Source organism: Cetorhinus maximus, chromosome 2 (genome assembly GCF_964194155.1).
Source record: "Cetorhinus maximus chromosome 2, sCetMax3.hap1.1, whole genome shotgun sequence".
Lineage (NCBI taxonomy): Eukaryota > Metazoa > Chordata > Chondrichthyes > Lamniformes > Cetorhinidae > Cetorhinus > Cetorhinus maximus.
The window spans coordinates 14,406,469-14,478,557 of record NC_135880.1 but is presented as its reverse complement, the minus strand read 5'-3'; the positions used below and the strand labels follow the sequence as shown (position 1 = coordinate 14,478,557).

General features: G+C 44.8%; 1 protein-coding gene across 1 annotated transcript; it reads right to left on the bottom strand.

The window, feature by feature from the left end:
* Window positions 1-34,256: 34,256 nt before the first annotated feature.
* LOC144692323 (microfibrillar-associated protein 3-like) lies at window positions 34,257-71,520 on the bottom strand. Its single transcript, XM_078561026.1, has 3 exons — window positions 71,087-71,520; window positions 69,194-69,609; window positions 34,257-36,835 (listed from the first exon to the last, which is right to left on the bottom strand). The coding sequence occupies exons 2-3, from the start codon at window positions 69,456-69,458 to the stop codon at window positions 35,892-35,894; spliced, it is 1,209 nt and encodes a 402-aa protein (XP_078417152.1). The 5' UTR covers window positions 69,459-69,609; window positions 71,087-71,520; the 3' UTR covers window positions 34,257-35,891.
* Between the last annotated feature and the right edge of the window lie 569 nt (window positions 71,521-72,089).

Sequence of the window (72,089 nt, the reverse complement as noted above, 5' to 3'; positions counted from 1 at the left end):
AGTCAGTTTGAGGGAGAGAAAAGTGTATCTAAGACGAGTATTTTAAACTTGAATAAGGGCAATTACAAGGGCATGAAAGCAAAGCTAGCAAAAGTGACCTGGCACTTTAGGTTAAGGGATAGGTCAATAGAGATGCAGCAGTGGGCATGCAAGGGGATATTTCACAATACACAGGATAGGTACATACCAACAAGAAACAAAATTCCAACCATCCATGGTTAACTAAAAAACTTAAAGATAGTATCAAACTTAAAGAAAAAGCATATAATTGTGCCAAGATGTTTGGCAGGTCACAAGATTGGACAGAATATAAAGAACTGCAAAGAATGACTGAAAGAATAATGAGGGAAAAATTAGAGAATGAGAGAAAGCTGGTTAGAAATATAAAGACAGATAGCAAGAGTTTCAATAGATATTTTTTTTAAAAACAGTTAACAATGTGAGCATTGGTCCTATAGAAAGTGAGTCTGGGGAGTTAATAATGGAAAATAAGGAGATGGCAGATGAATTGAACAGGTATTTTGCATTGGTCTTCCCTATAGGGGATACAAGTAACAGCCCAGAAATAGCTGTAAATCAGGAATTGGAAGGGACAGAGGAACTCAAGAAAGTTACAATCACCAGGGAAGCGGTATGTGGCAAATTTTTGGAATTGTGGGTTGACAAGTCCCCAGGTCCTGATGGATTTCATCCTAGGGTCTTAAAAGAAGTTGCTAGTGAGATAGTTGATGTGTTGGTTTTAATTTTCCAAAATTCGCTAGATTCGGGGAAGGTTCCATTAGATTGGAAAATAGTAAATGTAACTCCTTTATTCAAAAAAGAGAGGCAGGTAGAAAGCAGGAAACTATAGGCCAGTTAGCTTAACATTTGTCATAGGGAAGATGTTAGAAGCTATTATTAAAAATGTTATTACAGGGCACTTAGATCAATTCATGGTAATGAGGCAGAGTCAACATGGTTTTGTGAAAGAGAAATCATGTTTAACCGATTTATTGGAGTTCTTTGAAGTAACAGTGCTGTGGATAAAGGGGAACCGGTGAATGTACTGCACTTAGATTTCCAGAAGGCATTTGATAAGTGCCTCATCAAAGGTTATTGCGGAAAATAAAAGCTCATGGAGTAGGGGATAACACACTGTCATGGATAGATGGTTGACTAGCTAACAGGAAACGGAGAGTAGGCAAAAATGGTTCATTTTCTGGTTGGTGAAATGTAACGAGCAGTGGGTTTTTTTACTATTTGTTTGTGAGATTATGTCATCACTGGCTAGCTCAGCATTTATTGCCCATCCCTAATTTCCCTTGTTCAGAGGGCATTTAGGAGACAACCACATTGCTGTGAGTCTGGTGTCACATGCAGGCCAGACCAGTATGGACCTCAGATTTCCTCCCCTAAAGGACATTAGTGAACCAGATGGGTTTTTACAACAATTGTTTCATGGTCATCATCAGACTTTTAATTCCAGATTTTTACTGAATTCAAATTTCACCATCTGCCGTGGTGGGATTCAAACCCATGTCCCAGAGCGTTACCCTGGGTCTCTGAAATACTAGTCCACTACAATGCCACTATGCCACCACCTTCCCAAAGGCCTTCCCAAGGTGTGTCACAGGGATCAGTGCTGGGGCCTCAACTCTTTACAATTTATTTAAATTATTTGGATGAAGGGACCAATGGTATGGTTGCTAAATTTGCTAATGACACATGGGTAGGAAAGTAGGTTGTGAAGAAGACATAAGGAGGTTACAAAAGGATATAGATAGTTAAGTGAGCGAGCAAAGATCTGGCAAATGGATTATAATGTGGAAAAATGTGAAATTGTCAATTTTGGCAGGACCAATAAAAAACAGGCATATTATCTAAATGGTGAGGAATTGCAGAGCTCTGAGATGCAAAGGAACCTGGGTGTCTTAGTGCAAGAATCACAAAATCCAAATGGAGCAAGGCAAGTTCTACAATAAAGAAAGATGTAATTTGAAAGTTCCAAAACATTGCATAGCGCAGTCGTTCAGAGCAAGAATACAGATACAGTATAATATACAAGACACTGAAAAGAGATTAGTACACGACTCATGGCAATGGAAGGATGGTAAGGTAAAAGGCACTGCACTTGGCAATAGTACAGGAAAGTAGAAAGGAGTAGTAGTATAGGGCACTGCATAGGCCAGTGGAATGGAGCAGTGGTACACAAAAATGCACAGGTTAGTCGTGCAGGGAATGGTTACAAGGAACTGTACACAGCAGTCATGGAAGGGAATGGTGCACACCATTACACAGAGCAATAATCAGTAAGGGAATCAAGGGTTATGGGGAAAAGGCAGGAAAGTGGAGTTGAGGATTATCAGATCAGCCATGATCTCATTGAATAGCGAAGCAGACCCGATGGGCCGAATGGCCTACTTCTGCTTCTACGTCTTATGGTTATGTACTTGGCCATGAATGTGCCTGAATAATCAAAAGGTTAGCATGCAGGGTTTTTTTTATTCAGTCAAGGGATGTGGGCTTCGCTGGCTAGGCCAGCATTCATTGCCCGTCCCTAATTGCCCTCGAGAAGGTGGTAGTGAGCTGCCTTCTTGAACCGCTGTAGTCCATATGATGCAGGTACACCCACAGTGCTGTTAGAGAGGGAGTCCCAGGAAGTAATTAGCAAAGCTAATAGAATACTTTCATTTATTGCAAGGGTAATTGAATACAAGAATAGGGAAGTTACGCTTCATTTATACAGGGCATTGGTGAGATCACATCTGGAGTACTGTGTACACTACTGGTCTCCTTATTGAAGGAAAGTTGTAAATGCATTTGAATCAGTTCAGAGAAGGTTCACTGGTTTAATTCCTGGAATGGGCAGGTTGTCTTATGAGGAAAGGCTAGACAGGCAAGACTTGTCCACTTTGGAGCTTAGAAGATTAAGAGGTGACTTGATTGAAACATTTAAGATCCTGAGGGGTCTTGACAGGGTGGATGTGGAAATAATGTTTCCTCTTGTGGGAGAATCTAGAACTCAGGGTCACTGTTTCAAAATAAGGGGTCACCCATTTAGGACAGGGAGGAGGAAATTTTTTTTCTCATAGAGGGTTGTGAGACTTGAAATTCTCTTTGTCAAAAGGTGGCTGAGGCGGAGTCCTCGAATATCTTTAAAATAGATTTTTGATAAGCAAGGGAGTGAAAGGCCATCGGGGCTAGGCTGGAATGTGAAGTTGAGGTTATAATCAGATCAGCCATGATCTTATTGAATGGCAGATTAGGCTCGAGGGACCGAGAGGCCTACTCCTGATCCTAATTCATAGGCTTGTATGTATGTTCATATTCTCTCTCTCTGCCTGCATGCTCCTAACCTGCGGCGTGACCATTTCACTAAACTTGCTGTCCACATAGTTCTCTGCCTCACACCACAGTGACTCCAGCCACTGCTCAAGTTAGAAAACCTGCAGCTCAAGCTTCTGTAGCTGGTGACACTTCCTGAAGATGTGCATGGTGCGCCCATTATTTACCACAAGCAACAGGATGCACATCCCATTCAGCCGAGCTGCCCTACCATACTCTAACTTTACAAACTATCTACTAAGTAGAATACATACAATAACTTACCAGTTAGTCACTAATCAGTCTCTTCCCCTGTACCTAAGTAGGAACCAAATACTGCAGGCTGAAAAAAGTAGAAAAAGAAAGGAGCACCACCTTCCCCTCACTCGCCAAACCCCCCAGCTGTTCACTCTGCCAAGCAGGGTTAATGTCAGGTGATCTTACAGAGGTGGAAAGAGGCTGTCTTAGTGATGGCATGGTTATGTGGTTGGATGCTCAGGAATAGTGTAGAAATGGGTCCTTACGCATTGTAAAGGGAGCACTTTAACAGCGCCACCCAAATCTCGACCTCCACCAAGGGCAAAGGCAGCAGGTGCACCTCCAACATGCACTCCAGCTTACACAACATAGGGCTGGATTGTCATCCTCGAGGCAGGCAGCAGGAGTCAGGAAAATTCCCGGCTCAGTCCACCCAACTCAGATGAAAGTGCCCTCAGGGACTGAACTTACATTGTGGGAGGTGGGGGCAGGAGTGGGTGCAGGCTGAAGTTGGGCCTGCTGACCCAGAAAAAAGTTCAGAGGCAGCCACAGGGGCTGATGGGTGCCGTGGCGGGCTGGTTAAAAGGCTCGCCTCAGTGCTGTGGGACTTTGACCCAGTTAAAATAAAAATAGAAAGCCCCCACCCCCCCAGCTCTCACCTTACGTTAACCCTCAACCCCCACACACGCCTCATGCCCTATCCATGCCACCTCATGCCTTCCATACACCCCCTATCATGGGAAATCAGAAGACTGATCTGGAATCCAGAAAACAGGTCCCAGCTGTCATTTTTAAAGGGCTCCCGGTCATCCTGACAGGGCGAAAATCCATCCCATACTCTTCGCTCCTCAATGGCTGCTGAATCAAAGTCTTGGAAATGTCTCCACAATGACAGAGCAGGAGAATAATCATCAAACAGGGCTACAGCAGTTCAAGAGGGCCCACCGCCTTTCCAGGATAACTAGGGAGGAGTAATAAATGCTAGTCTTGCCAGCAATGCACATTGATACGAGCTCAAAGAGTACCATGCTTCTTGTGTTGTGTCTTTATTAGAACTGAATGGAACATGGCTGCTTCCAGTCAGGGCCTCAAGGCAGAGGTCACATGACTACAGCAAACTAGGTAGCACTTTTAGTTCATGATTGCATTTCAATCCAAACATCCCCTTTTTCAGAATAAACAAAAGACAAATTAACATGCATTATCATGAGTAACTGTGAGTTACCCAAGTTACCCACCACGCACCAACTATCCTCATGCATTAACAAACTGCTCAATATTCTAGTCAGTCTCTACACATGCATTGTATACATAGTCATTATATCGTGCAGGTCTCTTAATGGTAATTGTGCATGCGCGTTGTCATTAGCTGTTCTTCTGGGTGATGTTCCCTCTCCAGGGAGTGTCGTTCCTGTGCCACTTGTTGTTGTCATGGTAACTGTTGTTCTATATCCGTTGTTATGGACCGATGGGCCTCTGGGGCTGATGGTCGTCCTGTACTCTGTGCAGATAGTGAGATCCTATCTTCCTGATTGGCTGCCTGCAATGAAGGAACAGCTTCTCTAGTTGTGCGTATATGTAAGCAATTGTGCCGGTATATTCTGCACATGCCAATCATTTTCCTGAGAGTACGTTTCTCCTCTCTCAGTAGACATGCAGGATCTCTTATGCCTAAGACAATCCTATCTTTAATTAGATCATCTGTTGATTGCCTGGATTCACAGGATTCTGCGAGCTGTGTTGCTGCAGTCACACACTGATCAATAGACTCTTTTTCACCTTGAGCCCTAATGTTGAACACATACCATTCATAAGTCATGTGCACTTAGGATTCAAAGCATATCTTTAAGGCTTGCAAAATTTCTGCCGCCTGTTTTTTCCTGTCCTTCAGAGAGATTTGGGGTGGTAAATGATATGTAGCAGTCTCTCCCCAACAGTGTTAAAAGTGTTGCTGCTCCTATTCACTCTGGTTTGTTAATTAAACCTGTCACAATCTTATAGTTTTGCCATTGCATGTGGAAAAAATGCCAGTTTGCCACATATTGCCTTTCATTTCAACAGGAGTGGGGAGAGAAAAATTGACAGCCATTGTGACTCACTGATTTACTTGCAGCCCACTTCCTTTGTTTGCTTTTTCTTTTCAGTGGCTTTCAGTGGCTTTTTTATCAGCTTTCAGCAGCTCTGTATATTTCTATGTTCTTTCTGTAGCTGCGCTTCTATACAGCTCTTCGAAACTCAATCTCAGCTCCACTCCTGATCCCAGGTTAGAAGCTCAAAGAGTACAATGCTTCTTGCGTTGTGTCTTTATTACATGGCTGCTTCCAGTAAGTGCCTCATGGCAGAGGTCACATGACTACAGTAAGCCAGGTAGGACCTTTAGAGCATGATTGCATTTCAAGCCAAACACACATGTCCTGAAAATGATTTAAAGTAAGTGACTAGGAAAGAACAAAATTATTTTTATCAAAGCACATTGTGGCTGAAATCTGGCAACAGGAATATGGAGATGAATACTGATGATTTATATTTTCACCTCATGATACACAGCTTCAATCTATTTACTTTATTTGAGCAACACATTGAGTAGTTCTCATTTATGCTTCTTTGCTTTCTGTTCACAGGCAAACAGGATCTCACTGATATTGGATTATAATGGAAACCATGTTGCTTGAATTTTGTTTATTAAAAAAAAAATCAATTTGCAAAAAGTTCTGTACCCATCCTTTTGTTCTCATCTTGATTCCAATGGCCTGAAAAGGCCTTGCAGAAAGTGAAATTAGTCTGCGGAAGTAACACACAAAGAAGGAACTCACCAGGGCGCCTTGGTGACAGCACCCTCCAAACTCACAACTAGAAGGACAAGGGCAACAGAGAGATGGGACCACCAACTGGCAGTTCCCCTCCAAGCCACTCACCATCCTGACTTGGAGATATATCGCCATTCCTTTACTGTCGCTGGGTCAAAATCCTGGAACTCCCTCCCTAACACCACTGTGGATGTACCTACACCACATGGACTGCAGCAGTTCAAGAAGGCAGCTCACCACCACCTCCTCAAGGGCAATTAGGGATTAGGCAATAAATGCTGGCCCAGCCAGTGACCCCAACATCCCATGAATGATTGTAAAAAATGAATCAGCGCGTTCGTTTTACACCCTAACCAATTTCTCTAGCATTGACTTTGCCCTTTTTGTGCAGTTGGTACGGGCCAATTCTGTATGCCTCAGGGATAAAGAAGTCTTGCTGCAATTGTCCAGGGTTTTGGTGAGACCACATCTGGAGTACTGTGTGCAGTTTTGGTCTCCATATTTAAGAAAGGATATATTTGCATTGGAGGCAGTACAGCGAAGATTCACTAAATTGGTCCCTGGGATGAGAGGGTTGTCCTATGATGAGGCCGAGTAAATTGGCCCCATATTCCCTGGAGTTTAGAAGAACAAGAGGTGATCTCATTGAAACATACAAAATTCTGAAGGGGCTTGATAGGGTAGACGCTGAGAGGTTATTTCCACTGGTCGAGGAATCTAAAATACGAGGGCACAGTCTCAGGATAAGGGACCGATCATTTAGGACTGAGATGAGGAGAAACTACTTCACACAAAGGGTTGTGAATCTTTAGAATTCTCTACCCAAAGGAGCTGTGGATGCTCCATTGTTGAATACATTTAAGACCATGATAGATGGATTTTTGGTCTCTCAGGGAATTGAGGGATATGGGGAGTGAGTGGGGAAATGGAGTTGAAGCCCAAGATCAGTGATGGTCATACTGAATGGCGGAACAGGCTAGATGGGCCATGTGGTCTACTCCTGCTCCTATTTCTTGTGTTCTTGGCATTGATATCTTCTAATATCAAGTTACACAAAAAACAACAATATACGTTTAAAGTTGGACAGTGTAAGATTTTATGTTATCTGTGTTATGACCCAAAGTAGTTGATCCAGACGAGACCCCTCAATTTGTCACCGCCTGGCTGTGACACCCCCAAATTATTATGCCCCATGCGAGGAGGGATGAACTGGCTCCCCACCCCAGCCACCCCCATTGGCCGCAACAAGATTTAATCTAAAAAAGTTCCCTTTCGCGGATACCTTTTCCCAGACCCAATCATTCTGGTTTTGAAGGAACCAATTTGATCAGACTTTCTTGAGTTAAAGATAAGGGTAAGTTTATTAGCTCCTAAAGGCAAGAAAGGGTAAAACACATGCATATACGGTCATACAGATTAAAAGTAAGAACTTAGCTTGACATAAGTGAATATATATATATATTTGAGCCATTGCGATTGGGCCATTGTGATTCGAAATTCCAGTAGAATTGACCTTGGTAGGCAAATGGTCAGTTTCGAAGTTCCAGTAGTGTTGACCTCGGTAGAGAGGTGGGGAGATCAGGATACCTGCAAAATGGCGATTTGCATGGGTACTGTGTGTGGCTGCTACTTTGAGTCAAACTTTCAGCACTTGCTCTTTCAGAACACCCAGCAACAGACAGACACCAGGGCAGCTGTTCAGCTCACTTTTAACCCCTTCTTTGTATATTCCAAGTGGGAAGCGAATTCACAAATCTGTCTGGGCATTGCTCATATGATTTCTTGATGAGATAATACTCATCTTCCATTATGTCCCATTGTCTCTACTGGAAGGAGCAATTAGTTTCTTGATGTCTTTAGAAGTATCTTGTCTGGCAACAGGGTAGGCTCCATTACCTCTTAGGGAGTCACCCTGCAGCAGTCTAGCAAGTGGCTTGTGTGCATTTTTAAAACCTCAAGTCTTATTTTTTAAAGTCTAGCATTTTGGGACGCAATTTAGTGTTTTTTCCTTCATTACCATGACATCTGACAGAGGTGTCTAAACTGTTAAAAAGGTTCGCTGAAGCAGATACCAAGAAATTATTTCTTCGAGTAATGAGTCAAGCTCTTAAAATTAAAGAAACATTTAGGAGAGAAAGGATACAATGGGATATAGATCGGTTGTAGACTTGGGCGGAGAAATGGCAGATGGAGTTTAATCCGGACAAATGCGAGGTAATGCATTTTGGAAGGTCTAATACAGGCAGGAATTATGCAGTAAATGGCAGAACCCTTAAGTGCATCGACGGGCAGAGGGATCTGGGTGTACAGGTCCACAGGTCACTGAAAGTGGCAACGCAGGTGGATAAGGTAGTCAGGAAAGCATATGGCATGCTTGCCTTCATCGGCAGGGGTATTGAGTATAAAAGCTGGGAAGTCATGCTGCAGCTTTATAGAACCTTGGTTAGGCCACACTTGGAATATTGCGTGCAATTCTGGTCGCCACATTACCAGAAGGATATGGAGGCATTGGAGAGGGTGCAGAGGAGGTTTACCAGGTTGCTGCCTGGTCTGGAGGTTATTAGCTATGAGGAGAGGTTGGAGAAACTCAGATTACTCTCACTAGAGCGACGGAGATTGAGGGGCGACTTGTTAGAAGTTTACAAAATTATGAGTGGCATGAACAGAGTAGATAGTCAGAAGCTTTTTCCCAGGGTGGAAGAGTCAATTACTAGCAGACATAGATTTAAGGTGAGAGGAGAAAACTATAGAGGAGATGTGCGGGGCAAGTTTTTTACGCAGAGGGTAGTGAGTGTCTGGAATTCGCTGCCAGAGGAGGTAGTGGAAGCAGGTACGATAGTGGTGTTTAAGAGGCAGCTTGACAAATACATGAATAGGATGGGAATAGAGGGATACGGACCCCGGAAGTACAAAATGTTTTAGTTTGACAGGCAATATGATCGGGGCAGGCTTGGAGGGCTGAAGGACCTGTCCCTGTGCTGTACTTTTCTTTGTTCTTTGTTCTAAATTCATGCAAAGGTTGGGAGAAATGTGGAATTTTCTCCCCAAAATATGCTAAGGCATTAGCAAGAGTGCAGAAAAGATTCACAAGATTGGTTCCAGTCATGAAGATAGTTTGGAGAAGTTAGGACTGTTTTCCTTGGAGAAGAGAAGGCTGAGGGGAAATTTGATAGAGGTGTTCAAAATCATGAGGGGTCTGGACAGAGTAGATAAGGGGAGACTGTTCCCACTGGAGAAACTATTCCCACTGGTGGAAGCATCAAGAACGAGAGGGCACAGGATTAGAGTAATTGACAAAAGAAGCAATGGAGACATGAGGAAAAACCTTTTCACTCAGCAAGTGGCTAAGATCTGGAATGCACTGCCTGAGAGTGTGGTAGAGGCAAATTCAATCAAGGCATTCAAGAAGGGATTGGATCATTATCTGAAAAGGAAAGATGTGCAGGGTAATGGGGAGAAGGCTGGGGAATATGAGGTGCATGGCTCATTCAGAGAGCCAGTGCAGATACAATGGGTTGAATGGCTTCCTTCTGTGCTGTAACATTCCTGTGATCCTGTAATCCAATAGGCTGTGGATGCTGGAACAAGCCTTCAAACAGGGATCACTAGGTTTTTGTTGGGTAGCAAAGGATATGGAGTTAAGGTGTGTAAGTGGAGTTGAGGTACATATCAGCCGCCATGATTTGATTGAATGACAAAGCAGGCTCCAAGAACTAACCTGTCGACTCTTCTTCCGATTTTCCTAAAGAGAACAGAAATTGGGTAAACCTTGAGAATGAAATGGGTTGAAGGTAGAATTCTGTTCCGGGTTCCACCTGAATTTGTGGGTTCCCTGGATGGTTTGTGCCTGATATTGGTGGACTCGAGAATGTTTGGTTTATGCTGGTCCAGTGCGGCTCCATCGATGGCACCTACCTGGCAATGTGGGCAAATTCATCCCACGGAGGGGAGGTCAAATTCGTCTCAGGTGCATTAGAAGGAAACAAGTTCTAGCCAATTGGCTACCACTTTACAGTCTCCCACCCCCACCGACAGTTTTTTGATTGAAATCATCGGCGGAGAATATCGGGCGGAGTATAAAATGGGTGAGCTATCATCAGCCATTTTGCACTCCCAAACCGCTTCATCACACCTGTGCATGCACCATATCGGTGTGACAAAAAATTCACGCGCGTAAGAAATATAACTCTTTATATATTTACCTTGTACTATGAATTTTAAGTCCTGTACTTAATAAACGTTTGCATGGGTTTTTCGTAAGCAAAGGGTTAACTGCTGGTGTGTGAGGAGCTGTTTGTGTTGATTAGGTTAGGCGTCACACACTGATTAGGGATAACATATTGTATGAAATTAGACATTTTTAGAGACAAAAGGCAAGTTAGAACAATTCAGGATAATTAAATGGAAATTAGAATCGTTTAAAATGATTGAGTTTGTGAAATGTACAGTTTAACAATAAGAGGCAGGGCAAGGATGATTTGAAATGACCCCACTGTTTGCTTGTATTGTTAAATTCTGGGTGTAATTGTGTCACCAAAGGTGTTACCAAAGAACAGTTTAGAGTCCAAATTGTCTACATGCCTTAAGACTTGGTTATTGGCGTTCAGGATGTGGCTCTCGATCACGCATCAGTGGTCTATTGATGTAACTGTGAATGGTGCAGCAATCATATGGAATGTGTAATGAATGGTGCGAGTCAATTGCTTTTACTAAATATGGTGGGATACCAGAGCTAGGGAGGGGTAAAAGGGGGCTCTGCAAAAGGGTCCAGCGCACCCGTTGCACAGATTCACCAAAGAGAGAAGAAAAGGAACAGAAGAAGGTCAGACCAGACCAGGCCAGGCCAGACCAGAACTAGTGATGAAAGCCAGCATTCAGCCCAAATCAGATTACATATTTCAGATTCAGGACAACCTGCTCCCTCTGAAGAAGGGGCACGTGCAGAGGTTGCAGTCTTTGTGACAAGGCAACATAAGTGTTCCGACTGAGACAGAAGGCTATGGAGAGGTGGCTGCAGCTGTCAGCGCTGTTATTCCAATGGAATTACACTGACGTTCTATTTTTTGAAACAAAAACGTGCACTGTTGTTGGCCACAGGCTTGCTTTTTCCCCTTTCATGTCTCTTGCCTCCCCCAGGACTCTGCATTCCCAGTGGTTTGTTGACTGTCGGTGAGAGGATGAATGTCGATCTACCAAATAAACACAGGCACTGGAAGCATAAAGCAACAAAATGTCCACAGGAAATGCTTATATGATCAGTCAGTGGAGGGAACAGAGGAGTTTGTGGTTCAGGGGTGACTTTTTAACATTTTTCTTCATTCAAGGGATGTGGGTGTCGCTATCAAGGCCAGCATTTGTTGCCCATACCTAATTGCCCTTGAGAAGGCGGTGGTTAGCTGCCACAGTCCATGTGGTGTAGGTACACCCGCAGTGCTGTTAGGGAGGGAGTTCCAGGCTTTTGATCCAGCGACAGTGAAGAAACCATGACATAGCTCCAAATCAGGAAGCTGTGTGACTTGAAAGGGAACTTGCAGGCGGTGGTGTTGCCAGGTGTGAGCTGCCCTTGTCCTTCTGGACAGTCGAGGTCTCAGGCTTTTATTTTTCCCCTTTATTGTTATATGGGATGTCCAAACCTCACTGCCCTTGAACGGAGTGGCTTGCTAGGTCATAGGGAAGTTAAGAGTCAACCACATTGCTGTAGGTCTGGAGTCACATGTAGACCAGACCAGGTAAGGATGGCAGATTTCCTTCTCTAAGGGGCATTAGTGAACCAAATGGGTTTTTAACAACAATCAATGATAGTTCCATGGTTATCATTTCTGAGACTAGCTTTTAGTGCCGGGTTTTTATTAATTCATTTGAACCCATGTCCCCAGACCAATAGGCTGGCTCTCTAGATTACTAGCCCAGTGATAATACCACTACACCAACATCTCCCCATAAATTGCTGCAGTGCATCTTGCAGATGGTACACACTGCAGTCACCTGTGATGAAGGGAGTGAATGGTTAAGGTGAATGATAATGAGAATTCAAATTAATATTACAGACGACAACATTTTTAAAGAATGAGAGCAATGGAGGAGGAAAAATTCACAGACACACACAAGCAGTCAATCACAGATATAGACACCGATACAGATAGAAACACATGTGCAAACACAGGCAGATAAAAATACACAGGCTTGGATACACACGCAGGCAGATGCACACAGACAGAGATGCATACACCGGCAGAGCAAACACAGACAGATTCACATACCCAGACACACGCAAATACTCTTTGACCCTTTTGTCTGTGACATCTTTTGATTATCTGCTCACACCACACCCTCAATGTGTCTCTTCCCCCCCCCCCCAACCCCCACCCACCTTAAACCAATTTATATTTCTCCCTTGTTGAAACTATGCTGCAGTTCTGCCGAAGGGCCATGAAGGCTCGAAACGTTAACTGATTTCTTCTCCGCCGATGCTGCCAGACTTGCTGAGTTTTTCCAGGTAATTCTGTTTTTGTTTTGTTTTGGATTTCCAGCATCCGCAGTAGCTTTTAGCTTTTTGTTTTTAACACGCAAATACAAACTCGCATAGACCCATAAACAAACACTCATACAGGCACTCACAGAAACACGCAGACACATATACATACGGGTACTCAGACAGACACATAGACAACACGCCTATATAAACAGACACACGTCATTAACACGAGTCACTAAATTGTACCCCAGTGAAGAACGTCAAATAAAAATGACATGCACTGGTTCCAGGTGTCTACACCTGGTGCAGCCATGAGTGTGAACGGTTGTTGCTCCTAGCAATGAAGCTTCTAATCCAGATCTGCTCTGCATTTTGATGCAAATTAAATTTTGCATGAAACACTCGAGCGCTCTGTAATACCAGCAGGGCAGAGGAAGGTGTCCATTTACAGAACATTGGCAAATTTGCAGCCTCGCCCAGAGGCAGCTCAACTCACATTCCACATTCCTATGTTACAAAACACCAGGGAGGTGCAGTCTGATGGGACTTGTTTAGCTTCTCACCGGCTACAGAAATGTGTTTCCTAATCAGGCAGAGGGCTGTCAGACTGGCTTTGTCATTGTTGTTTCTGCACTGGGGGAAAGCCTGGGGAGGATTAATTCTGCGTAGAGAGGCCAAAAATGACTGCTTCGGATCCGCCCAAGTCATGGGCGAAGATCAGATAATGGCTGGCGCAGTGCAAGAGGGATCCTCTAAATGTACAGAAATGAAACTAAACCATAGAATCTGACAAAATAGCAGGAGTCCATTTGGCCCATCCGGTCTGTGCCAGCTTTTTCAGTTATCCAATGAATGCCACTCCCTATGCTCTTTTCCCATAATTCAGGTGCCAATTTCCCGATGGTGGTGTAGTGGTAATGTCAAGAACCTATAGACTAGAGGCCCAGGCTAATGCCCAGGGGATGTGAGTTTAAATACCACCACAGCAGCTGCTGGAACTAAACTCAATTAGTAGTTTTGGAATATAAAGCCAGTCTCAGTAATGATGACTGTGACACTTTCATTGACTGTGCTTAGAAACCCATTTGGATCCCTTTAGAGAAGGAAATCTGCCATCCTCACCTGGTCAGGCCTATGTGTGACCCCAGCCCCACAGCAATGTGGTTGACTCTGAAACAGAACAAGTTCTGAAGAAGTCATATTGTACCTGGAAAGTTAACTCTGTTTTCCTCTCCACGGATGCTGCCACACCTGCTGAGTATTGCACAATAGCAACATGACATTGTTAGAAGGGTGTTTATTATGCAATCCAGTTTTCGTTCCACTTTGGGCTGTGAGCAGAACACACACACAGAGCTCTGCTGCTGATGTTTTCAAGCTTTATACCTACGTATAACTGTTCTCATATACCTAATCTTAATAAATGAACCCACAACGTGTTTACCCAGTCCCTTATCAGTGATTGGTGCCTTTATATCATTATAAAAATGCGACACTGAGTTTCTCCATCACTTTCTGTTTTTATTTCAATGCCTGGACATGTTCCTTTTGCCTGCAGAGGACAAGTCTCTACGTATGAATATACATAGCTTCTAGCAAGCATATGTGAGCATTCTGCCTTTGAAATTTGGCATTCTTGCATCTGGCCTGATGAGTGCAAGATGGAAAGCTTCAGCAACATGTCTCTTTTTTCAGCAATACTAAAGTTCCATACTCCCAAGTTTCATTGAAGAAATACTGTCCGGTTTTGTTTTATTTGCCTGCTGTCCGTGTAGGTAAAACTAACACAAAATCATGGGCGTTCCGAAGAAAATCCTGCTGAGTTTTTCCAGCAATTTTTGTTTTTGTTTCAGATTTCCAGCATCTGCAGTATTTTGCTTTTACTTTACCAAAGAAAGTCATATTGGACTCGAAACGTTACTCTCTTTCTCTCTCCACCAATGCTGCCAGACCTGCTGAGCTTTTCCAGCACTTTCTGTTTTTATTTCAGATCTTCAGCATCTGCAGTATTTAACTACAGGGGTGCCCCAGCCTGCTGACATTATCAGGAGACAACCTCCCAAATCTCCGATGTACGTGCGTCTGTGTGTATATGTATGTGTGGATGGGTTTTTATCCCAGCATTTTGTTTCCTTGGAGGAAGACAAACAGTTTGCTCCTTACTTTTGCCTAAAGTTAGAGAAGGATGAAGGAGGTAAAGAATTTCCAACTGGTTGGACATATTTTTTTCTATTCATTCATAGGATGTGGGCGTCGCTGGCTAGGCCAGCATCTATTGCCCATCCCTAAATGATCTTGGGATGGTGGCGGGGAGCTCCAGCCTATGTAGTGTAGGTCCACCCACAGCACTGTCAGGGAGGGAGTTCCAGGATTTTGACCCAGTGAAGGAACGGCGATACATTTCCATGTCAGGATGGTGAGTGGCTTGGAGGGGAACTTCCAGGCGGTGGTGTTCCCATGTGTCTGCTGTCCTTGTCCTTCTAGATGGTTGCGGTCGTGGGTTTGGAAGATGCTGTCTAAAGAGGCGCGGTGAGTTCCTGCAGTGCATCTTGTAGATGGTACACACTGCTGCTATTGTTGATTACCATTGTTGTACCATTGTTGCTTCTTGTAAAAAACCTTCTAGTTCACTAATGTCCTTTAGGGGAGGAAATCTGCTGTCCTTACCTGGTCTGGCCTACATGTGACTCCCGGCACACAACAATGTGGTTAAATTTTAACTTCCCACTGAAATGCCTGAGCAACCACTCAGTTCTAGGGGAGTTGGGGATGGACAATAAATGTTAGCCTTGCTAGCAACGCACACATCCTATGACAGAATTTAAAAATTGGATCTTTCTTTTCCCCATGCCTGATGTTTTTATAACTAAACAAATGCGTTCAAGGTATTTTCTTCTAGAAAAGCAGAATTATTCATACCCCTAATCTCCCAAGTGTTGCTTGCAGCATTGTTCTGGAGATCGGGTCTTTAGTGTCTGGGGACTCCATGGTGGGCCTGAAGGGTTGGAAACACTTATTTAGCAGAAACTCCATAGCATCCCTCTGATACACACAATAATGAAATTGCTCACAAAAAAGATCTGGGGAACCAGCTGAACCAGCAACTTGAGTTAAACAAAAAATGCTCCTGAGGTCTGTTTCGCTGAGCTCCACTCTGCTTGGAAGTGATGCACAAAGAGTACAAACAGATTCAGTCTAGTCTGGCCTACCTTGTGTAGCTGAGCATAGTTGCAGACATTTATCTAGCTTAGAAGTATAGGAACAGGAGTAGGCTATTCAGCCTACCTCAGAGGCTAAGAATCCTGTGGTGAGTAACTCAAGGTCAACTAGGGAATGGCAATAAATGCTCATCTAGCCAACGATCTATCTCCCATGAATGAATTTTTAAAAATCTCACCTCCTGACTCCCCAAAGCCTGTCCAGCATCTACAAGGCACAAACCAGGAGTGTGATGGAATACTCCCCACTTGCCTGGATGAGTGTAACTCCAACAACACTCATAAGCTCAACACCATCCAGGACAAAGCAGTCTACTTGATTGGCATCCCATCCACAAACGTTCACTCCCTCGACCACCAAGAAACAGCGGCAGCAGTGTGTACCATCTACAAGATGCACTGCAGGAATTCACCAATGATCCTTAGGCAGCACCTTCCAAACCCATGGCCACTGCTATCTAGAAGGACAAGGGCAGCAGATACATGGGACACCACCACCTGGAAGTTCGCCTTCAAGCCACTCATCATTCTGACTTGGAAATATATCGCTGTTCCTTCACTGTCACTGGGCCAAAATCCTGGAACTCCCTCCCTAACAGCACTGTGGGTGTACCTACACCACATGGACTGCAGCGGTTCAAGAAGACAGCTCACCACCACCTTCTCAAGGGCAACTAGAGATAGGAAATAAATACTGTCCCAGCCAGCGATGCTCACATCCCATGAATGAATATTAAAAAATGCCTCTCAAACCTGTTCCACCATTCAATTAGATTATGGCTGTTCTCTGCATTAACTCTTTTTTCCTGCTCTCTTTTTATTCAGTCATGGGGTGTGAGCATTTCTGGCAAGACCATCATTTATTACCCATCCTTAATAGCCCTTGAGAAGGTGGTGGTGAGCCGCCTTCTTGAACCACTGCAGTCCATGTGGTGTAGGTAAACCCACAGTGCTGTTAGGGAGGAGGGCTCTAGGATTTTGACCCAGCGACAGCGCAGGAACGGCGATATATTTGCAAGGTAGGATGGTGTGTGACTTAGAAGGGTCTTGCAGGCAGTGATGTTCCCATGTGTCTGCAGCCCTTACTCTACGTGGTAAAGGCCCGAGATTTGGAAGGTGCTGTTGAAAGCTCTACACCACTTAACAATACCCTTAACGAACAAGAATTTAGTGATCTCAGTCTTGAAAATTCCAATTGACCTGCAACATTCACAGCTTCTTGGGGAAGAGAATTCCAAATCTCTATTATGCTTTCCATGAAAGAGTACTTCCTGATTTCGCCAAGCACTAATTTTAAGCATGTTTCCCATTTTTCTAGGTTACCCCCACCAGAGAAAATAGTATCCACCTGATAAAATCTCTTTTTTAACCTTTTAAACACCTCAATTGTCAATCCTCAACGAAAGTGTCCTCTTAAATCAACCATAATTCTGGTCAATCTGCCCTGCAACCCCCCTCAAGGCCAAAATACCCTTATTGCAGCATGGTGCCTAAAATTGCATGCAGTCCTTGAGCTGGGGGGTGAAGCAAGGCTCTATACCACCTCCTCCTCTTTATATTGCAGCCCCTTTCAGGTAAAGGTCAACATTAATGGCATTTTGTAAATTCAAATGCTAGTGGAACCTGCGATCACTGTCCTGTCAGACAGCACAACACAACAGCTCATTAACGCAATCAGGCTGAAAGAGTTGGGACTCACCATAAACCCCAAGAAAACAAAAAAAACCCATAATGACGGGGAGTCACCAACAAACGACTGGTGTTTATGCCGATCGAAACAAAGTTGACATCGTCAAGGACTTCATCTATCTAGGCAGTTCCATTAATATTCAGGGAGCCATAGACAAAGAGCTCAATGCGAGAACAAGTAAAGCATTATCAGATTTCAACAAACTCACAAAGATTTGGAACAGTGAAAAGCTTTCCATGAAAACAAAGCTCACGTTCTACAGTGCGAATGTGCTCTCCACTCTCCAGTATGGTTGCAAAGCTTGGAACCTGAAAACCTACCAAGAAAGGAAACTGGATGCCTTTGATACCCAGTGTCTCCACAGGATTCTAGGCATACCCTGGTGGAATTTTATACCCAACACTAAGTAAGAAAGCACTCAGAACAGCCTCCAGTTTCATCCATCCCCTGTAAAAGAGACAGCTGGCTTGATCATGGCACTCAACTTCCGTCATCATGGCCTGCCCATCAGATCATGCAGTGGGCTCCAGAGTCTAAGTAAGTAAGGAACCTGCAAAGGTTAGCCTGTAGTTATGAAGCTGGGTGAGAGGCGCCGGGCCTCTTGTAATGAAGCTGAGGTAACAAACGCTGACTGAGCGCAGGGGTGAATGAAGCAGATGCAAGGGTCAGTAGGCCAGAGGCCTGGGGGAGAGATGCAGGAGAAGAAAGTCACCAGGTGAGGTGCAGTAAGCGTTGGGGAATTTAAAATGAAACTTTTACAAAATGTAAAAACTGAAATTAAAATTTAAGCTTCAAAACTCTAGCCGCATGCTCTGGACGTGTGAGATGGGCTTTAGAAGAGGAGCAGCCCCACCTAGCGTTGGGAGGCCCAAAAGTCCAGTCATGAAAAATATGAAAACCTTACGTTTCATTGAAAAGTGATTCTAAGCGTTGAGCCTGTGACACCTAAGTAAGCGTGACAGAAAAGGTGCACATTTAAGCTAAGACCAATAGCAGATATTCTGTGGCACTGCTTATAGATATCTGTCTTCTTCTTAGCCGGTCCCTCGGGATCAGGGATGACTCCACTTCCGGTTCGATGGGTTCGGAGGTGGCTGATCAGCCCAATGTGCGATCTGCAGACTCTGCCACGTGTGGGGCAGTTAGTGCCTGAAGGGTTGAGTAGGTGGGTTGTTTGGAGGTTAGCTGCAGAATCCACTTGTTCCTACAATAGGGGAATTATCAACAAAGTCTGAGGATAAGGTGTTGCAGGAAAGGAGCATGACCATAACAAGAAGGCTTTCTTTTCAATAGGCTTTCAGCCTGATACAGCTCAATAGTTAGACAGAATTCCGGGACCTTGTTGATGAGTTGAGGGATCAAATTCTGCATTGGTTGCCCAAGAACTGAGAAATCAATGGCTTTGCCACTGATCGAGGTTTTGTAGCAACCATATGGGTCAGATTGTGCTTTATTGCTATCAGTGTCAGCTGTGGCTCCGTGAGTACCACCCTTGCCTTTAAGTCAGTAGGTTATAGGCTCCAATCCCACTCCCTTCAAAAGTTGAGGCGGAAAATAGAAGTCAAGTTGGATAGGACAACAATATTGTCTCTTTCTTCAACTAGCACTACAATGAAAGCAAAGTACTGGGGATGCTGGCAGGCCTGGTAGTATCTGTGGAGAGTGGAATTGAGTTAATGCTTTGAGTCCATATGGCTCTCTTCATTTCTCCACAGATGCTGCCAGGCCTGCTGAGTTTTTCCAGGATTTTCTGTTTTTATAGCATCAAAAAATAGCTGGTCGTTAACACATTGTTTGCGATCTTGCTGTGTGAAAATTGGCTGCCAGTTTTCCTACCTTGCAGCAGTTACTGCACTTCATTGTTGTAAAGCGCTTTTGGTCATTGGAAGGTGCTATGTCAATGCAAGTCTTTATTTTCTTATTATTACATTGGGCTCCAGGATTGAGAAACAGGTTCAATAGTAGATTTCTAAAGGGCACTGAATAAATATCTGAAAGAGAGAAAAAATAAATTGCAGCGATATGGTGAACGAGCCAGGAAGTGGGACTAACTGGATTGCTCTCCAAAAGAGCCGGTACAGACCCAATGGGCCGAATGGCCTCCTTTAGTACTGTGTTATTCTCTGATGCTATGACTTTTACCGGTGTTTTGGTAACTTTGTCCATTTGTCTGATTAAATGGAACATCAGAGGCCTTATCTGTAAGACATAAAAACAGCTGCTCTTCCCTGTAATCAGGGCCAATGGTTCATGGTGATTGAATAAGGCAAACAGTCAAATTCTGATTTTTTTTTAGTTCCGGGATATTTATCAGTGTTTTGGGAATCACATCCCACAATACTATCCGCCTTTCAGTGAAAGCTCAAAAGCCAGTGTTTTTGACTATCGGCCATTAGTTTCTGCAGAGTTGTGACTCACTCACTAGCACAAATAACCATGTTTAAATATTTATGAGCAAGGCCAACAATTTAATTCAAAAAAGGAGAGATGGCAAGTGGCAAACATGTCTTTGGAAGGTGGAATTTCCCTCGGTGCTGAGGCTGGCCACCACCTGTCGATGTGAAAACGCACAGGAGAATTCTCCGATCAGCAGCTTGCACTGATGTAACTGAGTCAACTACTTAATGAGAAAAAAACCTTGCATTTATATAACTACTTTCACAACCTCAGGACAGTCCAAAGCATTTTACAGCCAATGAGTACTCTTGAGTTATTTATTAACTAGAGTCAATTGTGGTTTCATGTTCGAATTAGATGAAAACTGTTGACTGGGGAAAAGTCATGGTAGAGTAGGCACTGTTGCAAAATAGGCGACATGGCAGCCAATTTGCACACAACAGTTTCCCACAAACAGCAATATGGTAATGACCAGATAATCTCTTTTTGCAGGGCAGAATTTTCTGCATGTCGGGCGGGCGGGCCCGATCCAATCTCCAGCGGGCATGGAGCCGATCCCCGCCAGCGAAGCAGGCCGCACCGCCATTTTACGTGGGCCCGCCCAGTGTGACGTCCGGCAGGAAGCACTATGCGCTTCCTGTGCGGGCGGGGGGGATTCCCTAAAAGCGAGAGTGCGCTCTTTCGCACATGCGCACAAAAGAGCGCACATCTCCCTGAGGCTAAGTGCAGCCTCAGGGGGATCGCCTGGACTTTGAAAAATATTAAAAATTGGTGAAAAAAAAAATCCCTTACATGTCCCCCTCATGTGACACTGTCACATGAGTTGGGGCATGTTCATAATCTACAGAATAACTTTATTAAAATTTTTAAATCCCGGCATGAAACCCCATCCCGCTGGTGGATGAGGTTTTGTGTTTTCTCTATTTGCCGTCGGGGCTCCTGGCCTGCTCACCAACCTTAAGGTTGGACGGGCAGGCCCTTCAATTGTTTAAATGATCCTGTCAATGGCCTCAATTGGCCATTGACAGGTCGGCGGGCCCGCAGCTGATTTTGCTGCGCCCCCACCTTCCTGAAAATTTAAATGGGGCGGGGTGACGTTGGGGGTTCCGCCCAACATCATCCTGCGTCATTTTACGTGTCAGCGAGCGGGCCCCGCCCCCTGCTCACCGACGGCAAAATTCTGCCTGTGATGTTGATTGAAGAATAAATTTTGGCCAGGATACTGGGGATAACTCCCCTGCTCTTCTTCAAAATAGCGGTCGTGAGATCTTTCACGTCCACTTGACAGAGCAGACAGGACCTTAGTATAATCCCTCGTCCGACAAACGGCTCCTCCAGCAGTCCAGCAGTCCCTCAGCACTGCATTGTGAGTGTCAACCTAGGTCACTATGCCCAAGTCCGTGGCTGGAACTTGAGTCTAAAACTTAATGTGCCTTTCTAGTAAGGCAGAGGCCCTTTCATTCAGTCAGTGCCTGACAAACATCTATACTAAGTGAAATGGGAAGAATAAAATTCTTTTTTTCTCTTTACTTGCTTAATCAAATGTTCTTGTAGCTAAAGCCCCATTTAATGACTGTGCTGTTCACAGCTCCTAGTCCTGCAGAGATGCAACAACAACTTGAATTTATGTAACACCCTTAAAGGCTATAACATCCCAAAGTGCTTCACAGGAGCAAGCATCAAAGTTGACACTGAGCCACATAAAGGAGATATTGGGACAGCTAAGCAAAATCTCGGCCAAAGATTTAAGGTGTGGCATAAAAGAGGGGAGAGGTAGAGAGATGGAGAGACTGAGGGAAGGAATTCCAGAGCTTAGGGCCTAGGCAGTTGAAGGCACGGCCACCAATGGTAGAGTGAAGTGAGGTAGGAGGTTAGAATTGGAGGGTTGGATAATTCTCAGAGAGTTGTAGAGCTGAAGGGAATGTCAGAAATAGGGAGGAAATTGAAGATCAGAATGAGATTTTTAAAATTAAGGCACTGCTGCCCATGAAGGGAGAGTTAATGTACCAGGGAGGTGGACTTTGGATTGGCCTTCCTCAACCATGACTTTTCCCCAATCAACAGTTTTCATCTAATTGGAACATGAAACCACTGTTGACTCTAGTTAATAAATAATTCAAGTTAGGAATAAAAAAGTAGGAGAACCCAGATTCTGCCCAGGTAGCTCATTGGGATATAATTGTGTGTTCTTTCAATTTTATAATTGCCTGCATTTAGCAACTGGCATCAATACCGCTTAATTAAGTGATCCAGCAGTCAGATTGTGTAAGAAAGGAAACAGCTACTTATTATAAGGGTTAGGTCATATCTTTATTAAATTATTCATTCATGGGGCATGAGTGTGTGTGCATGCCATTGTCAAGGTCAGTGTTTATTGCCCATCCCTAATTGCCCCTGAGAAGGTGGTGGTGAGCTGCCTTCTTGAATCGCTGCAGTCCATGTGGTGTAGGTACACCCACAGTGCTGTTAGGGAGGGAGTTCCAGGATTTTGACCCAGCGACGGTGAAGGAACGGCGATATATTCCCAAGCCAGGATGGTGTGTGGCTTGGAGGGGAACTTGCATGTGATGGTGTTCCCATGCATCTGCTGCCCTTGTCCTTCCACGTGCTAGAGGTCACGGGTTTGAAAGGTGCTGTCTAAGGAGTCTTGGTGAGTTGCTGCAGTGCATCTTGTAGATGGTACACACTGCTGCTACTGTGCACTGGCGGTGGAGTGAATATTGAAGGTGGTGGAAGAAGCTGCATTGTCCTGGATGGTGCCAAGCTTCTTGAGTGTTGTTGAAGCTGTACTCATCCAGGCAACTGGAGAGTCTTCCATCACATTCCTGACTTGTGCCTTGTAGGTGGTGGACATGCTTTGGGACATCAGGGGTTGAGTTACTTGCCACGGAATTCCCAGCCTCTGATCTGTTCTTGCAGCCACAGTATTTCTATGGCTGGTCTAGTGAAGCTTCCGGGCTATGGTGTCTCCCCCAGGATCTTGATGGTTGGAGATTCAACAATGGGAATTCCATTTTGTCAGCCTTGACTCAGTTGGTAGCTTCTCGCTGCTAAGTCACAAGGTTCCTGGCTCAAGTCCCACTCCAGAACTCGAACACAAACAACCAAAGCTGACACTCCAGTAACGTACTGAGGGAATGTTGCACAGTCAGAGGTACAGTCTGTCAATGAGACATTATAGCAAGGACCTGTCTGTCCTGTCAGGTGGATGTAAACGATCCCATAGTTATTCCTGGTGTCTGATCCCCCAATCAGCATCACACAAAACAGATTATCTGGTCATTATCACATTGCTGTTCTTGGGAGCTTGCTGTGCACATATTGGCTGTCCCATTTCTTACATTAAAACAGTGACTACACATCAAAAGTACTTAATTGTCTGTAAAATTCTTTGACATGTCTGGTGGCTGTGAAAAGGGCTATATAATTGCAAGTCTGTCTTTATTTCTATTGAATGTCAAGAGGAGATGGTTAGACTTTCTTGTTGGAGTTGGTCATAACAGGAGTGCTACACTGTCATATTTTGGATAAGTTGTTTAACGAGGCCCTATCAGCTCGGGAAGCCACAAATGAATTTTGAAAAGTAGAACTTGCAATGATTTGCTTTGGAATTCCCTCCCTCCACCTCTTTTCCTCCATTAACACACAATACCTCTTTGACCAATGTTTTACTCACCTGTCCGTACATCTCCCTATGTGGCTAGGCATGAGGCTCTGTCTACCAACATTCTTGTGAAGCACCTTGAGACGTTTTACTACTATTAGGTGCTTTATAAATGGAGGGTGCTGCTGCTGTAAAAATATTCTGCACAGAGGACATGTCACAATTCAGTCCTGTCTGCTGTACTGTGAGTTAATAGTTTGTTTCCCTCAGTCAGTTTACATTCAACGTTAATGGTCTATATGCAGCCTCTATGTGCTAACCACATAAAAGTTTATTAAATAAAGGTAGCTTGGTTTTGGACTGATGCCAAAGGTCCTTATATTATTAATAATAGTCCTCTTTTTTATTGAATTGTGACATTTGACACCAACGGCTTGCACTGGGTGTTCTGGGCCTGATTCACTAGCTGCTGAAATTACTCATAAATAATATTACTTGTGCTCATAAAGCCTTTTTTTCACTTTGAAATTTCTCCAATTGGTAAACACTGTAAATGAGTTTCAATGTACAGGGAGCATTGCTGTTTGTGTACCACTGGTGACTCACTGGGTAATATTTGCACATCTCGGTCAGGAAATTGTGGGTTCAAATCCCACTCCAGAGACTCGAACACAAAATCTAAGCTGGCAATTCAGTGCAGATTCAGGGTGTGCTGCACTATCAGAGATGCTGTTATTGCAGATTGGAGGTTCTGGCCTCCCAGGGTGATATTAAAGATCCCATGCCACCATCTTGGGAGTTCTTATTGGTGTCCTGGCCAATATTTATCCCTTCATCAATTATCTGATCATTCACATGGCAGTTTGTGGGAGCTTGCTGTGCGCAAATTGGCTGCTAATCTTCCTACATTGGAAGAGTGACTATGCTTCATTGTGCTAAAGTGAGTTGGGAAGTTCTGACGACATGAACAGCCCCAGGAAAAATCCAAGTCTGTCTTTTATACAAACAGACATTCAGCACCAGTAATGTTCAATGAACAGCAATGGTTAGTTAGTTAATTGGCATTGGCTGAGGGTGGTGGCCAGGGTACAGGAGGACCACCTCAGTGTCCTTCAGCTTGTACCATGAGATCTTTATTAGTCACCTGGTCGGTGTAGCCTCAGTCCAGTACCACATCCAATGAAGGGCATGTGCAGCAATACAGCACTGTCTCACTACTGCACTGACGTATCAACCAAGGCCCAATGATCTACAACCTTCTGCCCGAGAGACATGAGGTCGTCCAATTAAGTCAAGCTAAGATAATAGCAATTCTACTTTGTTTTTATTCATTTATGGGATGTGGGCATCACTGGCATGGCCAACATTTTTATTGCCCATCCCTAGTTGCCCTTGAGAAGGTGGTGGTGAGCTGCCTTCCTGAACCGCTGCAGTCCATGTGGTGTAGGTACACCCACAGTGCTGTTAGGGAGGGAGTTCCAGGATTTTGACCCAGCAACAGGGGAGGAACAGCGATATATTTCCAAGTCAGGGTGGTGAGTGACTTGGAGGGGAACTTGCAGGTGGTGGTGTTCCCATCTATCTGCTGCCCTTGTCCTTCTAAATGGTAGAGGAGAATTTTGCAATCAGGTTAATGATGAGTCAAACTGCACTCGGTCAAATGAACAAAATCCACAAGAAGCACAGAGTAAATAGTGTTTATTTCGATGCGAGCTGATTATCTTGCAATACACTTCAGCAATCGGCCAACTCTCAGTCACACCTGTATATAGACTGCAGTCAACATTTACACTCCATCCGGCATTAGCACAGCTGTTTGTACGTCAAATAAAGATTAGCCTGTCTGACAGAACAAATTACATTCATATCAAGTTGCATAGGTATTCGTTTAATCTTTTCCCTGGCAAGAATAACCTAAAGCAAGGCCAGCTTGCTATTGCTTCAACAAACAAGTTCGATGTTTGTAATATGAACCATGAGGTCAGCAGAGGTTAGAGCTGGTCCAAATCAATATGACCCTGAAATGAAGAGTTTCTTAAGGCGCAAACGCTGAACGCCTTCCTTGGAAATACCTCTCCCTGCCTAGGCAGCAAGTGCCTTCTTACACTGGCATTCACATGCCTTTTGCCTCTCCCGGGAGAGTGGGGAGGGGTTATCTGATGAAGAAAGGTTGGGCCTGCATCCATTGGAGTTTAGAAGAACGCGAGATGGTCTGATGGAAACATATAAGAAAGAGCCTGAGGGGGCTTGACAGAATGGATGCAGAAAGGGTGATTTCCCCTTGTGGGACGAACTAGAACTAGGGGACATGGTTTAAAAATAAGGCGTCTCCCATTTAAGACGGAGATGAGCAGAATTTCTTTCTCTCAGAGGGTCGTGAGTGTGTGCAACTCTCTTCCCCAGAGAGCAGTGGGGGCTGGGTCTTTGAATGTTTCTGAGGCAGAGGTAGATAGATTCTTGACTAACAAGGGTGTCAAACAGTATCGGAAGTAGGCGGGAAAGTAGAGCTGAGGCCACAAGGGCCACAATCAGATCAGCCATGATCTTATCAAATGACAGAGCAGGCTCGACGGGCCGAAAGGCCTACTCCTGCTCCTAGTTCATATCTTTGTATTTGGGGTCAATTTTGACTTGGACCAGAGTACAAAATGGGTGATATTGGAGCAGCCGCCCATCAGACACCTCTCCCTAACATAATACCAAAATACTGCGGATGCTGGAAATCTGAAATAAAAACAGAAAATGCTGGAAAAACTCAGCAGGTCTGACAGCATCTGCGGAGAAACAGAGTTATCGTTTCAAGGGTGTATGCCTCTCCTTCGGAGCTCTGAAGAGACATGCGCACTTGAAACGTTAACTCTGTTTCTCTCTCCGCAGATGCTGTCAGACCTGCTGAGTTTTTCCAGCATTTTCTGTTTTTATTTCAGACACCTCTCCCTGCTGGAAATGAAAATTAAGAGAAATGTATGAATGTAAATTATACCACCTTCATCGGGCGTTTGGGGATGGTTCAATGGTTGAACCATTGTTTGGTTGGACCTGATTGTCTAATCCCACCTTTTCCCGTGTTCTTCCTTATGTTTGTAGCCTATGTGTGTACCAGCAGGGTCAAAGCCCCATTGTCACTGACTCTAGCGAGGTGGTCAACCAGCCAACCAGAGGGAACCTTCTTAGACAAGTTGATGATGTCACTGAACATAGCAACTGGAGCAATTCTCCTCCCCTTCCCCAGAAGTCTTTACAACAAGGTATTTTGAAACAGATGGGTCACATCAGCCTTGAGCACATTGTTGGCTCCGCTACCAATCTTATAACATCTGCCCCATAGCAAAACAAGCTAATTAATGTGCAAACCGATGCAGAGTACTAGACCTTAACCCACTTCCTAATTCCATTAGATTTTAGCTTTGCACATGTCAAATAAAGAGACGCTCTATTATAAACAATTTCCTGTGTGAATTATATGCTTGTTTCATTAACTGGGAAAACGTACCAAAAAAAAGAACACGGTATGTTTTTAGCATGGGGGTGCGGAGGAACTTGTAATCTTCCAAAGGATTCCCATAAGTTGATACCAGGGTGCTCCAAGAGGAGCAAGGAATACCCGCTGGTCAGCACTTGCAAAAGGCTAGGATATTCCGATCTGTAGGAAATGCAACAGGAATGCATAGATAACATGACATGTCAAACTTAATAAGACCGAAAGGTTCACGGCTATCAACAGTTCGAGGGAAACAGAAGCACAGCACCCAAGGGTATTTTTAGGGACATATCTACGGCTATCGTTTCTGAGTAATCATTGCTACCGCATCTTTAAAAAGGCCTACCGTGAGTCAAAGTTAGTAAGTTGGAGGTGGCTGAAGCAATCTAAGACACTGTGTGCACAATGGGTCATGACCATGTGGAGCTACACAGAATAGCTTGTAAAAACATTACTGTGGAGGCTGAAGGTTAGCATCCTACAGTCTCCCCAACCCCCAATAACTTTACGAGGGAGAGAATTCAGAATTTCCTCTACCTTTTGAGTGAAAGAGTGTTTCCTAACACCACCCCCTGAATGGTCTAACTTGAAGTTATGGGCCACCCCGCACTCCCCCACCATTCTGGAGTCCCCACCAAATAGCACAGTTCAGGTATTCTGTAGACGTAGTACAAATACCTGAGAGATATCCTACGATGGGTCTGCTTAATCAAGTGCGTTGTACTTTTTTCTTCTGCACCGCCCTAAGGAACAAATACTTGTATTGTTGAACCCGAATACAATGAGATCACTTGGTGTATATTGTGAGGTGGGACTCCAGGCACAGTACCTAGCTAGACGGGAGCACGGATCAAACATGGGACCACATACTATAAGAATAAAAGCAAAACACTGTGGATGCTGGAAATCTGAAATAAGAACAGAAAGTATTGGACATTTCTGTTTTCAGTCCACTGCATTGTCCCAATGAAGCTCAACGTGAGCTCAAGGAACAGCACATCATCTTCCAATTATGCACTTTACAGCCTTCTGGACTCAACATTGAGTTCAACAATTTCAGACCATGAACCCTGTCTCCCATTTTGATTCTGTTTTTCTGCCATGTGCTGGTCTGAATCTTATTTTTCATGTTTTAGCTTTCAGACAGACCTCTTCATTATTCTAGCATTTACACTCACTCTGGACAAATGCTTTGTCTCTTTACTACAACCATTACCACTCCCTTTGCCTTTCATTCCAAGGCATCTTTGTCATTTAATCTCCTGCCCTCTGCCTATCCCAGACCTTCCTTTTGATCTTCCTCCCCTCCCCACTTTTTCGATGGCATAAACCTACTACATTTCTACGCTCCACAAGTTCTGAGAGAGAGTCGCATTTGACTCGAAACATTAACTCTGTTTCTATCTCCACAGATGCCGCCAGACCCCCCTGAGCTTTTCCAGCACTTTCTGTTTTTATTACACGCTATAAGAGGTGATTCTACAACGCGTTTTCCCGACTGGTGGGGCTCCACATCGGGAGCAGAGCTTTGCAAAATTACCTCTGGTATCTATTTTTTTTTGTGTGTGTGCTGCTCCTCAGTTTTTAATTCCCTCAGTTTTTCCACCACAAGACAGGAAGCTGCAATTGGCCAGACAAATTATACATTTATGGTACAACACACATTTGCATAGCTGCAGCATGAAATCTGGCAAAACCTTTGCATGTAAAAAAAATTAAAATGACTGCGGCGACGCTAAAGTTGTTTCATCAGACGATTGAAACTGCGCACCGTCTCGATAAATATTCTCATTTCACTCACAATGCGTCAGAAGTGTGCAATGGGAAAATGTGGCAGTGCAAGTGCTTTAGGAAGTAAGTGTGACATTTACTGGAATTGTCTCTTATGTTGCATTCTCCCACAGCTTTGCACATGGGTAGTGAAGAGGGTGCAGAGGATTTAAAGGGCAGGAGGTAGGGGGAAGAGTGGGGCAGGGGGTTGGGAGGGGTGATGATGGTGATAGTGTGGAGGTCCTCAGACCAAGGAGTGTAAAGCTAATTCAGTCCCTATTTTAAAAGTCATACATTTTCTCTTGAATATTGCTGAAAAGAGAGACATGTTGTTGAAGCTTCTTGTCTCGCACCCATCAGGACAAACACAAGAATGCCAAATTTCCAATGATCACGACAATTTATACCACTGAAGCTTCGGCAACATGTCTCTCTTCTCAAGCTCTGTACCTACCAAGCGACATTTTCTCTTTATGAGATAGGATTTAGACAAAGCAAGTTGAGATAGTAGAAAAAGAGAGCTGTTTGCAGCATCAAAGTTTCTCTACAGTGCAGACGGCAGAGCTGGGAAAGACTAAACTGAGACATTACATTACTGCCATTGAAGGAAGGGAATAATTACAGCATGGTAAATTTCCATAGCCATTATAAATGGAGACAGAAGAAATTAATGGGAAAGGTTGAAACAGAAATTACACACAGCCGAAAGATTTTAAATATAGCATAATTAGATGCTCAAAATACTAAAATTAGAAGGTGTTATATAAATGCAAATTGTTGCTGTTGTTGTTGTTAGGATATCTAAATAGTAACGTCCTCCTCATTTTTCCTCCTCTTGAACCACTAATCGCCATTGAGTGTGGTCTCACCCTCAGTGCCTTCTGGCACTTTGCCATCAAGCTAAGCACCTAGCAGTCTATGAAATGTCGGAAGGCAGCATCACTGACCAGTCTGCCTCTATCCGCACCCAACCTCCTTACTCCTTGCTAGCGTCTCATTCAGTAACAGGGTGGGACCCCGACCTTGGATTTTTATCTCTGCCCCATCTCAGGTGTGCCTAGATCAAATATTGTAACCCTGCAGCTCGCCCAGCCAGCTCAATCTAGAATGAAAAGTGAACTCCATTTACCCACCTGAATTCCATATTCCTTAATATCCTTAACCTAAGAGCCTCCATGGCCCGGGTTAACTCTAGATATAGAAAATCGATGGGCTGGAAGAGGCTAGTTGGTCTTTCAAGCCAGTTCCACACTCAACGATGGTTAGAGCACCTTAACGAGACATTACTGACTCTCCCCACCACCCCCACACTCTCCTCTCCCGCAACCACATTATCTCCTAAGAGGGAAGAAAGCACAGAACATCCGTGGATTAATAAAAGGAGGACAAAAGCCTCAGTGACGAGGTCTTCGGGCGCAGTGGATAGCGTCCCTGTCTCTGAGCCAGAGCTCAGGGTTTCGAGGCCCACTTCAGGACTTTATGGCCAAGGAAGTTACATTTATAACGTGGTCAAACAGCTTGATTATCATCCTGTAAATCCTTCCAATATGCTTATGGCAGGCGGTAAGAGCAGGAGTCTCCTGGTCAATCGTGCTTGCCGTGGAGTGGTGCCTCTTAAGCGACAGGCTGGTGGCCTGCTCCAAGAGAAATAAAAACTAGCTACAGAAGCAGACATAAGCACGTGCTTTGTCTGCCTCATACGCTATTAGATGTGGGAAGCTTCTAAGTCTACATCTCAAAACCTCAGGTGATTGATCCCGTGGACCCGCAGACCACATGCAGAATGTGTTTGTTATCAGTTAATCCACACGAGTTGAATGCACTCATTAACTGAGCTTAACAACTTGAAGATTTTCTGGATTCCATAAACCACATGACACAGTAACACAGAATTTTAATTCATATGTGAATCCTACATCTCCAGTCACATGTTCCCAGATTCTGGTATTTCCTAATGGGATTAACACTACCAACAAATATCCGAGTTGTACAATGGGAGCACAGAACTTCCATTTGTTAGTTGTTCACTGAGGAGCACAGGAACAGGAGTAGGCCATTCAACCCCTTGAGTCCGTTCCAACAATCAATTCAGTTATTGGTACCCTTAACTCCATTAACCTGTGCAAGTTTCATATTTCGTTATACCCTTGTCTAACAAAAAATGTCAATCTCAGTTTGAAATTTTCAATTAGCTCCTAAAAGATTTTTTGGGGGTTCCAGATTTTTCTGTGCGGAAGTGCTTCTGAACACCAACGCTATAAGGCCTAGTTCTAAGTTAAGACGCCTTTGTTCTGGTCTCCCCCCCGACCCCACTCCCCACAACCAGAAGAGGCAGTTTCTCTGTATCTATCCTACCAAATCGTTTAATGATGGAATAGTGCAACATGGAGGGAGGCCATTTGTCCCATCGACTCTGTGTCGACCCTTTCAAAGAGCGACCCAGTTGGTCCCACTCCCTGGTCTTTGCCCATATTCCTGTGTTTGTTGCCAACGCCATGCAGGTGCAGTTCTGGCGTGTTATGCCATCACATTGTTCCGAGCGACAGAATAGACAGCAATAAAAAAACAAGGAGCAACGGGGCGAGGCTCTTACTCAGCTTAATTAGGGAAACAAAGGTCAGGGTTACTGGAATGTTCCTCCTCTCTCCATTCTCTTTGTGGAGAAGCCTCTGCCTCCCTCCCTCCCTCCCTCTACCACCCCCCGGGCCTGCCTTCAGCCCTGTCCATCCCGGAGTGAAGTTCCCCTGTTAACGGGGATGGCGGGGGAGGGAAAGGTTACACCAAACACACAAACCCAGGGCCACCCGCCCTGTGAGCGCGGATCAGGCCCCGCCTTTTCAGAAAATCTCGGTTCAGGACAAAACTTAATGATTGAGACCCAACTTGGGAGCTTGGGCCCCACCCCCCCTTGGGAGCTTGGGCTCCCCACCTCCCGCCCCATTGACTCTCCGCACCCGCAGCTTGCCCACGGGTCGATATGCCTGTCAATCGAATTTGTCGCTGTAGCTTTGCCCCTTGTCAAAGAAGTTTTCTGGCAGGCTGGGCGCAGTGGAGTAACGTCATTGATTTTCTGCGCATGCGCAGACCCGTGTGCATGCACAGACTCGTGTGCATGCGCAGACCCGTGTGCATGCGCAGACCCGTGTGCATGCGCAGACGGGTATCGGTAGCCATCTTGCGTTGGCAGGAGACACAGTAATATTTCGAACGCCTCAACCAAATCACCCTTAACCGTCTATATGCTCAAAGGAGTAGTACAAAAATAATCAATGCAACCTGTCCTCGTAAATTAACCCCTCCAGCCTAAGTACAATTGTGGGGAACCTGCACTGCACCCCCTCCAAGGCTAATAAACATATCCTTCCCGAGGTGCAGCACTCAGAACTGAACGCATCTAAGCAGAATGTGGATGAAAAGTTTCAACCTGAGGTCGCTTTATACATAAGTGTACACTGGGCACGATTCCAGTTCTGGAACAGCACTAGCTTTCATTAATCACCACAGAAAACAGGCTACTTGTGGCAGTGCGGAGGCAATGTGGTGCTCCCACTCTGCGAAGACAAGAATACTTGCGAAGGATACAACAGCATCTCTAAACATTTTCAACAGAGCGCTCCAATGTTATCTACAACCTTCTCGCCCCCTCCCCTCCGCCACTGATCAGTGCAGCATTGCGCCCAAGTTCAAAGGACTAGCTAAAGGCAGCACTGGTTTCGCCCAACTGAGGAGTGTAATCTGCATCAATAGCTGAATAGAAATCTCTCAGTACGTAGGAGTTGCAGGTAGGACTGATGCCAAAATAGGCCCTTTTCATTTCAAAGGCACGTAGCCAGTTTTCAGCACAGTCTGCTCCTGTGAAATGCACAGCCCTTCCTTTCTGACTGAAGAAAGGAGCCTTTTTTGAACTATCCAATGGTACGATTTAAGCAAACCCTAAAACAGCAAAGGTGATTATTTTCATAACTGCTGCTTGGAAAATCCTGAATGCGGCCCTTCATAAAATGCCGGCAGTTATGTTTACTTCAATAATGTGGAGGAAAGTTCACTCTATTTATACTCTCCTCCAAGTCAGGAGGTTGCTCGTTCACGTCCCACCCCAGAGACTGGAGCACATAATCTTGGCCGGCATTCCCAGCGCAGTAATGAGGGAGCACGGCCAGAGGGAAGTTCAACCGAGGCCCCTCTGACGGACACAAAAGATCCCCACCGCGCTGTCTCGAAGCACTTGGCTACGGGCCAAGTGCCGGAAAAGGGGACTAGAATAGGTAGGTGCTTGATGGCAAGCACGGACACAATGGGCCGAAGGGCCTGTTTCTGTGCTGTATAACTCTATGGCTCTCGGAGCAGGGTATTTCTCCCCGCTATTTATCCTTCGTCTATCACCGTCAAAAAAAGATGGTCATTATCGCATCGCGGTTTATGGTAGTGTGCTGTGCTCAAACTGGCCGTCATGTTTCCTACGTTAGAACACTGCCTATACGTCAAGAGTACGCCATTAGCTGTAAAGTGTTTTGGGGCCTCCCGTAGATGTGAAAGGTGCTATATAAATACAGGTCTCACTCTTTCTTTCTGTCCATTTGTTGTGATCCACCTCCCTTGCTGGTTGGGTGAGTTAGACACCGTAAACATAAACCTGCTCCTCACTCATTAGTTCTTCTTCGATAATAAAACCCTCCTTCCCTCCATCCTCATATAACTCAATCTTTTCAATCAGCGTATAAGCTCGTTTATTTTCAGGGGAGGGTGCTAATTATATGAGCAGCCCCTATAATGATGCCAGGAAAAGGGTATGTGGCATTTCCCCCAGTGTGGTGTAAGGGGTATGTTCAGGATCCAGCACTTCCAAGAAGGGCACTTTGGGAAATTGTACGCAAACAGCCGCAATCGTCCATCTACCAAAGCGAATTTTCTTTTATTCCTTCACAGGATGTGGGCATCGCTGGCTGGGCCAGCATTTATTGCCCATCCCTAGTTGCCCTTGAGGAGGTGGCGGTGAGCTGCCTTCTTGAACCGCTGCAGTCCCTGTGGCATAGGTTCACCCACAGTGCTGTTAGGAACGGAGTTCCAGGTTTTTGACCCAGCGACGGTGAAGGAACGGCGATGAATGAATGGAAAATTGAGTGCTTCACACGTGAGACAGCTGGATTCACAGTGAAACACCAGCTTCCACAGGGAGCCCAGAATCCTCCCTTCACTGTACATGTTACCAAAACATATCGGATTGAGAAGAAGCAATTACTCTCTCTCCAGTGGAAACCAGTTTTTCAGGTTATAGGCCGTCATTCTCTTTAATAGATATTCATTACTAAGATTACACAGCAGAATTTCAGCCCTGTTGTGAGATTGGCAAACTGGCAACAAAACCAGAAAACACTCAGCCCGTAAGGCAGCAGCCGTGAAGAGGGAAACAGAGTTAGCGTTTCCTTTTGATAACCTTTCATCACAGCTGGCAAATGTTAGGCATGAGCAGATTGTAATCAAATGCAGGGAAAAGGCATGAAGTGGAAGAACACAAGGGAAGGTCTGCAATAGGGTGGGAGGCAGGAGTGATCAAATGAGTCAAAAGGGACGCAGGGCAAAAGGGAGTGATAATGAGACGAGTAAACAAACTGAGTTCTGGGGAGGTGCAAATAACAGAGGAACATTAGAGGGAGGAGAGAAGCATGGAAAATCAGGCAATGAGGAGAAAGATCCGATGCCCAGGGAACGTTGGCGAGGAAGGTGGGTCAGCCCCAGCGGTGCAGACCTCTCCGCCAACCGTGTACCAATAGGAGGTCCCCCCCGTCCAGCACCAGCCCACACTTCGTCCATGCCCACTGGCTCTGATTTGCTGTAATATTGGCCCAGGTCTAATCCACTGCACCACCATACCCAACAAAATACAAAGAAGGAAGGCAGGAACATGACTTTCCCTTTCTTTTTTGCTTACCTTCTGGTGTGGCTCAGTGGGTAGCACTCTTCCTCCTGAGCCAGAAGGCTGTGGGTTCAAGTCTGACTCTAGTACCGAACTCTATGCTGGAAGTCCAGTCTAGTACTTGGGGAGTGCTGTACTGTTCTCAGAATGAGAACTAAGACCTCTTCTGCCCTGTCAGGTGGATGTAAAAGATCCCAGGGCAATCTCTTGCGGTAAGAGCATAGGAATTCTCCTGGGCTAATACTTACTTCTGAATCAAAGCTGCTAAATTAGATTGTAGCCACTCTCCAAAAAGTATGTTGTTCCTGAGGTGGTGAAAGGTGTTATATAAATGCAAGTTCTTTCTTTATTTTGCCATATAAAGGAGTTCTCACCTGCCTTGTTCGGAAGGGCGATCGCCATCTAAAACATTAACCTGTCTTTCTGACTGATTTACTGTGCCTTTCCAGTATCTTCTGAATGATTTTTTTCCCCCTTCTCCCTTATTCAATCACAGAAATAACATTTCTTGTGCGTGAATATTTATTGTTTGGAAATTTACTCCAAAGATTACAGAATTTCTACCAGCCCGCCTACTTTCCACTTGAAGCATGTGTGTGACAATTAATAACATACCTGCCCAACTGAAAGTGGGGTACTGAGCTAAAATTGCCAGAATAAATAGTTCAATTGCTAGTGACATCTACCTACAAGTGTCTCTCTGAGAAGGATATTGAAGAGGAAGTTTACTTGCTGTTTAAGAAAAACTTTGAAGTAGTTTTTTTTTCCCCAAACATGTCAACTACCTAAATACGATGTCAGTGATAAACCAGAGTAAACCGAATGCAACAGAATTTAAACAAAATTCATGCATTATTACATTTGCTTCTCTTCTGCAATGATCCTCTTCTGGTTAAGGCTTTTATTATTAAGATCACATCATGTGGTAGCCCCAAGTTCGAAAGATATGAGGAGTGCGCTGAGTTTTGTGCCAGTTACACATGGCTCTCATAAATAACTCGGGGGGTTCTCCCAACCACTGCTGGTGTAGCAAAGGTGCTGTTTTCCACCAAGACTGCCGTGACATGGTTGGCCTTTTCAGTCACCGCTGGCACAACCTTGCTGGCGTCTTCCATCTCCGTCGTCCCAACCTGACAGGCCTGAGAGCTGCTTTCAATCACTGCTTGCTCTGCCTCCACCTCCTTGTCCTCTTGCTCCGGTTGGCACCCGCTACCCTGTTGGCACTGACTCTCAAGGTTCTCCTCACTACTCAGGGGATGCACCGATACCTTAATTGCAATGTGCTGGGGCTGCTCGTGCAAAGATGACTCGTCCGAGTCCCCTGCTGAAGAATTACTACGCTTTAAAGAATTTGGTATAGTGTACACTTCATCTCGGGCGTCCTGATTCGCCGGCCCGGCCCCTACATAGATATGGCTTGGTTCCTCCATGCCCACAACTTCCATTATCTCCTCCACAAACATCTTGCAGTTCATGATGAGAGGGGGAAGGGGAACACTTCTGGCAAGCTCCTCAATGTACCGGGCAAACTCCATTGTCTTAAACTGGGTGACTTTAGCCAGTTCCAGCGTTTTGGCGGAGGTGATAATCGGGATACGTTTGGCGATCTCAAAGGCCTTTTGCAGTTTCTCCGCTCCCTCTGTCCTGAAGAACTCGTTGATGGCTTTCTCCGTCTTCTTGAGGTGGCTGCTCATCATGCACAGACGGGTGATGTTCAGGATCATCACAATGGTGAACGCAACAAGGCAAACAATCATATAGTAAACGCCCATATCCCCCGAGGTGAAAATGACTCTCAGGGTCACCGTGTAATTGACACTGCCATAGAGGTTTGAGGCAACACATGTATACTTGCCTCGGTCACCAAACGAAACTGTGGTGATGTTTAGCAGTCCACTGTCCGAAATCCAACAATTTTCTGATGAAACAACAGAGAAAAACCTTTTAAGTCACTCAAGCAGGAAGCAATTACCAATAAAAAAAAAACTATCGCACACCATCCTTTTTATAAAGTTTTTCAATAATCTCCTTCCTCTCAAAGTTCGCAATTTTGAGAGGGGTAGATGGTGGTCTAGTGGTAATATCACTAGCCTAGTAAGCTAGAGGTCCAGGCTAATGTTCTGGGAACATGGGTTCACAATCCCATCATGGTAGCTGGTGAAATTTAAATTCAATTAATAAAGCCTAGAATTCATGAAACTATTAAAAACCTGTCTTGCTCACTAATACCCTTTAGGGAAGGAAATGTGCCATCCTTACCCAATCTGGCCTGACTCTCAAGGGCAATTAAGGATGTGCAAAAAATACTGGCCTTGCCAGTGACACCCATATCCCACAAAGGAGAAAGAAAGATGGTTTTTGTTGCTTAACTCAAAGCCTCTTTGGAGCACTTTATATTTCTCTACATCTGCCACCAGCCTGTCCAAGTTACAGCTTCGTTCAAATCCTCGCACAGTTTATCCCGTTGAGCTTTGGACTCTATCATTGATACCAACTTTGTGTCATCTGCAAAGTTGGGCCACTGTGACAGTGAATCCTTGCTCCAGATCATTTGTATTTTAAGCAAAAGAGGTCTCACAACAACCTCTGCCAGACCCCACATTCTCTCAGGTGGACAAAAATCGCTGTACCGTCAATCTCTATCAGCCAATTACATTTACATTTTTAAATATATCTAGCAATGCACGCTTTCTTTATTTTCAGCTAACAATATTAAAACAAATGTTGTCTTGTGGATGGGTATCTAAATGATAATGGCACATCAGACCTAGGATCATTGTTATGCTTGCCATAATACTGCAGGACATAAAACTTTGAAAAGATTTTCGGTGTCCTTTACATATGGTTAAGCAAAACTTGTACAAAACTAGCAATGAATTACATGAAGATGTTTTCTATTCTAAACCACAGGATCCTTTGTTTCAAGGTAACGGTACACTATTATACTCAGTAGTTATGATACTCAACAAGCAACCCATTAGAACATAAGACATAGGAGTAAGCTATGTGGCCCTTTGAGCCTGCTCTGCCATTCAATAAGATCATGGCTGCTCTTTGATCTCAACTCTACTTTAGCTTCCCGATCCCCATTTTCCCTAAATCCCAGAGATCATAATTTCAAAGCCATCCATTGTCAATTTGTACAATCTAAACTTCTAGGTTGTTGTAAAAATTATTAATTGGCCTCCAGGAAGGCTCCTTCCGTTTAAATAATGTTTTTCACATCCTGGATACAACCCAAAATACCTTAGTTCATAACTTTTGTGTGTGTGTAGTCACTGTAGTCATGTAGAAAGTATGGCAGTCAATTTTAATAAACAGCATTGTGATAATGACTAGATAATCTGTTATCAGGACACTGAAGAGAACTCTTCTACTTTCCTTTTAAGTAGCAACATGGGATCTTTTACATATACCCATGGGGAAGACAGAGGTCTTGGGTTAAAGTCTCAGCCAAAAGGCAATGCTTCTGGTAGTGCAACACTCCTTCAATACTGCACTGAAGTGTCAGCCTAGATTTTTGTACTCAAAGCTCTGGAGTAGGACTTGAACCAACAACCTCCCGACTCAAAGACAAGAGCGCTAGCAATTGAGACAGATGAGTCTTGTCCTATGCTATGCGTTTAGCTCTTTACTGTCAGTCCCTTGTTGTCCTGAGGGCAGTAATACTGTAATGCCAATGTTGCCCACAACCCAAGAACAATGCTTTCTATAAACTAAGCTAATATCAATTCACAATGATCTTCACCAGACAGCTTAACACCTTCAATCTGTTGGATTTATACAGATGAACCCAACTATGTCCCTGGGACCATAACTGGAGCATGAGGCCCTGCAATCTCACTTCTATTTCTAATTCTTTGTTGTTGATTTGTCCTGTTTATATTACAACAGCACCTTACATTTATATAATGCCTTTAACTTAGTAAAGCATAGTAAAAGATCCCAGGGCACTTCACAGGAGCATAATTAAATCAAGACTATCACCAAACCAAAGCAGGAGACATTAAGACAGGTGACTAAATGCTTGATCAAAGAGTAGATTTTAAGCAGCGTTTTAAAGGAGGAGAGAGAGAGAGGTGGTAAGACAGAAAGGAATCTGAGTTTAGCGCTTGTATGGCTACAGGCATGGGTGCTAATGACGGGGCAAAGAAAATGGGTAATGCGCTAGAGGTCAGAGTTGGAAGGCAGCAGAGGGTTGTAGGGCTGGAGGATGTTGCAGGGATAGGTAGGAGTGAGGCCATGGAGGGAATTTTAAAACTGAGGCACTTTCATTGTCCTGGTGGTTTGAAAATGACTTTGCTTGGCACCGTTGCTTCTTTGGTAGGTAAGTCTTAAAGCAGAACACTAATTCCTGTTATATCTGCAGATCAATTGTTGCAAATGAATGGGAATTTAATAATTAATGGATTAGAAGGAAAGTAATAAAGCATTAATGCAGCAATTTTCACAACCTCAAAGCACTTTACAGCCAATTAAATACTCCTGAATTGTAGCCACTGTAGTAATGCAGGAAGCATGGCAGCCAATTGGCACACAGTAAGCTCCCACAAACAGTGATAAAATAAATGAACATATTTTAGTGATGATTGATTGAAGGATAAATATTGAGTAGGAAATCGGGGAGAACTCCTCTGCTCTGCTTCAAATTATTGCCACGGGATCTTTTCCATCCACTTGGGAGGGCCTTGGTCATCTGAAAGCCAGAACCTTGGATAATGCAGCACTCCCCCAGTACTGCACTAGAGTGTCAGCCCAGGTTTTGTGTTCAAGACTACAGTGGGACTTGAAGCCACAACCTATAGACGCGCAGGTAAGGCTAACACCAAATGGAGATGCGCCCACCTCTAAATGGAGTACTCAAGGAGCTCTGAGCAACTCAATAAAATAGGAAACAGCTGCAGATGTCCCAGCATTGTGGAAAATGCCCCATCTACCCAGCCCAATTACTACCACATCAGTCCACTCTCGATCATCAGCAAAGTGATGGAAAGTGTCGATGACAGTGCTATCAAGCAGCACTTACTCAGCAATAACCTGCTCACTGGTGCTCAGTTTGGGTTCCACCAGGGCGACTCAGCCTCTGACCTCATTACAGCCTTGGTCCAAGCATGGACAAAAGAGCTAAGCTCAAGAGGTGAGGTGAGAGTGACTGCCCTTGACATCAAGGCAGCATTTGGCCAAGTAACTCACCTCCTGACTCCTCAAAGCCTGTCTACAAGGCACAAATCAGGACTGTGATGGAATACTCTCTATTTACCTGGATGAGTGAAGCTCCAACAACACTCAAGAAGCTCAACCCCATCCAGAGCAAAGCAGCCCACTTAACTGGCACCCCATCCACTACCTTCAATATTCACTCGTCCTACCACCGACGCACAATGGCAGCAGTGTGTACCATCTACAAGATGCACCGCAGCAACTCACCAAGACTCCTTCAACAGCAGCTTCCAAACCAGCGACAACCACCAGCTAAAAGGACAAGGACAGCAGATACATGGGAACACCACCACCTGTGAGTTCTCCTCCAAGTCACACACCATCCTGATTTGGAAATATATCGCCGTTCCTTCACTGTCGCTAGATCAAAATCCTGGAACTCCCCTCCTAACAGCACTGTGGGTGTACCTACACCACATGGACTGCAGCGGTTCAAGAAGGCAGCTCACCACCACCTTCTCAAGGGCAACTAGGGATGGGCAATAAATGCTGGCCTAGCCAGCAATGCCCACATCCCGTGAACGAATAAAAAAAAACTATCCATGCTTCATAAAAGTGTTCAAGTGACACCAAAAGGAAAGAAGCAAACAACAGACAATATGTAGGAAATGATTGAATGTATAAAAACAATCCTCTTCTTTTGGCCATTTTAGACAATCATAATCAACATGGCTTAGTAGGTAAATAAAAGACAGACCCCTTTTTCTGACACTTCACCCGATCCCCATGAAGGTTGCATTCTGCTCAAGACAATTTTGAAGTTCAGCCACCTTTCAGCCCTTATCTAGGATGAAACATGTCGGGATTATCATTCCCATTGACAACATTAACGTCATCAAGTGCACCTCACAGTGACAGCAGCAGGCATGAATGCCTAACTGGACTGCTTCCTTACAATAATATAAAAGCAAAAACTATTAGCACATATCACCGCCATCAACACCTCTTTGTCCTTTTGTCTATGACATCTTTTGGTTATCTCCACCTATCACTGGCCCTCGATCCAGCTCTACCTGTCCCACCACCCCCCCCTTAAACCAGCTTATATTTCACCTCTTTTCTATTTTTCCTTAGTTCTGATGAAGAGTCATACGGACTCGAAACGTTAACTGTGTTCCTCTCTGCGGATACTGTCAGACCTGCTGAGTTTTTCCAGGCATTTTTGCTTCCTTACAATGTCTGAGCCACTGATAGATGACAGTTCCATACATAACGGTGTTGACAAGAACGTACAATGTAACAGCTGGCTTGGCATTCACATTCCTGCAAAGCTTTCGGGTTATCTAAAAACAGTAGATGAAGTGCCACAAGAGGACTTCCAGAAGTGCTGAATTACATCAATGCTCTCGCACTCTTGAGGAGGGACAGCGAGAGTAACTGAATCCATCCCCTACAGTGAGAATTTGAAGTGCGTTCTTTTATATTCATTCATGCGATGTGGGTAGCCCTTCCTTAAGGCCCTTGCTCAGAGGGCAGTTTTAAGAGTCAAGCACATTGCTGTAGGTCTGGAGTCACATGTAGGCCAGACCAGGTAAGTATGGCGGATTTCCTTCCCTAAACATTAGTGAACCAGGTGTGTCTTTATGACAATCAGCAATGGTTGCATGGTCATTATCAGTCTTTTAATTCCAGATATTTTTCAAAATGAATTCAAATTTCACCATCTGCCATGTTGGGATTCAAAACCAGGTCCCCAGAGCATTGCCCTGGGGCTCTGGTCCGGTGACAATACCATTATGCCACCACCTCCCCCTATGCCACTGTCTTCCCATCTGCGACCCTCCAAATCTCTGTCTTCTCCATCCCCAGCAATCAAGCTCAATGCAACACATGTGAAATCTGAATGCTGCTCCACTCCAGCAGTTGGTGTGGTGGATATATTTGAGGTCAGGCTTTCTTATGGCCTTAGATATTTAATTTTCAAAGGTGGTTAAAATAAGCTGTAACAGAAAAAAGGTAGATGGACAGACTCACATTTACATCAGCCTTTCATGACCTCAGACCATCCCAAAGTTTACCGCCAGTGAAGTATTTTGTTATCAGAAACGTGGCAGCTCATTTGCGCACAGCAAGGGGCCCGCACACAACAACGTGATAGGGACCAGATAATCTGTAGTGTCTATTTAGTGCTGTTGGGTGAGGGATGAATATTGGCCAGGAGCCGGGGATAAGTTACGGAGAGAGAGAGTATACAGATCCTCGGTTTAACGTATCATCCAGACAGCAACCCCAGCAGTGTAGCATCCCCTCAGTACTGCACCAGTGAATTAGCCTGGATTTTATGCTCTACAGTGGGCTCACAGCCGGAAGAGACAAGCTACTGACTCAGAGACGAGGATGCTAACCACTGAGCCACAGCTGACACCTAGCATTTTAATGGCACAATTAGATCTACTCCATATCCATTTACAATTCCATACAGTTAGTTTTCCTCGTACATGAAACCTGAAGCCCTGAAATAGACAAGGTCAACTGAAATGAAACATTTGCTTCCAATTTTTGAATTTCATTTGCCTCTTTAATAAGCAGTTTCATCTCTGTGCTTTTGTGTTAGAGCCCATGACCTTTGCAATAAAATGAGCAATCCGTGCACACCCATCAGCATCTGAACAGAGAAATTATTTTCAGATGGGTGACCTTCACTTGCTTGAAACATCATACTATCATTTCTCTTTTTGGATAACGGAAGATCTGTTGGAGATTGTACATTCCTAGTTTGATTTCCGACTTCCAGTGTATATTTTTTTTGTCTCTTTAACATATGTCAGTTCAGCGGAGTGTCAACATGTGGCACTCTCAACCCTGGGTCAGTCGATTGTGGGTTCAACTCCCACTCCAGGGACTTGAGCACAAAATCTACACAGATACTCCCAGTGCAGGACTGAGGGAGCGCTGCACTGTCACAGGTACGTACAAGATCCTAGGACACGATGTCAAACAAGACCAGGGAGTTCTCCCAGGATCCTGACCAATATTTATCCCTCAATCAGCCAACATAAAGATTAGGTTATTTGGTCATACAGGTTATTTGGTCATTAGTACGTGATTGTTTATGGGGCTTTGCTGCACATAAATTGGCTGCTGCATTTCCGGCAATAAAACAGTGACTAACACTGCTTAGCTGGCTCTAAACTGGCTTTGAGGTTGTGAAACATGCTGTTACAAACATGCATATGAATTAGGAACAGGAGTAGGCCATTCGGCCCCTTGACCCTGCCCCACCATTCAATAAGATCATGGCTGGTCTGATTGTGGCCTGAACTCCACATTCCGCCCACCCCTGACAAACTGACTCCCTTGTTAGCTACAAATCTATCTACCTCTTCCTTGAAAATATTAATTGACCCTGCCTCCACCGCTCTCTGGGGAACCAGAGTTCCAAATCTCGCGACCCTATGAGAGAAAATAATTTCTCTTCATCTCCGTCTTAAATTGGAGGCCTCTTATTTTTAAACTGTGTCACCTAGTTCTAGTTTCTCCCGCAAGGCGTAATATACTTCCAGCAGCCGCCCGGTCAAATCCCCTCCGGATCTTATGTGTTTCAATAAGGTCACCTCGCAATCTTCTAAACCCCAATGGATACAGCCCTTGGCTGCCCAACCTTTCCTTTTAAGATGACCCCTCCCATCTCCCAGGCATCAGTCAGGTGAACCTTCTCTGAACTACTTCTAACGCATTTATATCCTTCAATGCAAGTGTTTCAAGTCTCTTTTCTGGGACCGTATCACACCAGTATACCACCTGTAAACAGGGGGTCCGCAGACAGAAATATATATGGGTCACAGGTCCTGTAATTATCTGGCAACCATTGACCATCTCCACATAAATCAACAAATATCATGTAGCCTGAGGAAAGACACACAGGACTAACTTTAAGAAGAGAAATGTGCATTTTGTTGAATTAATTCTTCAGTTATGTTTCCAGAATATGCTTCCTTTAAGCTTGTAGTGTTAAAAGGATACAAACAGATTAATAGTATCAGTGGGTGGTACAGTAAGTTGCTAAGATTGACAGGCTGTTTAAAGAAGCAGGGCGGGGGGCGCGTGATCCACAATTCCACACACATCGTGCTCCTGATTGAAGCTGGGCCACAGTGGAAAGCAGCCAAGCAGAGACAAGGCACTTTACCACCGGAGAAGGAAGAAATGAATTTGTAATTTATATAGTACACCATTTCACATCCTCGGGATATCCCAAAGTGCCTGGCAACCAATTAAAGTGTAGTCACCATTGCTACATGGCTAATTAGGCCCAGCAGGTTGGGGCAAGCAACAAATGAGAAGAATAACCAGTTGAGCTGTTTTTTTTTAAAAGTGGTTATGATCAAGGAACGACTGCCGGCCACAACAATTCTCCATTAGTTTTTAAACTCTACCACGAGATTGTTCATATCTCCTTAACCATCTGAAAGATGGCACCATTGACAATAGCACTCGCTCAGAACTGCAATTTTTTTTTATTCTTTCATGAGATTTGGGTGTCGCTGGCAAGGCCAGCAGTTGTTGCCCATCCCTAATTGCCCTTGAACTCAGGGTGGGATTTGAACCTATGTCACAAGAGCATTAGCCTAGTCCTCTGGATTACTAGCCCAGTGATATTACCGCTACACCACCACCGATATGGGATTACAATGGACAGTTCCAATGTAGTGCAAACCCAACTGGTACTGATGCAATGACCTAGCTGGAATGGTGTGTGGGATTCTGAACACCAGATTAGAAAGCAGGGCAAGACCTAGGAGACCACGCAGAGGAGGTTTACAAGAAAGGTACCAGAGATGAGGGGCTTCAGTTATGTGGAGAGACAAGAGAAGATGGGATTGCTCTCCTTAGGGCACAGAACGTTAAGGTTACAGAGGTGTTCAAAATCATGAGGCATTATAGACTTATAGATATGGGAGACTTATAGAGAAGGCAAATGCACATGGGATACAGGGTAATCTGATAAGGTGGATTCAAAATTGGCTTAGTTGTAGAAGACAGAGGGTGATGACAGAAGGATGCTTTAGTCACTGGAAGCCAGTGTCCAGTGGCATACCACAGGGATCTGTGCTGGGTCCCCTATTATTTGTCATTTATATAAACGACATAGATGACTATGTGGGGGGTAGGATTAATAAGTTTGTGGATGACACAAAGATTGGCCGGGTGGTTAACTGTGAGGTTGAGTTTCTTGGGCTACAGGAAGATATAGACAGGATGGTCAAATGGGCAGATAAGTGGCAGATGGAATTTAACCCTGAAAAGTGTGAGGTGATACACTTTGGTAGGAGCAATTTGACAAGGAAGTATTCAATGAATGGTATGACACTAGGAAGTCCTGAGGAACAAAGGGACCTTGGCGTGTGTGTCTATAGATCTCTGCAGACAGAGGGGCATGTTAGTGGGGTGGTGAAAAAGACATATGGGACACTTGCCTTTATCAATCGAGGCATAGATTACAAAAGTAGGGAGGTCATGTTGGAGTTGTATAGAACCTTGGTGAGGCCACAGCTGGAGTACTGTGTGCAGTTCTGGTTGCCACATTATAGAAAGGATGTGATTGCACTGGAGGGGGTGCAGAGGAGATTCACCAGGATGTTGCCTGGGATGAAACATTTAAGTTATGAAGCGAGGTTGGATAGACTTGGATTGTTTTCGTTGGAGCAGAGAAGACTGAGGGGTGACCTGATCGAGGTGTACAAGAGTATGAGGGGCATGGACTGGGTAAATAGGAAGCAGCTTGGTTGAAGGGTCAGTCACAAGGGGACACAAGTTCAAGGTGAGGGGCAGGAGGTTTAGGGGGAATGTGAGGAAAAACGTTTTTACCCAGAGGGTGGTGACGATCTGGAATGCACTGCCTGGGAGGATGGTTGAGGCGGGTTGCCTCACATCCTTTAAAAAGTACCTGGATGAGCACTTGGTGCATCATAACATTCAAGGCTATGGGCCAAGTGCTGGTAAATGGGATTAGGTAGGTAGGTCAGGTGTTTCTCACATGTCGGTGCAGACTCGATGGGCCGAAGGGCCTCTTCTGCACTGTGTGACTCTGTGATAGAGTAGATAGGGAGAAACTGTTTGCACTGACAGAAGAGGCAGTAAGCAGAGAGCACAGGCTTGAGATAATTGGTTAAAAATAAACACAGGGATGAGAAAAGGAGAATTTTTTTAAGCCAGGAGCTACGATCTAAAATGCACTGACGCAAAAGGTAGTAAATTCAACTCAACACTCGAACAGGAATTGGATCTCTACTTTAAAAAAGAAAAACCTGAAGAGCTATGGGGAGGGAGCAGGGGAATGAGACTGTTAACTCTTTCACAGAACTGGCACTGATGGCCCAGATATGATCCTATTGTTTTAACACATCACTCAGAAACAATGCAATTAATTGCTTTGAGGTGCAGTGTTATCACGTGGGCAATGTTAATGCTGCAAACCACCTTCAGCTTTCATTTAGAGCCAAAAGCCAACAAGACATGTTAGGAACCAACTGCAAAGGTTTGACCTCCACCTGCTGTTGGGCATTAATGTATGGAAATTTGTAAAATGCTAAACAGACGCATATTTCCGTCCAGAAGAAACGTAAAATGTTGGAAACACTCCACGGATCTGGCAGTATCTGTGAAGAGGGAAAGAGTTAACGTTTCAGACCAAAAATCTTTCAGCAGAACTGGAGGATTTAACAGAGGAGGTGTAAATGGAATTATTACGTCCAGACCTATCTTTTGTTTCTCTACTTGTCCCATTACCACACTCTTTTGCCTTGCGCCATCATCCTTTCTGTCATTTCATTGTTTTTTTTTCCTTCCGCCTTATCCCTTATGCTCTTTCCTCCTCTCCCGTTTGTCCCAGCTCTGCACTGCTTGGAAGCAGTTGAATCTCTTTAACTCCTTTCAGTTATGGCAAGAGCTCATCGGCCTGAAACGTTAGCTATTTTTTGGTCTGTACACAGGCTGGCAGGCTTGCTGAGTGTTTTCCAGCATTTTCTGTTTTTACACCAGATTGCCACCATCTGCAGCATTTTGCTCTTGACTGGCATATTTATAGGTGGCTCCTTGGAAACAAGCGTCAATGTTCCACTTAACTTGTGATGAGGGGAACGTTTGTTAAGGTTTTGGAATAAATTTTAGCAACGGCTAAATGCATTCATCTGCCCCCTGGCTCAACAACGAGGCTGAGAGATAAGCTCAAGCCACGATCCCATGGCGCTCTGCCTGTGCTCGATCCATTGCCGGCAACAGCATTCGGTGAAAAGCTGGCAATCCAAGGTGGGGAGGCACGTTCACCAAAGCCATGAGCATCTCCTGCCTTTCTCATTCAAATTAACAGGTTGTGTAATGTTGTTGCTGCGCAATAGCAGCCTGCATTACAACAGTCTTTGCACCCTGCAATCACTTTTTTTCTTATTCTTTCACGGGATGTGGGTGCCGCTGGCAAGGCCAGCATTAGTTGCCCATCCCTCATCGCCACTTGAGCCGACGAAAAGAGGACCCAGAGGCAGTAACGACCCCCTATCAGTGCGACCCAATCCAATCCAATGCAGTCCAGTCTGTGGTGCCAGAGTGACCTCATTCTGACAGAAATCAGAGTGCAACATCTCAAGAAAACAGATCAGTGATTGGTTGGCGAGTATTTGCTCATTTACCTTCAAAGCCCGTGTTATTTATTGGTAATTGTAAGGTTACTTTGGTTGTAATGAGGTTTACCAGCAGCAGTAAAGGTTATTGGAAATAGAAGTTTTTATCAATTATGAACTGGGTGTTGCTGAGAAAAGACATTTTGTCGAAGTATTTCGTCTTGCACTCATCAGGACAATCACAAGAATACCGATGTCAGGGGAAACAGCATCTTCATACTGTATGAGAAGAAAGTGCTGATTGGCAAGAGGACTCTGACTGGTAAAGGCATTGCTGCGGAGAATGCACCAGTTAACGGTGACTGGCAGTTAACTGCCAAGCATTGTTTGAAATTTAAACCAGGCAGCTCAACTCTGATTGGTCAAGGTATTGCCCTGAGGAACAAACCAGCAAATGGCTATCACTTATTTTGTTTAGCTGAAACAGGTGAAATGTGCACACATGTTCTCTTTCTGTCTGCAAAGTGCAGGGCCTTGTGTAATGATATATGTAGCTTCCAGTACACGCAAGTGTGCCAGACTGCGAGCCTGACTGACAATCTTAAGTTGGCTGTCAGGGTAATTTTTAGCACATTGAGGATTATTTAGCAAATGTTGTCCAATTGCAGAATCACATCTAATTTTGGACACTGTGTTTGAGTTTTGCAAGCGCAGGATGGTTGGGTACAGTCTGTACCTTGCCTGTTGCAAACAGCATAAGAGACATGCTGTTTGATACGATCTGCCAGTCTTTAGGATGTATGGCCTACATACCTATGGCAGCATCCTGTTAGTGGCGAATACGACTCATGTTGCTACTGCATAGGAGCAGCATGAAACAGCTAGCTTCACCTGTTGTTCAAATATTTAGCCTTCCAGGGTAATCTGAGGTAGACTGGGCACTTTTCAGGGCCGAAAGTGACAGCCTGAGGCCTGTTCATGAGTTTGTGCGGTATACAGCGCAAAATGACCTGATCAGGGTAGCCATTATCCCGCAGGGCACCCTATTTCCACATCAAGCTTGCACAGCGAGCAAACGGCTCAGGCCCTATTTACAAGGTTGCTGATAAGGCCAGTCTTACAGCCCGTGGAACTGTAAGAATCCCAACATGTGTATTGGCCAGTGAAGGTAGGCTGGGTTACAAAGAGGCTAGTAGTTTAGAGACTTGGGGGGAAAAAAAACCAAAGTGGGAGAAACTGTGCTGTTGCCTAGTGACATGGGTCCGGGGACACAAAGAAACACAGAAAAAGACAGAAAAGAAATTCAGAGTGCGTAAGCCACAGAGGGAAGACAGGGGTTCTAAGCTCTCTGATTAAAAAAAACTGCAAGGGGCCGTAAAATTACGCCCCATGTGTTTGCCCTGCAATTGAAGTAATAATGAGTTTAGATTGTAGGGAAAAAAGCACCAAGTGAATGCCCAGAAATCTGATGGAAGAAAACCATTTGCAACTGGGTCAGCCCAAGCAAAAAGCCTTTATGTTAACATAGTGGCAAATCTTCACTGGGGTTTTGTGTCTGTAAGGGTATTGTTGGAATAAAAAGAATAGTGTGAGTTTGAATCATTTTTTGATGTTTGTATTGAGATCTCTCCCACCTTTTTTTGTCTCGTGTAATATAGTTCATTTTTCCTCGGTTAATAAATGTTTTATTCTTTATGTTAAAAGCTCATCAGTAAACTCCTGTGATTTTGTTCAGTAACTTTCCCCCATGGTTTCTAAAAAAAAAACAAAGGCCGGGATTTTCCGGCCCCCTCATGGCAGGACTGGTCATGGGAGATTTGGCGGGCCAGTCCAAAGTCCATTATCTATCAAGCCAGAATTCACCCTGAGATCGGACTTGTCCAGTATTAACATCAGTCACGATCATAACAACACATAATAAAGATGGTAGCGCAGGTGGTGTGTAGTGACTGCAGAATGTAGGAGATCCTGGACACAGGAACATGTCTGCAGTCAGTGTCTGCAGCTTGAGGAGTTTTGGCTTATTGAGCTGAAGGCTGAGCTGCAGATACTGTGGTGCATCAGGGAAGGGGAAGGTTACATCAGGAGGCAGTCCCACCCCTTAGGATAGGGCCTTCTGATTTGGTCAGAGGTCAGAGACAAGAGATAAGACTGAGGGTGAAGTAGGAATGCAGACCTAGAAAGTAGAAGTGGAGGAGCCTCAGCCTTTGCCATTGTCCAACAGGTTCAAGGCTCTTGCAACCTGTATGGATGAAAATGGTGGCTACAGGGTGGTTGAGCAAACTGACCATGGCACCATGGTACAGGAAGACATTCAAGTGGGGGAGTTAATAGGAATGTAGTGGTAGTTGAGGACAATACAGTCAGGGGGATAGACACAGTTCTCTGCAGCCAAGAGCGGGAGTCCAGATGGCTACGTTGCCTGCCTGGTGCCAGGGTTTGGGACACCAGCTCAAGACTGGAGAGGAACTTGCAGTGAGAGGGGGAGGATCCAATGGTGGTGGTCCATGTGGGTACCAACGACATAGGTAGAACTAGGAAAGGGAGTATGAGCAGCTAGGGGGCTAAATTAAAAAGCAGAACTTCAAAGGTAATAACCTCTAGATTACTACCTGAACCACAAGCAAATTGGCATATGGCAAATCAGGTTAGAGTTAAATGTGTGGCTCAAAGGTTGGTGCAGGAGAAATGGGTTTTGATTCATGGGGCACTAGCACCAGTACTGGGGAAGTGGGAGCTGTGCCATTGGGACTGTCTTCGTCTGAATCATGCTGGGACAAGTGTTCTGGTGAGTCGTATAACTAGGGCAGTATAGAGGGTTTTAAAGCGAAATGGTGGGAGCAAGGGATCCAGTTTGGGAAGATGTGATAATTTAATGATATGGATGTGGGGACCAAATGTAACATTTCCAAATTTGCTGATGACACAAAACTAGATGGGAATGTGAGTTCTGAGGAGGATGCAAGGAGGGAATTTGAACAGCCTAAGAGAATGGGCAAGAACATGGCAGATGGAATATAACCTTAATAAGTGTGAAGTTATCTACTTTGGTAGAGTAAACAGAAAGGCAGGGTAATTATTAAATGGTGAGAGGTTGGCAAGTGATGATGTCCAGAGAGACCTTTTTTGATTCATTCATGGGATGTGGGCATCACTTGCTGGGCCAGCATTTATTGCCCATCCCTAATTGCCCTTGAGAAGGTGGGGGTGAGCTGCCTTCTTGAACTGCTGCAGTCACGTGGTATAGGTACACCCATAGTGCTGTTAGGGAGTGTGTTCCAAGGTGTCCTGGGTGTCCTTGTTCATGAGTTACTAAAAGCTAGCATGCAGGTGCAGCAAGCAATTAAGGTGGCAAATTGTACATTGATCATCATCTCAAAGGGATTTGAGTACAGGAGTAAAGGTGCTTTGCTGCAATTGTATAGAGCCTTGGTGAGACCACACCTAGAGTATTGTGTACAGTTCTGGTCTCCTTATCTAAAGAAGGATGTGCTTGCCGTAGAAGGAGTAGACCAGAGGTTCACCAAACTAATCCCTGGGATGGCGGGATTCTTTTATGGGGGAGATTGAGGAAACTGGGCCTGTATTCTCTAGAGTTTTGAAGAAAGGGAGGCGATCTCATTGAAATTTACAGAACTCTTACAGAACTTTAACTCGTAAAGTTAAAGGGCGTGACAGGGTAGGTGTGGATAGGATGTTTCCCCTGGCCAGTGAGTCTAGAACCAGGAGACACAGTCTCAGAATAAGGGGCAGGTAATTTAAGACTGAGACAAGGAGGAATTTCTTCAATCAGAGGGTGGTGAACCTTTGGGATTCTCTACCCTAGGGGGCTGTGGAAGCTCAATCATTGAGCATGTTCAAGACAGAAATAGATAGATTTCTGGAGACTAAAGACATCAAAGGATATGGGGATAATGAGGGAAAATGTTGTAGAGGTAATTGATCATCCATAATCTGTTTGAGTGGCAGGGCAGGCTCAACAGGCCAAATTGCCCACTCCTGCTCTTATTTCCTATGTCCCTATAAATAGAGAAGACAAGGCAAAAGGACAAGGTAGGAATAAGGGAAATAATTATCAGGGTGTGGCAAAAAGAGACGGAGTGTACAAACCTACGAGTGTGCCAGCAGATAAGGCCGTAAGTTACAAAAAAAAAGTAAAAAGACAGAACTAAAGTCTCTGTATCTGAATGCACATAGCATTCGGAAAACAAATAAATTGACAGCGCGAACAGAAATAAATATGTACGATCTGATAGCCATTACAGAGACATGGCTGCAAGGTGATAAAGACTGAGACCTGAATATTCAGGGGTACATGACATTTAGGAAGGACAGGAAATTAGGAAAAGATTAAGGGGTAGCTCTGTTAATTAAGGATAACATTGTTACAATAGAGAGAGATGACCTTAGTTCTGGACATCAAGATGTAGAATCAGTTTGGGTAGAGATGAGAAATAGTAAAGGTAAGAAGTCGCTTGTGAGGGTGGTTAATAGGCCCCCTAACTGTAACTACACTGTAGGATGGGGTACATAGGAAAAAATAATGGGGGCTTGTGAGAAAGGTACGGTGATAATCATGGGTAATCTTAATCTACATATGGATTGGACAAATCAGTTTGGCAAAAGTAGCCTGGATGATGAGCTCATAAAAGTGTTTTTGGGACAGTTTCTTAGAACAGTACGTTCTAGAGCCAACCAGAGAGCACGCTATATCTGATCTGGTAATGTGCAATGAGACAGGATTAATTAATGACCTCATAGTGAAGGTGCCCCTAGATATCAATAATCACAATATGACTAAATTTCACATTCAGTTTGAGGGAGAGAGGAGCGGATCTAAGACCAATGCATTAAACTCAAATAAGGACAACTCTGAGGGCATGAAAACAGAGCTGGCTAAAGTGAACTGGGAAATTAGGTTAAGGGATAGGTCAGCAGAGATGCAGTGGCAGATATTTAAGGAGATATTTCAGAATACTCAGAAAAGAAACATTCCAGTGAGAAAGAAAGACTCTAAGGGAAGGACACACCATCTGCCGCTAACTAAAGAAGTTAAAGATAGTATCAAATTAAAAGAAAAAGCATATAATTCCACAAAGCTGGGTGGCAGGTCAGAAGATTGGACAGAATTTTTTTAAAAACAGCAAGAAAATTACTACAAGGTTAATAAGTGGGACAGCACAACAGAAAGCTAGCTAGAAATATAAAAATAGATAGTAATAGTTTCTACAGGTATTTAAAAAGGAAAAAAGTAAGTAAAGTGTGTGCCAGTCTTCCAAAGAGTGAGACTAAGGTATTAGCAATGGAAAATAAGGAAACGGTGGATGCACTGAACAGATATTTTGCATCTGTCTTCACTGTAGGGGATGCATTGTCCCCACATCTCCACTTTAACTAATCAAATGTCCTTGTTCTTCCTTTCAGCATCACCAGAGCAGGGCCGGGAGGAGGAGGCAGAGGGCCCACCTCTCACCCCTGAAGCCCCAGAGCAAATCCACTCACCAGCATCACACCATCTCAGCCAGGCAGGCACCAGCGCAGGTACTAGCACCTTGGTGGGAATTAGATCTTTGGCTAGTGTCCCGGAGCACAGCGGTGAGGGGACTTCACACTCGCTTGAGGTGCGGGCAGAGACAGAGAGTGCCCATGGCGCCAGCAGTCGAAGGACTGCAGGGGACCAGGCACATGCTCGGTCAGTGGCTGATGATGTGCCTCTGGAGTCGTCCGTGAAGCAGCAAATGCTGTAAGTGCAGCAGGGTGTGTGGGAGGATCTGGCAGAGGGAATGCGTGGCATTGCACCCGTGCTGGAGGAGTCCACATGGAGCATCACCGATGCAATGAGCCTCATGGCCAAGCGCCATGCTTCCTCCATGGAGAGAGTGGCGACTCTCGTGGAGAGGGTCCTCCAGGAGACCAATCAGGGCCTCCCGGGGCTGCACTCGGGCCTACAAGCCCTCACACTGGCATTGACCTCAGCTGGTCAGTGCCCGTGTGGGAGATGGTTTGGGTACCAAGTACCCCAGCTCGGTGCCCATCCATCTACGGTGAGCAGAGAGGTCCGAAGCGACCTCACTTCAGCACAGCAGCTGTCTGTCGTCTCTGCGGGCTCCTCTCAGGCCACTCCGGATGAGGGTAGCAGCTCCTCTGCCCCTCCGCCAGTGACCGTGGCATCTGATGGGGCTGCGGCGACTGGGATGATGCCAGCTGTGGAACTGGCCGCTCCCAGGTGGGGACAGCACAAGCTCCACGGGCCAGAGGACGGCCGCCAAGGTCACCGAGGCCAACAGGACAGCAGAGTCAGCAGCCTGTCAGTGCCAGCGAGGGGGGAGCACCTGAAAGCGTAAATTTAAGGCACCTTAGGCACAACGCGGGTTTCTCAATGGTGCTTTTATGTTGCCCCATATTAGTTCATTTAAGACTTGGTGTGATGTGCAGTTTCTGAACTTCATTTTGTTATGTCATTAAATTTTGATATGTAACCATGGCTCAGGGTGACTCCTTACTTCTGCAGGTGGACGGGAACCCATCATGTTATGAGTGACTTCTTTAACATTGAGCTTTATTGACAAGGGCCTTAGTTAATGTTCCTATCCAGGCAGATTTTGCATTCAAGTATCGAACAAAGAACAAAGAAAAGTACAGCACAGGAACAGGCTATTCGACCCTCCAAGCCTGCGCCGATCATATTGCCCGTCAACTAAAACATTTTGCACTTCCGGGGTCCGTATCCCTCTATTTCCATCCTATTCATGTATTTGTCAAGCTGCTTCTTAAACATCACTATCGTACCTGCTTCCACCACCTCCTCTGGCAGCGAATTTCAGACACTCACTACCCTCTGCGTAAAAAACTTGCCCCGCACATCTCCTCTATAGTTTTCTCCTCTCACCTTAAATCTATGTCCCCTAATAATTGACTCTTCCACCCTGGGAAAAAGCTTCTGACTATCGAGAATGGAGCCTACAGCCCAGGCTTGTCCTGGAGGTCCATCTGCGGCGTGCTAGCTGAAGGTTCTTTGGATGCAAGTCTCCCGGGTATCCCTGCCTCCCTGGAGTTTGCGCGGGTCAGCGTCTATCCCCTCAGTGTTCTCCTATGCGTGCTCATCCTCAGACTCACTGCTGGACTCACCATGTGCATCTGGAGCAACTGCGTCCACATCTTCTTCCTACATTGCATCCCCCCTTTCCAGTGCCAGATTGTGGGGAGCGCAGCATGCAACCACTATCAGCGACACACCATCTGGGGGGTACTGGAGTGCGCACACTGAACGGTCCAGGCATCAGAAGCGCATCTTGAGAAGACCGATGGTTCTGACAACCACAGCCCTTGTGGAGGCGTGGCTCCTATTGTACCGCTGCTCAGCCTCTGTTCTTGGATAGTGGAGAGGCGTCATGAGCCACCTTCTGAGGGGATAGCCCTTGTCACCCAGCAGCCATCCATCCAGCCGGGCTGGAGCACTGAAGAGCCCCGGCACCTGGGAGTGTCTGAGGATGTCAGTGTCGTGGGAGCTGCCTGGGTACCTTGCACAGACTTGTAGAATCAGCATCCTGTGATCACACACTAAGGCACCGGGCTCACCTGCTGGCACCTTGATGGCCACATGTATACAGTCTATAGCACCCTGGACACGGGGGAAGCCAGCAATGGCCGCGAAGCCTCTGGCTCGCTCTGTCTGGCTGGCCTCATCCCAGCGGTAGTGAATGAAAGTCAATGCACACCAGAACAGAGCGTCTGTAACCTGCTTGACACAAGTGTGGACAGCTGATTGGGAGACTTCGCAAAGATCACCCACCGACCCTGGAAGGAGTTGAGGGCAGCTGTGACCTTCAGTGCCACTGGCATGGGGTTCCCACCAACACAGTTGGCGCAGATCTCTGGGCCTATCACCTGACAGCTGGAGGCGACTGTCTCCCCTGAGAGATGGAGCCTACTTCAGCACTGCACCTCAGACATATTGAGGTAGCTGCTTCGCCGCCTGTATACCCTGGCAGCAGGATAGTGGTGTTTTCTGTGGCCCCTTCCACCTTGGGCTTCCTGTTGGCTCTGCGCCCCTTGTGCCTCCTCCCAAAGGTGGTTTCCCCGGAGGCTGAATGTGGACTCCTGGCCTCCTACCCCTTCTGGCCCTCCTTTCCTCCTCATAGGAGGTGCCTCTAGTGGAGAGTACAACTCCCATTCCCAGGCTAAGGGAAGGCTTCCTGAAACCTGCAGGCCCCAAAAATGATCTTTACTGTAGAGCCCTGACCTGAAGGCTGTTACTCCTGTCCAAGCAACTCTTATGGGTTTTGAACTATTCCTGCTCACACAGGCAAGTATCGGTAACTTTCACGATTAAATATCTAACAGATACCACTGGCGACCCCACTCACTCCTCTTATCCTGCCCGCGGATGAGGTTTATACAAATGTCTCCTACCCACCTGCCCGTTGCGCCCGTGCGACGTCCTGAAGATCGCAGGGGCTGCGAAAAATTGTAGACAATTGCTGCCTCAAGGGCCTTAACTAGCTGATTAATTAATGGCGGGCGCACATCCGAGAACATCGCACAAGCGCCCACCTAAATATCGCCATGGCACTTAGTGATGTCGGGATGCTCACCAGACGTCACTGCGCGTCAATTTACGCGTCGGCGTGAGGGACCTGCTCCCGTTCACCAACGAGAAAATTCTGACCATGGTGTTGTGAAAGCAAAACCATGCCTGACTAATTTATTGGAGTTCCTTGAGGAAGTAACAAGCAATGTGGACAAAGGGGAACCTGTGGGTACTTAGATTTCCAGAAAGCATTTGGCTAGGTGCCACATTAAAAATTACTACACAAAGTAACAGCTCATGATGCAGGAAGTAACATATTAGCATCATAGAGGATTGGTTAGCTAACAGAAAACAGTGAGTAGGGATAAATGAGTCTATTTTAGGTTGGCAAGATGCGATGAGTGGAGTGCCACAGAGATCAGTGCTGAGGCCTCAAATATTTACAATTTACATCCATGACTTGGGTGAAGGGACTGACTGCATGATTGCTAAATTTGCTGATGACACAAAGATAGGTAGGAAAGTAAGTTGTGAAGAGGACATAAGGAGTCTGAAAGGGGGACATAAATAAGTTAAGTGAGTGGGCAAAAATTTCGCAGATGGAGAGTAATGTGGGAAAATGTGAACTTGTCCATTTTGGCAGGAAGAAGAGAAAAGCAGCAAGGTATATAAATGCAGAGAGATCGCAGAACTCTGAGGGACAGAGGGACCTGAGTGTCCAGGTACATGAATCAGGAAAAGTTAGTATGCAGGTACAGCAAGAGATTAAGAAGGCAAATGGAATGTTGTCATTTATTGCAAGAGGAATGGAATATAAAAGTAAGGATGTTTTTCTACAGCTGTACAAGGTGTTGGTGAAACCACATTGAGAGAGCTGTGTACAGTTTTGGTCTCCTTATTTTAAAACGGATATAATGCATTAGAAGCACTTTCTTTTAATTCATTCATGGGGTGTGGACATTGCTGGCTGAACCAGTGTTTATTGCCCATCCCTAATTGCCCTTGAGAAGGTGGTGGTGAGCTGCCTTCTTGAACCGCTGCAGTCCATGTGGTGTAGGTACACCCACAGTGCTGATAGGAAGGGAGTTCCAGGATTTTGACCCAGCGACAGTGAAGGAACGGCGATATATTTTCAAATCAGGAGGGCGAGTGGCTTGGAGGGGAACTTCCAGGTGGTGGTGTTTCCAATCATCTGCTGCCCTTGTGCTTTTAGATGGTAGCGGTTGTGGGTTTGGAAGGTGCTAAGGAGCCTTGGTAAATTCCTGCAGCGCATCTTGTAGATGGTACAGTGCGTCGGAGGTGGAGGGAGTGAATGTTTGTGGATGGGGTGCCAATCAAGCGGGCTGCTTTGTCCTAGAAGGCGTCGAGCTTCTTGAGTGTTGTGGGAGCTGCACTCATCCAAGCAAGTGGGGAATATTCCATCACACTCCTGACTTGTGCCTTGTAGATGGTGGACAGGCTTTGGGGAGTCAGAAGGTGAGTTAATCACCACAGAATTACCAGCCTCTGACCTGCTCTTGTAGCCACAGTATTTATATAGCTAGTTCAGTTTCTGGTCAATGGTAACCCCCAGGACATTGATGGTTCAGAGGCATTTCACTTGACTGATACCTAGGATGGTGGGGTGGGGTGGAGGGTCGCTATCTTATGAGGAAGGAAAGGTTGGACAGGCTTGGGCCTGTATCCATTGGAGTTTAGAAGATTGAGAGGTGATCTTATTGAAACATATAAGATCCCGAGGGACCCATACAGGGTGGATGCTGAAAAGATGTTTCCCCTTGTGGGAGAGACTAGAAATAGGGGACACAGTTTAAAAATAAGGGGTCTCCCATTTAAGACAGAGATGAAAAGAAATTTTTTATTTCTCAGAGGGTTGTGAATCTTTGAACTCTCTTCCCCAGAGATCGATGGAGGCAGGGTCAATGAGTATTTTTAAGGCAGAGGTAGATAGGTTCTTGTCTAACTGGGGAGTCAAAGTTTATCGGAGGTAGGCAGAATGTGGAGTTGAGGACACAAATAGATCTTAGCCATGATCTTATTGAATGGTGGACTGAGTTCACAAGTACTCGGTGAAATTCAGTGGCTAGGTCATTTCAGAGGGCAGCTAAGATCCAACCACATTGCTGTGGGTCTGGAGTCACATGTAGGCCAGACCAGGTAAGGATGGCAGATTTCCTTCCCTAAAGGACATTAGTGAACCAGATATGGCAATTGATGGTAGTTTCATTGTAGCACCATTAACGAGGCTAGCTTTCAATTCCAGATTTCTATTAATTTAATTAATATTCCACCCTAGCTACAATGATGCAGTTTGGACTCAAATCTCCAGGGCATTAGCCTGGGCGTCTGGCCTTCATGCCCAGTGCCATTACCACTATGCCACTGTCTCCCTCTAATGGCTGTAAGTATGTGGGAGGGGAGAGGGGGTATAGAGGAAGAAGGAAGAACTATTTAGCCATTGTGAATAGCAGGCTTGATGGGCCAGCTTGTCTTTCCTGACCATCAATTTTTATGTTCATAATTTGTTTTGTAAAGCTGCTTAAAGATTTTAAAATTCTCATCCCTGTTTTCAAATACTCCCAAGCCTGACCCTTCCCTGTCCCTATAACCTTCTCCAACCCCACATATGAACATACGAAACAGGAGCAGAAGTAGGCCATTCGGCCCCTCGAGCCTGCTCCGCCATTCAATAAGATCGTGGCTGATATGTTTAGGTTTTGAATTCTACAAATTCTGTCTACCCCCGATAACCTTTTGATTCCCTTGCTGAACAAGAATCTATCTGCCTCTGCCTTAAAAATAATCAATGACCCCGCCTCCACCACCTTCGGAGGCAGAGATTTCCAAAGTCGCACAAATATTTCTCCTCATCTCTGTCCTAAAAGGGTGACCCTTAATTTTAAAACAGCGCCTCCTAGTTCTAGACTCACCCACAGGAGGAAACATCTTTTCCATGTCCACCTTGTCAAGACCATTCAGCATCTTGTACACTTCAATCATTATACATAATAGTTACAATATGGAACAGGCCATTCAGCCTCACTCTTCTAAACTCCAGTGGAAACAAGCCCAGTCTGTCTAATCTTTCCTCATAATACAACCCGCACATTCCAGGTATCAATCTAGTAAACCTCCTCTGAATCACCTTCAAAGCATTTGCATCCTTCCTTAAATAAGGAGACAAAAATTGCACACAATATTCAAGATGTGGTCTTACCAATGTCCTGTATAACTGAAGCATAACATGCTTACTTTTATGTTCAATCCCTTTCATAATAAAGGATAGCATTCCATTGGCCTTCTTAATTACTTGCTGTACCTGCATACCAACTATTTGTGACTCATGCACTAGAACACCTAGATCCCTCCTCACAACCCTCCAAGACGCCTGTGCTCCTCCAATTTTGGTCTCTTCACATCTCTGATTTTAATTGCTCCACCATTGGTGGCCATACCTTTAGCTGCCTGGGTGCTAAGCTCTGGAATTCCGAACCCCACCACCACCCCCAAGCCTCTCTGTCTCTCTCTCTCTCTCTCTCTCTCTCTCTTTCTTTAGGATGCCCCATAAAACCAAGATTTTGGTCACCTGCCCTTTATGTGGCTCGGTGTCTACTTTGCTTTATAATACTCCTGTGAAATGCTTTGGGATGTTTTATTAAGCTATAGGCTCTATATACATATATATTGTTGTTATAGTGAAATGTGTTGAGGTGTTTATACATAATAGTTACAATGTGGAACAGGCCATTCAGCCCAACCAGTCCCTGTTAGTAATAGCCCTTCACAGGAGCATATAATGCTAATCACATTTAAAGTACAGAACTTGAGTATTGCTGAAAAAAAGATACATGCTATCAAAGCTTTTTCATCTTGCACCCCATCAGGATAGCTTGCAAGAAATTACCAAACTGTCACGGGTAGACCCTTGGTAGAAGGATTAGAGGGGACATGAGGAAAACCTTTTTCACGCAGAGGGTGGTGGGTGTCTGGAATTCACTGCCTAAATCGATGGTTGAGACCGAAACACTCAATTCGTTTTAAAGGTACTTGGCTTTGCATCTGAAGTGCTGTAACCTGCAAGGCTGTGGACCAGGTGCTGGAAAGTGGGATTAAAATGAATGGCTAGTTCCTTTTTCATCTTTTTCTGGCCAGCAGAGACATGATGGGGCTGAATGGCCTCTTTCTGCACTGTATCTTTCCTACGGCTTCTGACAAACAAAGTCTATTGCATGAGGAGAGGGTGCTGATTGGTTGACAAGTGGACTCTGACTGGTGGAGGTGTTGCCATGGAGCATGCAGCATGGAATAGTTAGCTGCCCAGCTTTGTTCAAATTTAAACCATTTTTAACCAATCAGCACTCTCTCCCCATGCTCTCCCCATTGTTGTTCTCCTGTTACAGTTTGGTAATTTTTTGCGAGCTATGCTGAGGAGTATGAGACAAAAAGCATGTCTTTTTTTTCAGCAACACCTAATCACATTCATCCACCTTGCTCCCATATTCTTTCAACCTCTTTTCCTTCAACTAACATAATCCCGATTGTTGGCAACTACTAATCCTGGAATTGAACTCTATAACCTCACAGTTCTCCCCCTGAAGAAATTTCTCGTGCCCACTGTGTTAAATCTCCTACGTTTAATCTTTTATTTATGCACCTTCATTTTAGACCCCTTGGCTACTTGAAGCAGTTTGCTTCTATCCAACTTGTCCCATCCTTTCATAATTTTAAATCCTGGAACTCCCTCCCTAGTAGCACTGTGGGTGCACCTATACACAGGGGCTGCAGTGGTTCAAGAAGGCAGCTCACCACCACCTTCTCGAGGGCAATTAGGGATGGGCATTAAATGCTGGCCCACCCCTATGAATGAATATTTAAAAAAACATGATCAATTACTCTGCAATTTCCATTGTTCTACAGATAAGAATGCAATTTTTCAAGTTTTTCTTCATATTTGTAATTCCTCATGCCAGCAGCAGTCAATCATTTCTACATTGCCTTCTCAATAAGGTTCAACGTCATTTTTTTACAATGTTGAGCACAATACTGCCCTACAGTCTTCTATCTAAGGTCCTATTAAGGTGTTAGGTAGTTTTAATAGAGTCGTTCAAAATCATAATGGCTTTTGATAGAGTAAATAAGGAGAAAGTGTTCAGAAGGAGCGCCAGCAACTAGAGAACATAGATTTAAGGTAATTGGCTAAGAGCCAGAGGGGAGGTGAGCGGATTATTTTTTTACACAGTAGGTTGTTATGATATGGAATGGACTGCCTGAAAAGGTGACAGAAGCTGACTTAATAATAATAACTTGTTAATAAGAAGCGAATTGGGCAAGTGCTTTAGGGGGAAAAATTTATAGGACGAGGGTGAAAGAGCCGGGGAGTTGGATTAATTGCTTAGCGCTATCAAAGAGCTGGCACAGGCAAGATGGATAGAATGGCCTCTTTCTGTGCTGTATAATTCTATGGTATACAGGATCATTGACCTATATATTCTATAGCTCCAGTCATAGAGCTGAATCTTATCTATGTCGGGCGGGCTGGGCGCGACAGATAGCAGCAGATTAAGTAGATAATAAATGTTTTTAAATAATAAAGTAAAAAATTATTTAAGCGTCTCCCCCTCATGTGACAGTGTCACGTGAGCTGGGACATGTCTGTGAAGTTTGGAAAAATTATTTATTTATTTTATAAAAGCTTCTGGAAACCTCATCCCGCCCGTGGATGAGGTTTCCCGAAAAACGGGAAGGCCGCTCGGGCTCTTCACCTGCCCCCCCGCCAACCTTAAGGTTGGACGGGCAGCGTTCTTAACAACTTTAATTGCTTTTTACTGACCTTAATAGGCCGTTGACAGTTCGGCCGCCTCCAGTACGCGCCCGCCGAACGAAATATCGAAATGGCGCGCGATGACATCGGGGACCCGTGCCCGACGTCATCATATGTCATTTTACGCACCGGCATGTCGGGCCTACCCCCTTACGATCAACAGCAATATTCTGCCCATCTTGAAAGACATTAGATTTTTTCTTATGGCCTTATCAACTCAAAATGCTGCCTTTAAAATCCTGTGAATCTGTAAACCCAAAACCCTCTGCTCTTTCACAGTGCCAAGTCTACTTCCATTCAGAGTATAATCGCCTGCTGGTTTCTTTACCAAAGAGCATCATCTCGCACTTACTGACACCAAATTTCATCTGCCACTTTTAAGCCCATTTCCCCACCTTCTCCATATCCCTTTGCAGCTTGTTTTGGTCTTATAAAAAATTCACTTTACCTCCCATTTTTGTACCAACTGCCAATTCCAACACCAGTCACTTGAGAACTTTTATGCAAATCATTGATATACATGGGAAATAGAAACGGCCACAGAGCTGAATCTTTACCCCTGAGATGAGGAATAATCTTTACCCACTTCCAGCAACACTGTAAAAACTGCCCTTAACTCCCATGCTTTGATTTCTTCCTGCCATCCAATTTTTAATGCAGTTGGCCATTCCAAATCTCTTAATCTCTCTAATAGTCTCCTGGGTGGTACCTGGTCGAATGATTTCCTAAGGTCCTCATAGACTACATCCACTGCATCTACCATGTCAACTTCCTTAAAGGATTCTGAAATTTATTAAGCACAACCTTCACTTTGATATCTACTTTGGCCACTTCTATTTTATCTAAATAACTTGGTCATTAAAGCCTTAATTAGAGAATATGAAACATGCCTACCACAGATCTTAAATGAACTAGCCATTGATTTCCCCAAATTGTTACGGACTCCTATTTTTAATAAAAATGGACGTTATAGTGAACACTCTTTAGTTCTCTGGCATACCCAATAATGTCCTGAAACATAATTACTGGGCCCTCAGCAATATATTCCCTCACTCAGGACTCTAGGATGTAGCTCATCGGAACCCTGATACTTCGTCTTGCTTCAGACTCACTAACTTATCCAAAATTTTCCTTTTATCCATCCTGATCACATTAGCCTCTCTCCCAATCCCTCCAAGATTTATCTTCCCTCCTAAATCCTTCTCTTTAGACAAGATGATCAGGAACCTAATAAATGAAAGTATTTCATCTTTCAGGTTATGTGGAACTGCAGTGTATTTGCAATTTTTCTAATGTTTCTTTTTTCAGATTTCTATCATCTGGCAGTTTTCTTCTTTAATGGTTACATTCTTTTTGAATTTCCAAATTCAATTTTATAACTACTTCAGCTCATCCAAAGCTCTGCTGTCCACATCCTTGCACCAAATTCCATTCACCCATCACCTCTTTGCTCGCTAACCCACATTGGTCCTGCAATGTCTCAATGTTAAAATTCTCATCCTCATATTTCAAATCCCTCCATGGCCTTACCTGTCCATACCTCTACAATGCTCTCAAACCCTACAACGCACCCCTCTTCTGTTTTCACCTTCAAAAATCTCTATGCTCCTCCAATATGGTCTTACGCATCTCCAATTTTCATCACTCCTCGGAGGCCATTTCTTCAGCTGCCAAGGCCCGAAACTCAGGAATTCCCTCCCTAAAATTCTCTACCTCTCTCCTCCTTTAAGACACTCCTTAAAAGCAAACTCAGGAATTCCCTCCCTAAAATTCTCTACCTCTCTCCTCCTGTAAGACACTCCTTAAAAGCAAACTCAGGAATTCCCTCCCTAAAATTCTCTACCTCTCTCCTCCTGTAAGACACTCCTTAAAAGCAAACTCAGGAATTCCCTCCCTAAAATTCTCTACCTCTCTCCTCCTGTAAGACACTCCTTAAAAGCAATTTCTTTGATCAAGCTTTAGCTCACTTCTTATTGTGGCTCCATGCCAAACTTTGTTTGATAATGCTCCTGTGAAACACCTTGGGACGTTTTACTACACTAAAGGCACTATATAAATGCAGGTTGTTGTTATTTATTAAAGCACAATCCAATGCTCAAGACCTACTCATAACCAGCATCTGAAGGGCCTCTGTGAAAACGTTGGTCCTAGAGGAACATGTAGAAACAGTGTTGTCCACAGTCTACTTGCTGTGTAAAATGCAGCAGTCATAAACTAGGTTTTAAGACACCCTAAGAGTATTTAGGAGCAAAAATAGGGCATAAGGTCAAAATATGCCTGTGTCTTTTTTCACCACATGAGCATCTTCTTGCCATATCCCTCAGTTCTGCTGTGTCCAAAAAAAAAACCCATCACTTCCATCCACCTGAGGGATTGTCCACTTTCAGAACATACTCTGATAACTTATTGTACAATTTCTTTATTCATTGGGTGAGAAAACTAGTCAACTTTCCTTATTACGCCTATCACCCTGATTTTTTACATCTTCTTGGGGATTTAGACCCTTCACTGGGTGTCAGCTTCACTCAGTCACCTCTATTTAAAAGGATGAAAAATCAAGACCAGGACTTGAGCACATAATGTAAATTGGCACTTCAGAAAGATGGTGCCAGTGGCTCAATCCTGCACTAGATTGTTAGCTTAGATTCTGACTCTAAGTATCTGGAGTGGGGCTTGAACCAACAATCTTCTGACTCAGAGACATAACGTGTTACCTCTGAACCACTACTTTAATGTTAAAGTATAACCATGCCATCATCTTAAAAATATGTGTTTGAAAAGATTAAGGTTATAATTTCAGGGGACCCAAAAAGGAGATCCCAGATTCAATTCCTGGCCCATCCCAAGAAACAATTTCAGTCAGGAAGCTGTAACAGGAGATCAACGATCTCCAGGTTAGGATTAGGAAAATTGGCTAAGCTGGTTGAATTGTCCATCAACAGTCTAAGTTCACATGTGAGGAATGAGTGAGGTACTGAAGGCCAACCGGCAACTCTTAAGAGTTACCAGATGTTAAAAGATCAAGTTCACCTACTACCATTCTGTTTGTCCCATAATAAACGATAATAGAGTTGTTGACTAATCATGGAAGCGTACTCTGGCAAGGAGTCAATGTCTTCAGGGAAAAGAAGGAAGAGAGGGGCGAGAACTGTGAAATGAAGGGAAAGGATGAAAAAAAATTTACAGGCAAAGGCAAGCTCTGTAAATGGATTTAACACTCAATCATTAGGCAGTGAGCTGTAGCACTCTCACTCCCAACTCAGGTTGCAGGTCAAGTCCCAGTCCAGGAGCTGAATGCATAATCCAGGACAACGCTTCAGCGCACCACTGAGGGACTGCTGCACTGTCGGAGATGCCGCCATTTTGATGAGATGTTAAACCATGGGGCCTGCCTACCCTCTCTGGTGGACATAAAAGATCCCACAGCACTCCTTTCAAAAAAGAGCTGGGAAGTTTTCCCCTTTTTTTTATTTATTCATTTATGGGATGTGGTCATCGCTGGCTAGCCCAGCAGTTATTGCCCATCCCTAGTTGCCCTTGAGAAGGTGGTGGTGAGCTGCCTTCTTGAACCACTGCAGTCCACAGTGCTGTTAGGGAGGGAGTTCCAGGACTTTGACCCAGTGGCAGTGAAGGAACGGCGTTATATTTCCAAGTCAGAGTGGTGAGTGACTTGGAGGGGAACTTGCAGGTGGTGGTGTTCCCATGCATCTACTGCCCTTGTCCTTCTAAGTGAAAGAAGTCATGGGTTTGGAAGATGCTGTGGAAGGAGCCATGGTGAGTTGCTTCTTGTAGCTAGTACACATTGCTGCCACTGTATGTTGGTGGTGGAGGGAGTTGATGTTGAAGGTGGTGGATGGAGTGCCAATCAAGTGTGCTGCTTTGTCCTGGGTGGTGTAAATGTTGGCCAAAGTCCTGAACAATATTTATCCCTCAACAAACATGATTTTTACAAACAGATTATCTAATCATTATAACATTGCTGTGAAAGAACTGGCGGCTGTATTTCCTACATTACATTAGTGACAGCTCTTCAAAAAACATTTACTTGGTTATAAAGCACTTGTGTGCCCCAAAGTTGTGAAATGGAAGTTGTTCTTGGTTTCTTTATGTGGGGCACTGTAGATTAAATTGTCGATTATTTACAAGTCCATATTTTTCATTGTCTAATCTGCCCTTTAATGCTATGCAATTTGACCGTGGCATTCATGGAGTTGAACTTCAAAAAGGAAACAGAGGATACCAATTTAAAACAAAAACAGAATTACCTGGAAAAACTCAGCAGGTCTGGCAGCATCGGCGGAGAAGAAAAGAGTTGACGTTTCGAGTCCTCGTGACCCTTCAACACAACTGAGTAATATTAGGAGAGGGGTGAAATATAAGCTGGTTTAAGGTGGGGGGGTGGGGGGAGAGAAGTTGTTGGGGGGGGGGTTGGTTGTAGGGACAAGCAAGCAGTGATAGGAGCAGATAATCAAAAGATGTCACAGACAAAGGAACAAAGAGGTGTTGAAGGTGGTGATATTATCTAAACGAATGTGCTAATTAAGAATGGATGGCAGGACACTCAAGGTACAGCTCTAGTGGGGGTGGGGTGGAAAGACTGACAGGGCATTAAAGGTATAGATTTAAAAATAATGGAAATAGGTGGGAAAAGAAAAATCTATATAAATTATTGGAAAAAACAAAAGGGAGGGGAAAGAAACGGAAAGAGGGTGGGGATGGTGGAGGGAGTTCAAGATCTAAAGTTGTTGAATTCAATATTCAGTCCGGAAGGCTTTAAAGTGCCTAGTCGGAAGATGAGGTGCTGTTCCTCCAGTTTGCGTTGGGCTTCACTGGAACAATGCAGCAAGCCAAGGACAGACATGTGGGCAAGAGAGCAGGGTGGAGTGTTAAAATGGCAAGCGACAGGAAGGTTTGGGTCGTTCTTGCGGACAGACCGCAGGTGTTCTGCAAAGCGGTCGCCCAGTTTATGTTTGGTCTCTCCAATGTAGAGGAGACTGCATTGGGAGCAACGAATGCAGTAGACTAAGTTAGGGGAAATGCAAGTGAAATGCTGCTTCACTTGAAAGGAGTGTTTGGGCCCTTGGACGGTGAGGAGAGAGGAAGTGAAGGGGCAGGTGTTGCATCTTCTGCGTGGACATGGGGAGGTGCCATAGGTGGGGGTTGAGGAGTAGGGGGTGATGGAGGAGTGGACCAGGGTGTCCCGGAGGGAACGATCCCTACGGAATGCCGTCGGGGGGGTGAAGGGAAGATGTGTTTGGTGGTGGCATCATGCTGGAGTTGGCGGAAATGGCGGAGGATGATCCTTTGAATGCGGAGGCTGGTGGGGTGATAAGTGAGGACAAGGGGGACCCTATCATGTTTCTGGGAGGGAGGAGAAGGCGTGAGGGCGGATGCGCGGGAAATGGGCCGGACACGGTTGAGGGCCCTGTCAACGACCGTGGATGGAAAACCTCGGTTAAGGAAGAAGGAGGACATGTCAGAGGAACTGTTTTTGAAGGTAGCATCATCAGAACAGATGCGACGGAGGCGAAGGAACTGAGAGAATGGGATGGAGTCCTTACAGGAAGCGGAGTCTTTTTGAGTGCAGTAAGTTCAGAGAGAGACAGATTAGAATTGTCTTTTTGAGTGCAAATTTAATTTTTGATACCAATTTAAGGCAACTGCCAAAAGAACCAGGAGGGAGATGAGGAGAATCTTTTAAAAGCAGTGAGTTGTTACAATCTGGAATGCACAGCCTGAAAGACTGGTTCGAAGCAGGTTCAATAATAACTTTCAAAAGGGAATTAGGTAAATGTTTGGAAAGAAAAGAAATAATGCAGGGCTGCGGGGAAAGAGCAGGGGAGTGGGCCTAAGTGGATCGCTCTTTCAAGAAGTCCAGAAAGGCACATTAGACCCAATGGCACTGTATGAATGCATGCATTAAACGTTTCTACGACGCAATTTCAAGGACTCCTTGTGGCAGTGACAAATTGCAGTCACCTCCACAAAATGAGACAGTCCTGTTAATTTAAGAGTTATTAGCAACATGCATTATGGGCTGAATTTTCATTGAGTCGGGATGACTCGGGAGCCCATTAAAAATGGCGGACAGGTCTAAATACCGGGATTCTGGACCCCATTCCTGGGTTTTCCGATTTGCGGGAGTGCCTTTTAAGGGTGCAGTCTGGTTCGGATGGCCTGCCCATACCCTCCACTCCCGACCTAGCCAGCTCCAGTGCAGGGATAAGCATGTCCTAGTCCTCTACAATTTTCATGGAGTCGCGCTAGCTTTTCAAAGTGTCGTGGTTTATGGCACCTCAGAGGTGTTGGGAACTATAGTCTGAATGAGGGAACCTTTGAAAGATAAGTTCAAAAGGTCCTCCTCATGCCTCCCGTGCCAAGGTATGCCTCACAAACAATTCCTAGGGCCCATCAAACACCCATGCCAAGACACACCCCCCCCAAACAACCCTATGGCTGTCCCCATGTCAAGCTATGGCACTTAGATGCCCATTCATCCACTATACACTCTATAGAAACAATGAGCCCTAGAGTGACAACAGGATGTGTTTGAAAAAAGATTTAAAAAATAAAGTAATCTACTGATAACTTTACACTTTCTTAAAAAAAACTCCTTTTTACTACAGCTGAAGAGTAAATCATCCAGACATTTTAAACTATCAACAGCTGAAACCGCAAGCACTTGAAACGTCTTTACCTTGTGTAAGTAAACATTGTGAAATTGACAGCATAGATCAGAGAGCCAGAGCTGTCAATCACGCAATCTTTTCCCTGGGGCTGAAGTGTTTCAGTACTCTAACGGACGACTCAGCCTAGCCTCATTGTGTATTATTGGCTGAGAACCCAGAAATCCATTAGCCTGTTAAAACACCTGAGCCCCAGGCAAAACATTACGTGATTGACAGCTCTCGCTCTCTGATGGACTGCAGCAGCTCAAGGTGGTAGCTCACCACCATCTTCTCAAGGGCAATTAGGGATGGGTAATAATTGCTAGCCTAGCCAGCGATGTTCACATCCCAGGAATGAATGGACAGAAACATTGAGGGATTGAAGCAACTCTACCCCTTGTGACTTTTAGCTGCATTTCTGAATTTTATTTCACCTTAGAGGGGAGTTGGGAGAGCGGCGGGTGGTCAAATTCTTACTTACCACTTTCCTGGAGAAGCAATCGGCCATTGGAGTTGTACCACCGAATCTGCGGCACAGGGTTGCCACTGACATTGCAGTTCATCGTTATGCTGCCCCCCTCTTTCACAATGATGTGGTCCAGTCGGGATGTGATGAAAGGCACCCATCCAGCCATCTGCTCCGTGGCATTTACAGTACTGCTATTTGCATCCTGAGCAAGGGCACACAGCGAGCATCTGGCGGCCAGCAGGAGAAAGCTGCAACGCAGGCTGATTGGCGCAAACATCTTCCTACCAAATTTTCACTTTGACCTCCTCGTCATTAAACATGTACGTAGGGGATTTCTCCTCCCCATATTAAGATACACACAAGGTTTCTACCTGGTAACAGGCTGTAGCTTGCAAATTTTAACTGAACCACATGCAAGTCGATGCAACCTAGAAATCAAAACAAACGTATTTTAAAGTGGCTGCAAGAACAGAGAAATGCTGTACACAAATCTTGGAAAGTGGCAAGACAAGTTAGCAGAACAGTTAATAAAGCCTATGCCAACCTGGCTTTTTTGAATAGACGCATCGAATATAAAAGCCAGGAAGTTATACGAAGCCTATACAAAACACTAGTATGACCCCAGCTTGGGCACTGTCTCCAATTCCGGGCATCATACTTGAGGAAGGGTACAAAGGTGTTGTGGAAGTTACAGGTGGGGTTTACAGGATAGTTCTGGGAATGAGGGATTACAGTTGACTGGAGAAACTGGGATTGTTCTCCTTGGAGCAATGGCGGCTAGAAAGAGCTCAAATAGAGGTGTTTAAAATCATGAAGGGTTTAAGTAGAGTAAATAAAGAGAAACTGTTTCCAAAGGGTGAAGTGTAGACTATCAGAGGGCACAGCTTTAAGATGATTAGCAAAAGAACCAGAGGCAACATAAGGAAAAACATTTTTACGCAACAAGTGATTAGGGATTGCAATGCAATGCCTGTTAAGGTGGGTGTGTAGCAATATAATAGTAACTTTCAAAAAGGAAAGAAAAAATTGTAGGGATGTGGGGAAAGAGCAGGAGAGTGGGATTAACTTGATCGCTCTTCAAAGGAGCCAGTGCAGACTCAATGGGCTGAATGGCCTCCTTCTATGCTCCATAATTCTACTATGATATATAAAGTTGCTATCAGGGTTCAGAACTGGGAAACCTTCAAACCAAATCTGATTGCTTTCCAGAGAATGTGTAGGTTTTTCTCCAAAGGCAGCGAGTGAAAGGACTTCAGATTTATTACAAAAGGCTGATTTGATTTCATGAAACCATAAAAAAAGCATGTGCAAGATAACATATAAGAGACAGAAGGCACATATTACAGCTCTACAGGAATGAAAGATATTAGCTGTGTTAGTGGTATATACCAGATAACTGATACATAAAATATATCTATGATATATACTAGATATTGGCTATATCAGAGGGACATATTATGTAGAAATGTTGAAAATCTGCAGCATAAGAAGAGGTCATTCAGCCCATTGTATCTGTGCAAGCCAAAGGGCTATTCAGCCCAATCCCACTTTTCAGCTCTTGGCTGGTAGCCTTGTAGGTTACGGCAATTCAAATGCCTATCCAAGTATTATAAGGCACACATAATAGACTATTTATACACAAGATGTGATAAATATTGTCGAGGGGCATGTGGAGGTGGAGTGTGTCACTAAGTCAAATGGGGCTATGCAATCTATTAGGTATAAATATATACAGATATAAATTAGGATATTTATAAAGATTATCCATATATAACTGCAGGAACAATAAGGGAATAATGCAGAGTTATGAAGTGTATGGAGGTGTTAAGCTGGGTATCCTCACCCTCTCCCTGCATCTATAATGGGAAGCAGGTAGAGATGACTGGCAGTAAGTCTGTTACTCACCAGCTGATCTCTGTCCTCTACAGCGGCAGTACTTTGTCCTCCGTTCTCCTCTCCTCTCTGCATGCACCGAGCTTCGGAAAAGCAGCTTCGTCCCTTTCAGCCTCTTGTTCCCCTCGAGTCCGTAATCCTTCCAATGCATTTAATAAGCATTTTTTCTAAATAAAAAAAAAACCCCACTGTTTTAAAGAGGTTATTTTTCTGGTTTCCTTATTCCGATCCTGCCTGGCTGTGTTTAACTTGTTGCAAATTTTGCTTCTTCTCTTTTTTTTTTCCCTTGGCAATGAGCATCCCCCTCCCCGCTCCCTTTACCTGGAGAGGAGGTGACACTCCGGCTGGGGGGGTTTTATTTTTAAAGTGACTGACAAGGCAAAGGCATCGCAGAGCAGCTGCTGCCTCGGCTCCACTGACGGCACAGTCAGCCCGGCCGCCCGGGACGCTGTATACAATCATCACCACCCGACGCAGCAGCGGCAGGGGCCGCCCCGCAACCTGAATAACCTATCCCCTCGCTGCACGCAGCGCATCGTCCAGACCCGGGAATCTGAATGATCAAATGCGCATACCTCGCCAACCCAGCACCCGCCACCCCTCCGCCCCCCCCCCCCCCCCCCGGGAAGCTGTGTAATGAAGAAACGCCCGCATGCCAGCCCAGTAAGGGGTAGAAGTTATACTGCTGGCAACTGCTTCCCACCGGGGACTCTCACAATTCATGATGCAAAAAGAAAGAATTTGCATTTATATGGTGCCTCAGGACCTCCCAAAAGCACTTTACAGCCAATTGGGAAGTACTTTTCAGGACTTGTTGTAATAGAGGAAACAAGCAATTTGCACACAGCCAGCTCCTGCGAACAGCAATGAGGCAATGAGCAGTTAATCTGTTTTTTTGTGATATCGGTTGAGAAATACATATTGGCCAGAACACCAGGGGGAACTCCGCCCCCTCCACCCCCACCCCCACCCCCCCCTCTACTTTGAATAGGACCTTTCACATCCAAATGAGAGG

Coding starts and splice junctions, on each gene's coding strand:
- LOC144692323 (XM_078561026.1), bottom strand. CDS start 69,458: ATGTTTGCGCCAATCAGCCTGCGTTGCAGCTTTCTCCTGCTGGCCGCC. Junction 36,836..69,193: donor ATTGCTTCTCCAGGAAAGTG/GTAAGTAAGAAT, acceptor TTGTTTCATCAG/AAAATTGTTGGATTTCGGAC.